The following is a 70,123-nucleotide window of genomic DNA, read 5'->3' as shown; positions in this document are numbered from 1 at the left end:
CTGCTGTTTTTGGCACAAAGACACAGAGTGTTCCACTCAGTAAACCTGAGTCATTTCTCCCGTGTTCTCTGGGTTCAGCCTACTGTCCCCTTTTAACACAAGTGCGCAACTGTGGCTTTCTCCTCATAGCAAGTTATGCCTACACAGAGGACATTTGGTGCACTGTTGATGGGCTCTGTCCTCTACTAAATCCCCTGTGTTTGTGGATTAGGGGAGGTAGGGAAGTGCTTGATACCCTGATTTGCTGTGGGAAATAGAGCTATTTTAGAAATATTTTCAGGTTGCCTGGGAAGCATAAGCAAACAGCACACCAATCAGGCCCCAGTGTAAGCACTGCATGAGTCTCTGTGGTGCAATCGGTTAGCGCGTTCGGCTGTTAACCGAAAGGTTGGTGGTTCAAGCCCACCCAGGGACGATGCATTTTGGCTCAAAAATTCAGCGTGACCAACTATGGACTTCTGTTTACCTCTCGCAGGTCTCGTCTGCTGACGTCCAAAAAATCCAATAAACTGTAAGCAATTCTTCTCGCTTGCTTTAGTTTTTCAAAACTTGCCATTCAATTCATAAACATCAAGACTTCATGGGAAGGGTTTGGCTGCAGCGTGTACTGATGCACAGAAGGAAGCTATCCTAGCCAGTCTACCTAAAGAAGCAATGAGGCTCTGCAGGTGCATGTACGTCTCCTACCTTTATTCTGTCATCAGACACACCAGGTGGATTGCCACAAGGACCTCGTGGCGCAATGGTAGCGCGTCTGACTCCAGATCAGAAGGTTGTGTGTTCAAATCACGTCGGGGTCATACTTCCTTTTCCCACTCTGAAATACAAAATTGCTCTTCAGTATCTCGTTATTTCAACCTGACTGCATCTTTGTGCTCTGGGCCTAGTTGTTCTGGCGTTTCGAATGTAAGCTTTGCAGCAGGGAAGTATCATATTGACAGACACCCATGAAGGACATGGTCAACCTTTAAAGCAGGCCAATCTCTATGTTTTACTGGATGCAGCAGAAGTATTTCCTCTTTACCATCTCTTCAAGTGGGCCTGACTGATGTGCTGTTTTGTGCACGCTACGTGGGCTTTGTAAAGCATACCTCTGCCATTTGCATGGCCTCCAAGCGCTGTCAATATTTTCGTGTAATCGCTGAATGCTGCACTGTCCTGGGAACTCTAAGTGTGACTAAAGGATATATGTTGGGGCCCCGAAAGGGGGTCGGCAGTCTAGTGGCAATGGGCATCACTTTGCAGTTTGGGTTTGTGAGTTCAGGTACCGGTCTGGTGTCGGAAACCTGTAAGCGCCCTCCCAATCAACTGTCGGTCCTGGATTGTGAGGATTTCCCCTTATACTGGTCTCAGTAGACACATTTCCATTTTACTTTTTCACTCTCGCATTGCCTATTTCTCTCTCTCTCATAGTTACATTATAGACAAGAGAGACATTGTCAGCGAGAGGGTTTCACAGCACCTTCCCCCATTTCCCTAAGTGCATTGCATGGGGCTCTGGGAGGCGTGCACATTTGTCTGAAACACAAAGATCCACTGGCAATAAAAAGCGTAGGTCCCTAGTTTGCATTTCTTAGAATTTGAGGTGACACTCAGAGTTGTCTCGGGCGTGACTGTACCTTTCGTAGGAGATGTGCTAATCCCCAAACCCTCTTCCTTTGTCCCAGTAATCTGTCTTAGTGCCTCTAGCAAGTTGTTTTCTGAAGCAAAGCTTACCTCAACATCCTGTAAAATTGGTAACTTTTCAGTAGCAGTACAGTGCAGTATATAGCATTCCTGTTGCGCACAGCATCTAGATCCAAAAATTGCTTACTCTACCCCAGAAATTAGAATTCACCCAGTCAAACAGAGGGATCTATAAAGAGCATGGCAAGTAGTTAACATAAACTACTTCCCCCAAGTTCTCTTGGTGCACTCTGCTGCCCTCTTTTAACAGAAGAATGCAACTGCAGGTCTTGCTTCTCAGCAAGGTACCTACATATAGAATCCTTGGTGCACTCTTGCTAAATCTGCTGGAATGTGTCTTCTATTGTGCCCAGGGTGGTTGTGTATTTGGGGACTCAGGGAAGCAAGGGAGCAGTCTAATGCACTGCAGTGCTAAGAGAGGCATGCCTTTTTCAGAAAAAAGTTCAGGTTTTCTGCCAATCAGAAAAAAATAGCAATGCAATCAGGCCAAAGGCAGAACACACATGCCAGTGAGTCTCTGTGGCGCAATTGGTTAGCGCGTTCGGCTGTTAACCGAAAAGATGCTGCTGTTTTTGGCACAAAGACACAGAGTGTTCCACTCAGTAAACCTGAGTCATTTCTCCCTTGTTCTCTGGGTTCAGCCTACTGTCCCCTTTTAACACAAGTGCGCAACTGTGGCTTTCTCCTCATAGCAAGTTATGCCTATACAGAGGACATTTGGTGCACTGTTGATGGGCTCTGTCCTCTACTAAATCCCCTGTGTTTGTGGATTAGGGGAGGTAGGGAAGTGCTTGATACCCTGATTTGCTGTGGGAAATAGAGCTATTTTAGAAATATTTTCAGGTTGCCTGGGAAGCATAAGCAAACAGCACACCAATCAGGCCCCTGTATAAGAACTGCATGAGTCTCTGTGGCGCAATCGGTTAGCGCGCGAAAGGTTGGTGGTTCAAGCCCACCCAGGGACGATGCATTTTGGCTCAAAAATTCAGCATGACCAACTATGAACTTCTGTTTACCTCTCGCAGGTCTCGTCTGCTGACGTCCAAAAAATCCAATAAACTGCAAGCAATTCTTCTCGCTTGCTTTAGTTTTTCAAAACTTGCCATTCAATTCATAAACATCAAGACTTCATGGGAAGGGTTTGGCTGCAGCGTGTACTGATGCACAGAAGGAAGCTATCCTAGCCAGTCTACTTAAAGAAGCAATGAGGCTCTGCAGGTCCATGTACGTCTCCTACCTTTATTCTGTCATCAGACACACCAGGTGGACTGCCACAAGGACCTCGTGGCGCAATGTTAGCGCGTCTGACTCCAGATAAGAAGGTTGTGTGTTCAAATCACGTCGGTGTCATACTTCCTTTTCCCACTCTGAAATACAAAATTGCTCTTCAGTATCTCGTTATTTCAACCTGACTGCATCTTTGTGCTCTGGGCCTAGTTGTTCTGGCGTTTCGAATGTAAGCTTTGCAGCAGGGAAGTATCATATTGACAGACACCCATGAAGGACATGGTCAACCTTTAAAGCAGGCCAATCTCTATGTTTTACTGGATGCAGCAGAAGTATTTCCTCTTTACCATCTCTTCAAGTGGGCCTGACTGATGTGCTGTTTTGTGCACGCTACGTGGGCTTTGTAAAGCATACCTCTGCCATTTGCATGGCCTCCTAGCGCTGTCAATATTTTCGTGTAATCGCTGAATGCTGCACTGTACTGGGAACTCTAGGTGTGACTAAAGGATATATGCTGCGGCCCCGAAAGGGGGTCGGCAGTCTAGTGGCAATGCCCATCACTTTGTAGTTTGGCGTTGCTAGTTCAGGTACCGGTCTGGTGTCAGAAAACTGTAAGCGCCCTCCCAATCAACTGTCGGTCCTGGATTGTGAGGATTTCCCCTTATACTGGTCTCAGTAGACACATTTCCATTTTACTTTTTCACTCTCGCATTGCCTTTTTCTCTCTCTCTCATAGATACATTATAGACAAGAGAGACATTGTCAGCGAGAGGGCTTCACAGCACCTTCCCCCCTTTCCCTAAGTGCATTGCATGGGGCTCTGGGAGGCGTGCACATTTGTCTGAAACACAAAGATCCACTGGCAATAAAAGGCGTAGGTCCCTAGTTTGCATTTCTTAGAATTTGAGGTGACACTCAGAGTTGTCTCGGGCGTGACTGTACCTTTCATAGGAGATGTGCTAATCCCCAAACACTCTTCCTTTGTCCCAGTAATCTGTCTTAGTGCCTCTAGCAAGTTGTTTTCTGAAACAAAGCTTACCTGAACATCCTGTAAAATTGGTAACTTTTCAGTAGCAGTAGAGTGCAGTATATAGCATTCCTGTTGCGCACAGCATCTAGATCCAAAAATTGCTTACTCTACCCCAGAAATTAGAATTCACCCAGTCAAACAGAGGGATCTATAAAGAGCATGGCAAGTAGTTAAAATAAGCTACTTCCCCCAATTTCTCTTGGTGCACTCTGCTGCCCTCTTTTAACAGAAGAATGCAACTGCAGGTCTTGCTTCTCAGCAAGGTACCTACATATAGAAACCTTGGTGCACTCTTGCTAAATCTGCTGGAATGTGTCTTCTATTGTGCCCAAGGTGGTTGTGTATTTGGGGACGCAGGGAAGCAAGGGAGCAGTCTAATGCATTGCAGTGCTAAGAGAGGCATGCCTTTTTCAGAAAAAAGTTCAGGTTTTCTGCCAATCAGAAAAAAATAGCAATGCAATCAGGCCAAAGGCAGAGCACACATGCCAGTGAGTCTCTGTGGAGCAATTGGTTAGCGCGTTCGGCTGTTAACCGAAAAGACGCTGCTGTTTTTGGCACAAAGACACAGAGTGTTCCACTCAGTAAACCTGAGTCATTTCTCCCGTGTTCTCTGGGTTCAGCCTACTGTCCCCTTTTAACACAAGTGTGCAACTGTGGCTTTCTCCTCATAGCAAGTTATGCCTACACAGAGGACATTTGGTGCACTGTTGATGGGCTCTGTCCTCTACTAAATCCCCTGTGTTAGTGGATTAGTGGAGGTAGGGAAGTGCTTGATACCCTGATTTGCTGTGGGAAATAGAGCTATTTTAGAAATATTTTCAGGTTGCCTGGGAAGCATAAGCAAACAGCACACCAATCAGGCCCCAGTGTAAGCAGTGCATGAGTCTCTGTGGCGCAATCGGTTAGCGCGTTCGGCTGTTAACCGAAAAGTTGGTGGTTCAAGCCCACCCAGGGACGATGCGTTTTGGCTCAAAAATTCAGCATGACCAACTATGAACTTCTGTTTACCTCTCGCAGGTCTCGTCTTCTGACGTACAAAATATCCAATAAACTGCAAGCAATTCTTCTCGCTTGCTTTAGTTTTTCAAAACTTGCCATTCAATTCATAAACATCAAGACTTCATGGGAAGGGTTTGGCTGCAGCGTGTACTGATGCACAGAAGGAAGCTATCCTAGCCAGTCTACTTAAAGAAGCAATGAGGCTCTGCAGGTGCATGTACGTCTCCTACCTTTATTCTGTCATCAGACACACCAGGTGGACTGCCACAAGGACCTCGTGGCGCAATGGTAGCGCGTCTGACTCCAGATCAGAAGGTTGTGTGTTCAAATCACATCGGGGTCATACTTGCTTTTCCCACTCTGAAATACAAAATTGCTCTTCAGTATCTCGTTATTTCAACCTGACTGCATCTTTGTGCTCTGGGCCTAGTTGTTCTGGCGTTTCGAATGTAAGCTTTGCAGCAGGGAAGTATCATATTGACAGACACCCATGAAGGACATGGTCAACCTTTAAAGCAGGCCAATCTCTATGTTTTACTGGATGCAGCAGAAGTATTTCCTCTTTACCATCTCTTCAAGTGGGCCTGACTGATGTGCTGTTTTGTGCACGCTACGTGGGCTTTGTAAAGCATACCTCTGCCATTTGCATGGCCTCCTAGCGCTGTCAATATTTTCGTGTAATCGCTGAATGCTGCACTGTCCTGGGAACTCTAGGTGTGACTAAAGGATATATGCTGGGGCCCCGAAAGGGGGTCGGCAGTCTAGTGGCAATGCCCATCACTTTGCAGTTTGGGTTTGTGAGTTCAGGTACCGGTCTGGTGTCGGAAACCTGTAAGCGCCCTCCCAATCAACTGTCGGTCCTGGATTGTGAGGATTTCCCCTTATACTGGTCTCAGTAGACACATTTCCATTTTACTTTTTCACTCTCGCATTGCCTATTTCTCTCTCTCTCATAGATACATCATAGACAAGAGAGACATTGTCAGCGAGAGGGCTTCACAGCACCTTCCCCCATTTCCCTAAGTGCATTGCAAGGGGCTCTGGGAGGCGTGCACATTTGTCTGAAACACAAAGATCCACTGGCAATAAAAAGCGTAGGTCCCTAGTTTGCATTTCTTAGAATTTCAGGTGACACTCAGAGATGTCTCGGGCGTGACTGTACCTTTCATAGGAGATGTTCTAATCCCCAAACCCTCTTCCTTTGTCCCAGTAATCTGTCTTAGTGCCTCTAGCAAGTTGTTTTCTGAAACAAAGCTTACCTGAACATCCTGTAAAATTGGTAACTTTTCAGTAGCAGTACAGTGCAGTATATAGCATTCCTGTTGCGCACAACATCTAGATCCAAAAATTGCTTACTCTACCCCAGAAATTAGAATTCACCCAGTCAAACAGAGGGATCTATAAAGAGCATGGCAAGTAGTTAACATAAGCTACTTCCCCCAAGTTCTCTTGGTGCACTCTGCTGCCCTCTTTTAACAGAAGAATGCAACTGCAGGTCTTGCTTCTCAGCAAGGTACCTACATATAGAATCCTTGGTGCACTCTTGCTAAATCTGCTGGAATGTGTCTTCTATTGTGACCAAGGTGGTTGTGTATTTGGGGACTCAGGGAAGCAAGGGATGTAAGAGGATTCAATTCAGCACTACAGCCAAGTCAACGCCTAGTCTAGAATACTGAATGAAAACCCTTATTGATATATCTTTATGTCCAGTTCATGCGTTCTGGATGACTACCCCTATATAACACCCCTCTGTTGGAATCCCCCTGACCCCACTGAGCCAAGAAGTAGTTCCGTTTTGCAAGTTAAAAGGTTTAATTGATACTTTAAACAATATAGATATATATATCACACTTTATAATAAATTAATAATTGAATATCACACTTAATCTGATATGATAAAGATTAACAACGGAGAATCTGGCACTAGCACACTTCTTTATAATCACTAAGGAGTTGACATGAAATGGATAAGGTAGCACACTGGTAAATAGGGACAGAAGAATAATGTGGTAGAGAATGCTTTATAGATTTCGGAGGGATGCAATGTTGAATGAAATGCAGTAAAGAAAATAACTTGATAGGATTTCAGCAAAAGACAATGTAATCACTTTCTTAGACAATTCACCCCCTCCTTTTATGCAATGCAAGGAAATGGAAGGAAGCACACAGTTCTCAGAAATGCAATTCAAACGTAATTCAGTTCACCCAGCAACTTAGACTACAGACGTTGAAAACACAGGCAAAATGCTTTTATATGTGCTGGCAATTAAGTGAAAAATATGCTAAATTTGCTTTTAATTCCCTCTAGAAGTTCAGGGTGAGTGGTATCTAGTTACTATTAGTCCAGGCTCACTTTAGCAAGGATCTAGGGTGTAACTAGCAGGTTAAACGAATGTTTAGCAACTGAAAGCAAGAAGCTTCTGTTTTCACACGTGGAGAAATTTGCAAATCGCGGCAAAATTCGCGAGTGCGTTTTTCACGATTACGGCGAAACTACGGCGAAGTTACTGCAAGTCTCTAGCACAAACGGTTGCGGAGATATGAGCGATTAAATAAAGGTCGTTTTTCAGATTTGAAATTTTAAAGTTCAAAAAGACAAGTGCAGCTTGCAACTAGAAAATGACAGGTGACAGTTAGGAGACAGTTCTACTTAGATTAAAATAGATTTGAATTATATTATTTTAACTAAGAGATTGGTTCTGCACAGTTTTCTAGGTACTCACACTATATTCTTGAGTGAAATGGGCCTCGCCATGGATCTGGTCAGGTTTTAGACGGGACTCTGGTCTCTGCACTTCACAGTGATCTGGGTCTGCTCTCTCTCTGGATTCTGAAGATTGAGGGATTTAAAGTCTGGATCTTTCTGCACAGCTTTCTCCGGAGATTGATGGAGGTAAAGTATGGATTTTCCCGGCAGAGCTTCCAGCTGCAAATGGATTGGAAAGTCTCTATCTGTCCTGTATGTCTGCTTTTATGTGTTTAGAATGTGGGTGTGTTCTAGCATCACTGACCCTACCTCTCTCTCAGCTTCTAATTGGTCAAACTTCCATTTCTCATTTGATTGGGGGAGCTAAGTTGTGTCAGAGTGATGTCATTTTACAGCCTGCAGAAAGTCCACTCCTCCTGTCAACTTACACACAAATCTAGATTTGAACCCAAATACATATTTGCAGAGGTACATGTTGTTTTAAAATCATCTTCACCCATCATGCATTACAGGAGGTATACCCTGTTCAAACTCTGCTCTTCCTGGGGGCTTGCATTCAGAAATGGCACATATTTCACTTTTTAACTGATTTTGCAATTCCGGACATTGACCCAAATTTACACACATGTGCGCAAGGAGTATGGACATTAGTTGATGAAGTGTCTGATTTTTCACATGCACACATTTTGAGTAATATCCTCTTTTCCGCTAAAACCCCCCTGAACATGCCACCGGTTCGAAAAACCTCTTAAAATGTGGGCAGAAAAATCACAAGAATTATGGTATCATTTAAATAATTTTCACAAGTCTGTACTATGAGTTATTCATCTTTTTCTAAAACCATATTCTGGCTATAGAGGTGTGTCTTTTCAGGTCACATGGTACAGAAACCAGTCTTTCCAGTTTCTGCCAAGCTCAGAGACCCTGCCCCTCCCAGCTTCTGCCAAGAGGAAGCTCCATTTACGACTCCCGCCAATAAAACATTTGCCTGAGTCAGGAGAGGGCTTTGTTCAATTTCCTGCAGAGCCCAGGTAATTCAATCAGGGAAGTGTCATATCCCTTTTGGTGTGAGCAGCAAAAGGGCAGCTAGGCCTGGGAACACAGCTGTGACTCAAGTTTCACTCCTGATGGGGGTAGTTGCCAGGCAGAATTCAGTTCCTTAAGCCAAGTTTCAGATAAAATGTCACTTTTTGTTCCCCAGTTCCTGCATTCAAATAAAACTAAACATTTTTACATATGCAGCTAGAATGCTGATTCTAAGTTTAAAACTATGACATTTAAACAATTGCAACCTATGTGACACTCAAAAGTAGGTCACTCAGTCAATTTAAACATTTAGATTTTTTTTAGTGTCTTTCAGTCCAAATTTACTTAAACTGCTGAAATCCACAGCGCAGCCAGTCTTGTTATAAACCTTCAAGTCACTTCAGAATATAACTTTAGATTGTATCCACCTCTCAGTAAGTCTTTCTTTGGCCTGTTTTGGGTTCATTTATTCAGTTTTGCAAAAAGTAAAATCTGGTGTTGTTTTAAAATGCCGGCTTTTGGATTGTGGTGAGTACTGGTACTGCACCCCTTTTTGGGATTTAAGAAAATGAATTCTCCACAGTTATGGGTTTGCTTTTGGCAATCAGCATTGCCATTCCCAATGGTTTCAGACTACTGTGTGGGTAGTCCAATGGTGGTTTTAGGCAGTGTCCTTCTGTGCCCATAACATCGGCAAAAATGGGTGGCAGCCTATTCTTCATGCACTTCCCTGTGCATTTTCTGGGAAGCTCTGGCCATCATGATGTTTTCCATGTCAGTACTGCACAGTTTTGAGGTAGGGCTCGAATGCATGGGTAAATACATCCCACAAGCCCCCCTCTTGCGATGGCCATTCTATTTCACGAATGGGACTCGCAAGACCTGGGATGTTTCCTCATCTTCTTCCAATAGATGGCACAGTTCAGCATCTTTTCCTCCATCCGGTACTGATCGATCGGTTCTCCTCGCCGGTCCTGATGGGAAGATTGGGCGGTACCCCGGGCCCGTTGCGTCTCTGCTCGCGGTCTCCGGATCGTCCTCCTTGGTCATTCTCCATGGTTTCATCTCTCCTAGGATGATAAGGCAAAAGCGGCAATACCTACTCATAGACGTTTTTCCACCACTGTTGAGATAGTGGGGCAGCATATGCATTTCATCATAACAAAACATTACATTCTTATTTTGAAAAAAAAAACAGTATAACTAAGAGACAGTTTCATGCAAATCACAATATTTTAGAGACTAGATGTGGTATGTATTATGGTTGGAACTGAATTAGTCTGAGACAGTGCCCGCTAGGATTCCAGAGGATTCCTCCAGTTGTTGCAGAGTGTGCCTGGGATGGCAACATTTCAACTGGTTTATGTGGACCCACTTGTCTTCCCCCGCTGCCAAAGGACCTTTGGGGATGTGGATTTTGTAGGCCACAGGAGAGATCTTGTCGATGATCTCAAAGGGTCCCTTCCATGTAGGCAAAAATTTGTGCTGCTTGGCCTGGTTCCTTTGGAAGTTGTATAGATAGACCCGGTCTCCCACCTGATATTCCTTCCTGGAAGTTTTCAGGTCATAGTGGGTCTTCATGCTATCAGCCGATCTTTCTAGATTCCGCTGAGCATAAGCAAAAGCATGTTGAAGGTTTTTCCTTAAATTCTCCACATACTCATGAGTTGTGGAGGCATTTATCAGTGTCTGCTCTTGGGTCCTATAGAGCAAATGCTGCGGAAGCACCATCTTGCGCCCAGTCATCAACTCAAATGGTGACATTTTGGTTGCAGATGAAGGGGTAGATCTGATGGCCATTAGGACCAGAGGTAATCGGATATCCCAATTTGGCCCAGAATCTGCCACAAACTTCTTTAATATGCTCACAATTGTCCGGTTATATCTCTCTACTGCCCCAGAAGAAGCTGGCCGGTAAGCAATGTGTAGCTTTCTCTTGACCCCCAGTATCTCCCACATCTTTGTCATTACTTCACTGGTGAAGTGGCTACCTCTGTCTGACTCAATCCTTTGAGGTAGACCAAAACGGGAAAAGATGTGGTTAATCATCAAGGCAGCTGCAGTTTCTGCCTTGCAATTTGGGGCTGGGAGACATTCCACCCACTTGGTAAACAAGCATGTCACAGTCAACATGTACTTATTCCCCCTAGCAGAGCGAATCACAGGGCCTACAAAGTCGATTTGTAAATCTGACCATGGCAGGGTCATCCCCCGCTTTTGGAGAGGCGCACGGTGCGTGAGGGATGATGGCTGAAATTGTGCACACACAAGACACCCCTTCAAATATTGGTCGAGGTCCTGCCCCATGTGTGGCCAGTATGCAACCTCTCTTAAGATTTCCAGTGTTGTGTGAAACCCCCTATGACCGGCGGTGGCCGCATCATGGGCGTGACTTAACATCAGGCTTCGGAATGAGGTAGGAACCACCCACTGATCGTGGCCAGCTTTGGATTTCCTTACCAACAAACCGTCTTGGATCCGGAACATTTTTGGACATTTCATCAACACTCTTAGGTCCTCTTTCCCAATGTAATCGGTATCCGTCAGGGGAAAGTTCTCAGGGTCCTCAAGGTGCTGGTAAAATTTACCAATAATTGGATCCCCCTTCTGAGCGGTAATCAAATCAGCATCAGGGGTCTCCTTACTCCATTGTACAATTGAAAGGTCGTTGTGAGCATTCGTCTGGGACCTAGTGATAGCAGGGACCTGGATTTCCCCCAACAGGGACTCAATCTCAATTAGATCCCCTTGGATGGCCCCGGTTTTGGCCAGCTGATCAGCTAAGTCATTTCCAGTTTTGTCTGGTCCCTCTACTTTGGAATGACCCTTGATCTTTTTCCAATAGATGGTCATCCCATTCGACGTGACCAGATCATCGATGTTTTGGATCAACTTCCCATGTTTCAAGGGTTTGTTGTTAGCACATAACATGCCTCTGGTTTTCCAATTAACCAGGTGCTCCACGAACCCGTTCCGTACATAATCCGAATCTGTGATTATGACCAGTTCGTGGAGTTGATGCTGGACAGCAGTGAGGATGGCCTGATGCACAGCCATCAATTCTGCCACCTGACTACTTCGGGGACCAATTTTGTATCCAGCGGAGGGTTCTGGGGACTCATTCACCCATGCATTCCCTACGCCAGCCACCAGTTCTTTCTCCCCGTCGTTGTCAACATGGTAAGAGCATCCATCCACATAGACAGTGGGCATTCCCTCACACTTGTCCTCTTCAAAGACTGTGTGGGGAATTAAGGTATGCCTCCGTGTTGTCCTTGATTTTTAGACTTTCGTCCTCGAGACAGTTTTCTCTGGCACAATCATGCAAGTCAGCCAGACCTTGCGCGAGGGGACTCTTCTTGTTTTGGCCATATCTGACCTCCACAGGAAAGCCTTGCATTGATAGAATCCAGGAAGTGATTCGGGAATTACTCACATTTCCGGCCCGGATTCTATCACTTTGGAGATATTGCAGAGGCTGGTGTGGAGTCTCCAGTATGATGTGTTCCCCCTGGATAAACGGGCGGTAATTCTTCAATGCCCACACCGTCGCCAGGAGTGCCTTCTCACAATCGTTGAATTTTTCCTCCACAGAGGATAAAGTTTTGCTCGCATAGGAGATTACTTTATTGACCTTGTCATGCTTTTGGTATAATACTGCCGTCAAGCACGTATTAGAGAACCCCGTCTCCAGGAAGAACTCCTTGTTTCTGACAGGGTAAGCTAGGCAAGGCGCTTGTGAGAGGCTTCTTTTGAGTTGTTTTACTGCCTCGGATTGTTCTGGACCCCATTCCCACTTGACCCCCCCCTTCAGGAGATGAATCAGGGGTCTGGTGATCTCTGCGTATCCCTCAATGAACTTTCTGCTGCAATTAGTCAGTCCAAGGAGGCTCCTTAGTTCTCGCAGAGTTGTGGGGTCTTTCAGTTTCTGAAGTGCTTCCACTTTCTTTTCCTGGGGACAGAGACCCTGAGGAGTAATCTCATGCCCCAAGAAATTAACACGGGTTCTACACCACTGTGCTTTCTGAAAGGAAAGTTTTGCTCCGGCGGCCCTCAACTGCGTCAGAACATAACGGATCTCCGCTATGTGTTCCTCCACAGATGAACTTTTGACGAGGACATCATCTACATAAGCCAGGTTACCCCTCGCACCCAGGTCGGGCATGGCCTTATGTAGGAAAATGTTGAACTCATTACCAGAGTTAAGGTATCCGAAGGGAGTCCGGGTCCATGTGTACTGCTGGCCCCCAAAGGTAAAAGCCAGTTTGTATTGGTCCTCCCTGCTGACAGGCACGGTCCAGTATCCATTGGTCAGGTCGATTGCGGTGAATACCTGTGACCCCTGGATCTGGGCCAGCCCTTGGTCAATGTAGGGAAGAGGCCATCGGGAAGTGTGGACCCGTTTGTTGAGCTCCCTGAGGTCGACGCAGAGTCTCCACTGGCCGTTTGGCTTCAATATTCCCAGCACCGGATTATTGAAGGTGCTGTGGACTGGACGGATGATTCCCCGGGACTCAAGGTTCTTAATTATTTCCGTAAGTCACTCCATTGATGCGAGAGGCAAGCGATATTGCTTCACAAACACAGGAGTCATGCCAGGGTCCGTGGGGATTGTTGTTGTGTGGATGTCAGTGCGACCACAGTCATATGAGTCTACCGCAAAGAGATCTTGGAAATCCAAGAAAACTTGTTTCAACTTTTGCTTTTGTTCCAGAGTCACACAGGCATCAGCTAGGTTGACTCTCTCTTCCACCATCTGCCTGAAGCCTGGAAAGACTTCTGGTTTGGCTATTTCAGCGGCCTCCTCCAGCTGGGTGGAGAAGTCCCTGGTTAGAGTGCTGATTTGGACCGGAGGCTTCAGGTGGGAAAGGCAGCCCTCATGGACCTGGAAAATCACCTCATCCCTCCTGAAGTCACAAGTCACATCTTCCTTACCATAGGGGCAGGAAGTGTACACCAGGAAGTTCCCCCCATGCCGGGAAAAAATCCTGTCTGGTGTTGTGTTGTCCTCACTGTCACTGTCAAAACAGTCCTTGGGGATTGGTCCTAACAGTTCATTACCTAAATCAATGGAAAAATGTCGGTCATCAACCGCCATTCCAATAATGGTGCCTGCGGCTAGAGTAATACTCTTTAACTCGCTGTTATCCACCTCTATTGGAATGGTCTCATGTTCTATGTTGACTAATGGAGTTGGGTTTACCCCCAACCCTTGCTGTTGGAGAGAAGCGTTTAGATGTATGTAAGCATCAGGGTTTTTCAACTCTTGTCCCCTTTTAACTTTCACTTCCAGGGAGAATTGTCGGGTCCTTTCTGGGATGGTGACTTCCTCTTTAATCTGAATTTCAACTGCATAAGGTAGCAATTGAGCTGACCTAAAGGCTTTTTCTGGATCATCAAAGCCCATGGGATTATCCGCTAATCGGGACCAAGCTTTGAAGTTTATTAGGTCCAAACTAATGGCAAAGCGATTGCGAATGTCACTGCCTAAGTAAAAGGCGGCAGGGACGTCTCGCACGACCCAACAATTGTGGACTATGCTCTTGTTGCCAATGGAGATTTTGAGCATACACCTGCTTGGCAGGAGATGTTTGGAATCAGATGCTTCCAGGTCCATTTCCCATTTGTCTATCAGTTTGAAGGTGGGACTGGCTGGATCTTTTGGGAGTTGGCGAAACATGGCTTCGCTGGTGAAGCTCTTACCGTTGTTCACACACACTCGAGCGAGAACAGAGTCCTTCCCATCATTTAACTGAACAGGGATGAACAACTGCTCTCCAATTTGCTGAATATCAGCCAGGCTCTGAGTGAATTTCACATCTTTCTGGACTGTAGGAGTGGTAGTTTCTGATTGTGGATTAGTATAGAATTTCAGGGTGTTTCCTTCCAGTGTGGAATACCACTTTAAACTAGAAGGAAGGTTGATTTTCAGAAATAGAGAGGACCCTCCATCACCAGTCTGTTGTCCTACTGCTATTACTGTCACGTCTGGAATTTGGCTATTCTGGAAGTGAAATTCTACTTGGTCAGATTTTTGTTCAACCATGTGGCAGGTGCCGTTTAAACTAACATGGTTGACACTCCGTTTTAATTTTATTGGTCGGCTAGTCTGGGTCCAGAGGACCTTGTTTACGCAATCTATTAGGGGTGACAACCTTCTCAGGAGGTCATTCCCTAGTAAACAAGGGGTGCCCTCTGGGGCCACAACTATGACCGGGTGTTTCAACTTGTGTCGCCCAATTTTAATGTCCAAATCTGCCGTCCCCTCGACGGGAATTTCCTTCCCGTCAAAGTTCTGGAGTTGCCCAGGAAGAGAGGTGAGAGGAATTTGGTAATTCTCTCCCCTTCCTGCATTCAGTTCGTCAAAGGCCCTTCTGGACAGAAGGGTAGCTTGAGATCCAGTGTCCACCAGTGCCAAAATTGTACCCTGCCCCTGTACTTGTACCGGGGCATAATATCTTCCCTCCTTCTCCTCAAGGGGGCACAGATAATGCACATTTTTGGACAACTGGTGGGCTAATTTTCTGGTTTTGGACATCGCTAGCGAAGAGATTTGGGCAGAATTCTGTGGAGAGCCTTGGGAATCTGAAAGAAAAATTTGGCAACTGGAGATCAGAGCCATTGTGGGTTCCCCTGGCTCCGGTTCTGGGCCGCCCCCCCCTTTTTGGAGGCAGTCACCAGGATGGGTTTGAACCAGGGGATTTTCTTGCGGTTGGTTCTGGGATGAGATGGTGGGCGGCGGTAGCTCAGTCTCCACATCTCCCCAATCTGGATTTGCATCCCTATGGACCCATTTTTCTTTGGGAGGAGTTCCCCCCTCTCTGAAGGAGAAGATCCTTTTCCCAGGATCCTCTGAGGATCCCTCTCCCTCAAATTGGAAGACCTGTACCTCCTCCTCAAACTGAGTCTGTTTGGGTCTTTTGTTTCTCCTACCCCCCCTCTGCTCCTTAGGAGGCAGACTTTCAGGGGCAAGAGATTTTGTTTCCGGTTCCTGGGTTTCCAGGGGCTGTTTACAAGTGAGGAAGGAAGCTTCCTCCAAGGCTTTACACCCCCCTTCCCCTTGTGCCTCCTCCCTGGGAACCGGTGAGTTATCGGGGTGCTGCCCCCGTCATTGTTCTGGAGCACCAGGTCCAGAGTTGGGTGCGTTCTGCGCCGGCATGCTGATCTGAGGGTTCTGCTGAGCCCTCAGTATGTGACCCAGATCCCGCGCCATGTTTTGAACCTGGCGCTCTAACTGGGAAACCCGCTCAGGCTGATACGGGGCCCTGTTTTCTCCCCTGGGCTGATCCCGGGAAGGGTAGCTATCCCTTCTTTGGTAGTACCCCTGGTTGGGAAGATTTGGGTACCCCTCCACCCTTGGCCTCCCCTCTCCCGGATTAGGTTGTCTGGGCTCAGGGAATTGGGGAAAGAAGGATGGATGATTTTGGGGTTGGAAATTGGGTGGATACCTGGGGAAAAAGTTCTGCCCAGGATTTGGAGAATTTCTGCCCTCCTGTGGGAAGTTGGGAGGGAAGTTCCCTGGGTTAGGTGCTTGGCTGGATCCCCCCCCTTGGGCTGGAGGAGTCCACACATAACCCAGGATGGGTCGATTTCCCTTGTAACGGGGACTTACATAATCAGGAGAGCGAGGGACCCCATTTGTGGGGCTGCCTCCTTGGCTCCCTGTCTGTGACTGACCCGAGGACCTCCTGGGCCTAGCATTATTAGGTGCAGGTAGGTTTTTAGGCCCCCCCATCTCCAAATCCAAAACGGGGGTGACCTTTACCTCTGCCACCTTGGCAGCAGCAGGGGTGCTGTTGGCTTTGGGGTTTTTCTGGGCATTACTTTTGCTATGTATCCGTTTCTGCACCTCATAGATCCGGGTAGCCTGTTCAATGACCCAGTCTAAAGATCTTTTCTCGTGAAAATCCCTCACGAGCTGGGTCATGATATATTTGGGCAAGGCGTGGAAAAACGTATTTATAAATTCTCTGCTATCCGTGCGCACCCTTCTTGTGGTCTGTGCAAAAGCACGCTTTAACTCCTGCACAAATTCTTGTGGGGCCTGATCCTCCCCACATTGCAAATTGTAGGCTGCCTTGCGAGCCTCTTGAGGATTTCTGTGAACAGAAAAATGTTTCAAGATGGCCGCCTTATAGGTGGACCATCTTAAATGATTTTGGTCCTCCAGCCCCGCAAAGAAACTGGAGTATTCCGGGGAGAAGGTCCACTTTACATATTGAATACAGCTTTGGCTGTCCTTCAAATGGAAAGTCTCCATCATTTGTTCAAACAACTCTAAGTGCTCCCAAACAGAATACTTAGCGTTCTTATGGTAAGGCGTGATGACGCTCCTGATCGCCTTAATCTGCTTTAAGGGGTCCTTAAGCAAGGCCCTTTTTGCCTTATTGGCCTTTTTGGTTCGGGTAACCCTTGTCCATTCGTCCTCGGACTCAGAGGCACTGCTCCCAGAGGTTCCCGTCTGTTCTTCCAGGTTTTCCCGGATTCTGCGAGCCTGGGAATGGCTGGCAGAATGTGGGGACCTGGTCTCCTGTGTCCTGCGCAGTTCAGAGGAGTCTTCAGATTCCTCATTGCTGCCAGGATTTGATGGGTACCCCCTCCACTGACCTAACTGGGCAGAGGTTTTCAGGATGCCCTTAATGGGCCTATTCTCCCGGGGTTCCCCACTGAATTGCACCATGCTTGGGTGCCCATGCCCAGATGCCCGCCCATCCATTCCTGAGTGGTACTGGCCTATGAGCCCCATACTTTTAGCTGGATAGTAATCTGCCATCCCTGTGGCCCTGTGCTCATGTGCGCCCGGGGACATGGGGGTGGTAGAGTCCAGGGACTGGGAGAGATGAAGGCCCCTGGTGTTAGGGCTCCTGAGGTTATGGTCAGGAGTCTCTCTTTCCCAGCGGACCTCATCTCTATCCGCCCCTGCTCCCTGTTGCAATGCAAGAGCCTGCATTTGTGCTTTCAGTTCCTCAGTCAAGGCCTTACTAGACTCTATCAGTCTCTCCTGCATCGCTACCTGTTGTTGGAGCCTATCATTGTGTTGACAGAGGGCCTCATTTTCCCTCTGTGCTTCCTGGTTGGTCCTGGAGAACTGGGCCGGTCTTTGCTGCAGGAGGTTTACCTCCTGAGTCCCATCCCTACCGGCCTGCTCCTTTATTGCCAGAGCATCTTCCACCCTTCTGGTGTGCTCTACCAAGTTCTGGTTTTCTTTTTGGAGGTCACCCAGCCCCTGGAGGGCCAGGTGATTTTCTTCCATTTTCCTTTTTAAATGGCAGACTTCCTGGCCTATGGTGTCTCTTTCCTGACTGAGAGCCTGCATCTGTGCTGCCAGGTCGTCCCTTTGCCTTTGGAAGGCACCAGCTTTCTGGCGCTCCTGATCAAACTCTGCCTGGGTATCCAGGTCTTTCAGAATTAGTTTGTTGCTCTCTGCCTTCACTCTATCTAGGTGGCCTTGCAGGGTGACTACCTGCTCAGCACATACCCTGTTGAAGTCCAGTTGTTGCTCCAGCTTTTTCTGGCTGTGCAGTAGGGAGTCCAAACCTTCTTGGTGTTCCTTCTGCAAGGCCAGAAATCTGGTATCCTGTTCTGACTTTTCCTTTTGCAGCACATCCATATCCTCCTTTATTTTAGTGATGTACTGCCTGGTCTCATTTTCTGACTCCTGGCTCCTGTGCAGCCTTTGCTCAGAAGAGTCCAGATCAGATTGGGCCTTCTCTAACGCCATCTGTTGCCTTTTTGCCAGATCAGGGCCTTCAGCACATTTATTCTGTATGGCTCCCATATATAAATATAAATATGCCGCTATCCTAACAATCTTATTGTGTTCATCTTTGGCCTTAGGAGCCATATATAGTTCACTCAGGGCCACATGTAATGGACCCTGATCTCTCCATGAGTCTGACCCCGTTTCAGTGACCTGTCGCGTGATGGCCTGCAACCAGGCATCCTGGCCCTGCTCAGCCCATTCACCTCTCACAAATAGTTTATGTAAGAAGTGCTCTCTGGCTATTTTCATATCTACCAAGGTCGTCATTCTAGAGATTGGTCTCTGTCCTCACTTACAGAAGTTTGTATTTTATTTTTGCAGAACAGAACTTTTCTTGGAGTGTCCCTTTTGAGGAATGCTTCACAGCGTAATGCAGCGTGGTGATCCGACTGGATATGTGTATCTGGTCAGCTGGCACGCTGTATTAAGCTGCACAAGTGGTATTCTAACCCAAACGTCCGGCCGGAGCCCCCAATTTTGTAAGAGGATTCAATTCAGCACTACAGCCAAGTCAACGCCTAGTCTAGAATACTGAATGAAAACCCTTATTGATATATCTTTATGTCCAGTTCATGCGTTCTGGATGACTACCCCTATATAAAACCCCTCTGTTGGAATCCCCCTGACCCCACTGAGCCAAGAAGTAGTTCTGTTTTGCAAGTTAAAAGGTTTAATTGATACTTTAAACAATATAGATATATATATCACACTTTATAATAAATTAATAATTGAATATCACACTTAATCTGATATGATAAAGATTAACAACGGAGAATCTGGCACTAGCACACTTCTTTATAATCACTAAGGAGTTGACATGAAATGGATAAGGTAGCACACTGGTAAATAGGGACAGAAGAATAATGTGGTAGAGAATGCTTTATAGATTTCGGAGGGATGCAATGTTGAATGAAATGCAGTAAAGAAAATAACTTGATAGGATTTCAGCAAAAGACAATGTAATCACTTTCTTAGACAATTCACCCCCCCCCCCTTTTATGCAATGCAAGGAAATGGAAGGAAGCACACAGTTCTCAGAAATGCAATTCAAACGTAATTCAGTTCACCCAGCAACTTAGACTACAGACGTTGAAAACACAGGCAAAATGCTTTTATATGTGCTGGCAATTAAGTGAAAAATATGCTAAATTTGCTTTTAATTCCCTCTAGAAGTTCAGGGTGAGTGGTATCTAGTTAATATTAGTCCAGGCTCACTTTAGCAAGGATCTAGGGTGTAACTAGCAGGTTAAACGAATTTTTAGCAACTGAAAGCAAGAAGCTTCTGTTTTCACACGTGGAGAAATTTGCAAATCGTGGCAAAATTCGCGAGTGCGTTTTTCACGATTACGGCAAAACTATAGGGGGTAGGAATGCGGTTCTAGGTTCGTATGAAAGCCACGATTCCCAGCTTTCAGGGGAAAGTTACTGCAAGTCTCTAGCACAAACGGTTGCGGAGATATGAGCGATTAAATAAAGGTCGTTTTTCAGATTTGAAATTTTAAAGTTCAAAAAGACAAGTGCAGCTTGCAACTAGAAAATGACAGGTGACAGTTAGGAGACAGTTCTACTTAGATTAAAATAGATTTGAATTATATTATTTTAACTAAGAGATTGGTTCTGCACAGTTTTCTAGGTACTCACACTATATTCTTGAGTGAAATGGGCCTCGCCATGGATCTGGTCAGGTTTTAGACGGGACTCTGGTCTCTGCACTTCACAGTGATCTGGGTCTGCTCTCTCTCTGGATTCTGAAGATTGAGGGATTTAAAGTCTGGATCTTTCTGCACAGCTTTCTCTGGAGATTGATGGAGGTAAAGTATGGATTTTCCCGGCAGAGCTTCCAGCTGCAAATGGATTGGAAAGTCTCTATCTGTCCTGTCTGTCTGCTTTTATGTGTTTAGAATGTGGGTGTGTTCTAGCATCACTGACCCTACCTCTCTCTCAGCTTCTAATTGGTCAAACTTCCATTTCTCATTTGATTGGGGGAGCTAAGTTGTGTCAGAGTGATGTCATTTTACAGCCTGCAGAAAGTCCACTCCTCCTGTCAACTTACACACAAATCTAGATTTGAACCCAAATACATATTTGCAGAGGTACATGTTGTTTTAAAATCATCTTCACCCATCATGCATTACAGGAGGTATACCCTGTTCAAACTCTGCTCTTCCTGGGGGCTTGCATTCAGAAATGGCACATATTTCACTTTTTAACTGATTTTGCAATTCAGGACATTGACCCAAATTTACACACATGTGCGCAAGGAGTATGGACATTAGTTGATGAAGTGTCTGATTTTTCACATGCACACATTTTGAGTAATATCCTCTTTTCCGCTAAAACCCCCCTGAACATGCCACCGGTTCGAAAAACCTCTTAAAATGTGGGCAGAAAAATCACAAGAATTATGGTATCATTTAAATAATTTTCACAAGTCCGTACTATGAGTTATTCATCTTTTTCTAAAACCATATTCTGGCTATAGAGGTGTGTCTTTTCAGGTCACATGGTACAGAAACCAGTCTTTCCAGTTTCTGCCAAGCTCAGAGACCCTGCCCCTCCCAGCTTCTGCCAAGAGGAAACTCCATTTACGACTCCCGCCAATAAAACATTTGCCTGAGTCAGGACAGGGCTTTGTTCAATTTCCTGCAGAGCCCAGGTAATTCAATCAGGGAAGTGTCATATCCCTTTTGGTGTGAGCAGCAAAAGGGCAGCTAGGCCTGGGAACACAGCTGTGACTCAAGTTTCACTCCTGATGGGGGTAGTTGCCAGGCAGAATTCAGTTCCTTAAGCCAAGTTTCAGATAAAATGTCACTTTTTGTTCCCCAGTTCCTGCATTCAAATAAAACTAAACATTTTTACATATGCAGCTAGAATGCTGATTCTAAGTTTAAAACTATGACATTTAAACAATTGCAACCTATGTGACACTCAAGAGTAGGTCACTCAGTCAATTTAAACATTTAGATTTTTTTTAGTGTCTTTCAGTCCAAATTTACTTAAACTGCGGAAATCCACAGCGCAGCCAGTCTTGTTATAAACCTTCAAGTCACTTCAGAATATAACTTTAGATTGTATCCACCTCTCAGTAAGTCTTTCTTTGGCCTGTTTTGGGTTCATTTATTCAGTTTTGCAAAAAGTAAAATCTGGTGTTGTTTTAAAATGCCGGCTTTTGGATAGTGGTGAGTACTGGTACTGCACCCCTTTTTGGGATTTAAGAAAATGAATTCTCCACAGTTATGGGTTTGCTTTTGGCAATCAGAATTGCCATTCCCAATGGTTTCAGACTACTGTGTGGGTAGTCCAATGGTGGTTTTAGGCAGTGTCCTTCTGTGCCCATAACATCGGCAAAAATGGGTGGCAGCCTATTCTTCATGCACTTCCCTGTGCATTTTCTGGGAAGCTCTGGCCATCATGATGTTTTCCATGTCAGTACTGCACAGTTTTGAGGTAGGGCTCGAATGCATGGGTAAATACATCCCACAGGGAGCAGTCTAATGCACTGCAGTGCTAAGAGAGGCATGCCTTTTTCAGAAAAAAGTTCAGGTTTTCTGCCAATCAGAAAAAAATAGCAATGCAATCAGGCCAAAGGCAGAACACACATGCCAGTGCGTCTCTGTGGCGCAATTGGTTAGCGCGTTCGGCTGTTAACCGAAAAGACGCTGCTGTTTTGGGCACAAAGACACAGAGTGTTCCACTCAGTAAACCTGAGTCATTTCTCCCGTGTTCTCTGGGTTCAGCCTACTGTCCCCTTTTAACACAAGTGCGCAACTGTGGCTTTCTCCTCATAGCAAGTTATGCCTACACAGAGGGCATTTGGTGCACTGTTGATGGGCTCTGTCCTCTACTAAATCCCCTGTGTTTGTGGATTACGGGAGGTAGGGAAGTGCTTCATACCCTGATTTGCTGTGGGAAATAGAGCTATTTTAGAAATATTTTCAGGTTGCCTGGGGAGCATAAGGAAACAGCACACCAATCAGGCCCCAGTGTAAGCACTGCATGAGTCTCTGTGGCGCAGTCGGTTAGCACGTTCGGCTGTTAACCGAAAGGTTGGTGGTTCAAGCCCACCCAGGGACGATGCATTTTGGCTCAAAAATTCAGCATGACCAACTATGAACTTCTGTTTACCTCTCGCAGGTCTCGTCTGCTGACGTCCAAAAAATCCAATAAACTGCAAGCAATTCTTCTCGCTTGCTTTAGTTTTTCAAAACTTGCCATTCAATTCATAAACATCAAGACTTCATGGGAAGGGTTTGGCTGCAGCGTGTACTGATGCACAGAAGGAAGCTATCCTAGCCAGTCTACTTAAAGAAGCAATGAGGCTCTGCAGGTGCATGTACGTCTCCTGCCTTTATTCTGTCATCAGACACACCAGGTGGACTGCCACAAGTACCTCGTGGCGCAATGGTAGCGCGTCTGACTCCAGATCAGAAGGTTGCGTGTTCTAATCACGTCAGGGTCAAATTTTCTTTTCCTACTCTGAAATACAAAATTGCTCTGCTCTTCAGTATCTCGTTATTTCAACCTGACTGCATCTTTGTGCTCTGGGCCTAGTTGTTCTGGCGTTTCGAATGTAAGCTTTGCAGCAGGGAAGTATCATATTGACAGACACCCATGAAGGAGATGGTCAACCTTTAAAGCAGGCCAATCTCTATGTTTTACTGGATGCAGCAGAAGTATTTCCTCTTTACCATCTCTTCAAGTGGGCCTGACTGATGTGCTGTTTTGTGCACGCTACGTGGGCTTTGTAAAGCATACCTCTGCCATTTGCATGGCCTCCTAGCGCTGTCAATATTTTCGTGTAATCGCTGAATGCTGCACTGTCCTGGGAACTCTAGGTGTGACTAAAGGATATATGCTGGGGCCCCGAAAGGGGGTCGGCAGTCTAGTGGCAATGCCCATCACTTTGTAGTTTGGGTTTGTGAGTTCATGTACCGCTCTGGTGTCAGAAAACTGTAAGCGCCCTCCCAATCAACTGTCGGTCCTGGATTGTGAGGATTTCCCCTTATACTGGTCTCAGTAGACACATTTCCATTTTACTTTTTCACTCTCGCATTGCCTATTTCTCTCTCTCTCATAGATACATTATAGACAAGAGAGACATTGTCAGCGAGAGGGTTGCACAGCACCTTCCCCCATTTCCCTAAGTGCATTGCATGGGGCTCTGGGAGGCGTGCACATTTGTCTGAAACACAAAGAACCACTGGCAATAAAAGGCGTAGGACCCCAGTTCGCATTTCTTAGAATTTGAGGAGGCACTCAGAGTTGTCTCGGGCGTGACTGTACCTTTCATAGGAGATGTGCTAATCCCCAAACCCTCTTCCTTTGTCCCAGTAATCTGTCCTAGGGCCTCTAGCAAGTTGTTTTCTGAAACAAAGCTTACCTGAACATCCTGTAAAATTGGTAACTTTTCAGTAGCAGTACAGTGCAGTATATAGCATTCCTGTTGCGCACAGCATCTAGATCCAAAAATTGCTTACTCTACCCCAGAAATTAGAATTCACCCAGTCAAACAGAGGGATCTATAAAGATCATGGCAAGTAGTTAACATAAGCTACTTCCCCCAAGTTCTATTGGTGCACTCTGCTGCCCTCTTTTAACAGAAGAATGCAACTGCAGGTCTTGCTTCTCAGCAAGGTACCTACATATAGAAACCTTGGTGCACTCTTGCTAAATCTGCTGGAATGTGTCTTCTATTGTGCCCAAGGTGGTTGTGTATTTGGGGACTCAGGGAAGCAAGGGAGCAGTCTAATGCACTGCAGTGCTAAGAGAGGCATGCCTTTTTCAGAAAAAAGTTCAGGTTTTCTGCCAATCAGAAAAAAATAGCAATGCAATCAGGCCAAAGGCAGAACACACATGCCAGTGAGTCTCTGTGGCACAATTGGTTAGCGCGTTCGGCTGTTAACCGAAAAGACGCTGCTGTTTTTGGCACAAAGACACAGAGTGTTCCACTCAGTAAACCTGAGTCATTTCACCTGTGTTCTCTGGGTTCAGCCTACTGTCCCCTTTTAACACAAGTGCGCAACTGTGGCTTTCTCCTCATAGCAAGTTATGCCTATACAGAGGACATTTGGTGCACTGTTGATGGGCTCTGTCCTCTACTAAATCCCCTGTGTTTGTGGATTAGGGGAGGTAGGGAAGTGCTTGATACCCTGATTTGCTGTGGGAAATAGAGCTATTTTAGAAATATTTTCAGGTTGCCTGGAAAGCATAAGCAAACAGCACACCAATCAGGCCCCAGTGTAAGCACTGCATGAGTCTCTGTGGCGCAATCGGTTAGCGCGTTCGGCTGTTAACCGAAAGGTTGGTGGTTCAAGCCCACCCAGGGACGATGCATTTTGGCTCAAAAATTCAGCATGACCAACTATGAATTTCTGTTTACCTCTCGCAGGTCTCGTCTGCTGACGTCCAAAAAATCCAATAAACTGTAAGCAATTCTTCTCGCTTGCTTTAGTTTTTCAAAACTTGCCATTCAATTCATAAACATCAAGACTTCATGGGAAGGGTTTGGCTGCAGCGTGTACTGATGCACAGAAGGAAGCTATCCTAGCCAGTCTACTTAAAGAAGCAATGAGGCTCTGCAGGTGCATGTACGCTCCTACCTTTATTCTGTCATCAGACACACCAGGTGGCTTGCCACAAGGACCTCGTGGCGCAATGGTAGCGCGTCTGACTCCAGATCAGAAGGTTGTGTGTTCAAATCACGTCGGGGTCATACTTCCTTTTCCCACTCTGAAATACAAAATTGCTCTTCAGTATCTCGTTATTTCAACCTGACTGCATCTTTGTGCTCTGGGCCTAGTTGTTCTGGCGTTTCGAATGTAAGCTTTGCAGCAGGGAAGTATCATATTGACAGACACCCATGAAGGACATGGTCAACCTTTAAAGCAGGCCAATCTCTATGTTTTACTGGATGCAGCAGAAGTATTTCCTCTTTACCATCTCTTCAAGTGGGCCTGACTGATGTGCTGTTTTGTGCACGCTACGTGGGCTTTGTAAAGCATACCTCTGCCATTTGCATGGCCTCCTAGCGCTGTCAATATTTTCGTGTAATCGCTGAATGCTGCACTGTCCTGGGAACTCTAGGTGTGACTAAAGGATATATGCTGGGGCCCCGAAAGGGGGTCGGCAGTCTAGTGGCAATGCCCATCACTTTGTAGTTTGGGTTTGTGAGTTCAGGTACCGCTCTGGTGTCAGAAAACTGTAAGCGCCCTCCCAATCAACTGTCGGTCCTGGATTGTGAGGATTTCCCCTTATACTGGTCTCAGTAGACACATTTCCATTTTACTTTTTCACTCTCGCATTGCCTATTTCTCTCTCTCTCATAGATACATTATAGACAAGAGAGACATTGTCAGCGAGAGGGTTGCACAGCACCTTCCCCCATTTCCCTAAGTGCATTGCATGGGGCTCTGGGAGGCGTGCACATTTGTCTGAAACACAAAGAACCACTGGCAATAAAAGGCGTAGGACCCCAGTTCGCATTTCTTAGAATTTGAGGAGGCACTCAGAGTTGTCTCGGGCATGACTGTACCTTTCATAGGAGATGTGCTAATCCCCAAACCCTCTTCCTTTGTCCCAGTAATCTGTCCTAGGGCCTCTAGCAAGTTGTTTTCTGAAACAAAGCTTACCTGAACATCCTGTAAAATTGGTAACTTTTCAGTAGCAGTACAGTGCAGTATATAGTATTCCTGTTGCGCACAGCATCTAGATCCAAAAATTGCTTACTCTACCCCAGAAATTAGAATTCACCCAGTCAAACAGAGGGATCTATAAAGATCATGGCAAGTAGTTAACATAAGCTACTTCCCCCAAGTTCTCTTGGTGCACTCTGCTGCCCTCTTTTAACAGAAGAATGCAACTGCACGTCTTGCTTCTCAGCAAGGTACCTACATATAGAAACCTTGGTGCACTCTTACTAAATCTGCTGGAATGTGTCTTCTATTGCGCCCAAGGTGGTTGTATATTTGGGGACTCAGGGAAGCAAGGGAGCAGTCTAATGCACTGCAGTGCTAAGAGAGGCATGCCTTTTTCAGAAAAAAGTTCAGGTTTTCTGCCAATCAGAAAAAAATAGCAATGCAATCAGGCCAAAGGCAGAACACACATGCCAGTGAGTCTCTGTGGCGCAATTGGTTAGCGCGTTCGGCTGTTAACCGAAAAGACGCTGCTGTTTTTGGCACAAAGACACAGAGTGTTCCACTCAGTAAACCTGAGTCATTTCACCTGTGTTCTCTGGGTTCAGCCTACTGTCCCCTTTTAACACAAGTGCGCAACTGTGGCTTTCTCCTCATAGCAAGTTATGCCTATACAGAGGACATTTGGTGCACTGTTGATGGGCTCTGTCCTCTACTAAATCCCCTGTGTTTGTGGATTAGGGGAGGTAGGGAAGTGCTTGATACCCTGATTTGCTGTGGGAAATAGAGATATTTTAGAAATATTTTCAGGTTGCCTGGGAAGCATAAGCAAACAGCACACCAATCAGGCCCCTGTGTAAAAACTGCATGAGTCTCTGTGGCGCAATCGGTTAGCGCGTTCGGCTGTTAACCGAAAGGTTGGTGGTTCAAGCCCACCCAGGGACGATGCATTTTGGCTCAAAAATTCAGCATGACCAACTATGAACTTCTGTTTACCTCTCGCAGGTCTCGTCTGCTGACGTCCAAAAAATCCAATAAACTGCAAGCAATTCTTCTCGCTTGCTTTAGTTTTTCAAAACTTGCCATTCAATTCATAAACATCAAGACTTCATGGGAAGGGTTTGGCTGCAGCGTGTACTGATGCACAGAAGGAAGATATCCTAGCCAGTCTACTTAAAGAAGCAATGAGGCTCTGCAGGTGCATGTACGTCTTCTACCTTTATTCTGTCATCAGACACACCAGGTGGACTGCCACAAGGACCTCGTGGCGCAATGGTAGCGCGTCTGACTCCAGATCAGAAGGTTGCGTGTTCAAATCACGTCGGGGTCATATTTGCTTTTCCCACTCTGAAATACAAAATTGCTCTTCAGTATCTCGTTATTTCAACCTGACTGCATCTTTGTGCTCTGGGCCTAGTTGTTCTGGCGTTTCGAATGTAAGCTTTGCAGCAGGGAAGTATCATATTGACAGACACCCATGAAGGACATGGTCAACCTTTAAAGCAGGCCAATCTCTATGTTTTACTGGATGCAGCAGAAGTATTTCCTCTTTACCATCTCTTCAAGTGGGCCTGACTGATGTGCTGTTTTGTGCACGCTACGTGGGCTTTGTAAAGCATACCTCTGCCATTTGCATGGCCTCCTAGCGCTGTCAATATTTTCGTGTAATCGCTGAATGCTGCACTGTCCTGGGAACTCTAGGTGTGACTAAAGGATATATGCTGGGGCCCCGAAAGGGGGTCGGCAGTCTAGTGTCAATGCCCATCACTTTGCAGTTTGGGTTTGTGAGTTCAGGTACCGGTCTGGTGTCGGAAACCTGTAAGCGCCCTCCCAATCAACTGTCGGTCCTGGATTGTGAGGATTTCCCCTTATACTGGTCTCAGTAGACACATTTCCATTTTACTTTTTCACTCTCGCATTGCCTATTTCTCTCTCTCTCATAGATACATTATAGACAAGGGAGACATTGTCAGCGAGAGGGCTTCACAGCACCTTCCCCCATTTCCCTAAGTGCATTGCAAGGGGCTCTGGGAGGCGTGCACATTTGTCTGAAACACAAAGATCCACTGGCAATAAAAAGCGTAGGTCCCTAGTTTGCATTTCTTAGAATTTGAGGTGACACTCAGAGTTGTCTCGGGCGTGACTGTACCTTTCATAGGAGATGTGCTAATCCCCAAACCCTCTTCCTTTGTCCCAGTAATCTGTCTTAGTGCCTCTAGCAAGTTGTTTTCTGAAACAAAGCTTACCTGAACATCCTGTAAAATTGGTAACTTTTCAGTAGCAGTACAGTGCAGTATATAGCATTCCTGTTGCGCACAGCATCTAGATCCAAAAATTGCTTACTCTACCCCAGAAATTAGAATTCACCCAGTCAAACAGAGGGATCTATAAAGAGCATGGCAAGTAGTTAACATAATCTACTTCCCCCAAGTTCTCTTGGTGCACTTTGCTGCCCTCTTTTAACAGAAGAATGCAACTGCAGGTCTTGCTTCTCAGCAAGGTACCTACATATAGAATCCTTGGTGCACTCTTGCTAAATCTGCTGGAATGTGTCTTCTATTGTGCCCAAGGTGGTTGTGTATTTGGGGACTCAGGGAAGCAAGGGAGCAGTCTAATGCACTGCAGTGCTAAGAGAGGCATGCCTTTTTCAGAAAAAAGTTCAGGTTTTCTGCCAATCAGAAAAAAATAGCAATGCAATCAGGCCAAAGGCAGAACACACATGCCAGTGAGTCTCTGTGGCGCAATTGGTTAGCGCGTTCGGCTGTTAACCGAAAAGACGCTGCTGTTTTTGGCACAAAGACACAGAGTGTTCCACTCAGTAAACCTGAGTCATTTCTCCCGTGTTCTCTGGGTTCAGCCTACTGTCCCCTTTTAACACAAGTGCGCAACTGTGGCTTTCTCCTCATAGCAAGTTATGCCTATACAGAGGACATTTGGTGCACTGTTGATGGGCTCTGTCCTCTACTAAATCCCCTGTGTTTGTGGATTAGGGGAGGTAGGGAAGTGCTTGATACCCTGATTTGCTGTGGGAAAAAGAGCTATTTTAGAAATATTTTCAGGTTGCCTAGGAAGCATAAGCAAACAGCACACCAATCAGGCCCCTGTGTAAGAACTGCATGAGTCTCTGTGGAGCAATCGGTTGGCGCGTTTGGCTGTTAACCGAAAGGTTGGTGGTTCAAGCCCACCCAGGGACGGTGCATTTTGGCTCAAAAATTCAGCGTGACCAACTATGAACTTCTGTTTACCTCTCGCAGGTCTCGTCTGCTGACGTCCAAAAAATCCAATAAACTGCAAGCAATTCTTCTCGCTTGCTTTAGTTTTTCAAAACTTGCCATTCAATTCATAAACATCAAGACTTCATGGGAAGGGTTTGGCTGCAGCGTGTACTGATGCACAGAAGGAAGCTATCCTAGCCAGTCTACTTAAAGAAGCAATGAGGCTCTGCAGGTCCATGTACGTCTCCTACCTTTATTCTGTCATCAGACACACCAGGTGGATTGCCGCAAGGACCTCGTGGCGCAATGGTAGCGCGTATGACTCCAGATCAGAAGGTTGTGTGTTCAAATCACGTCGGGGTCATACTTCCTTTTCCCACTCTGAAATACAAAATTGCTCTTCAGTATCTCGTTATTTCAACCTGACTGCATCTTTGTGCTCTGGGCCTAGTTGTTCTGGCGTTTCGAATGTAAGCTTTGCAGCAGGGAAGTATCATATTGACAGACACCCATGAAGGACATGGTCAACCTTTAAAGCAGGCCAATCTCTATGTTTTACTGGATGCAGCAGAAGTATTTCCTCTTTACCATCTCTTCAAGTGGGCCTGACTGATGTGCTGTTTTGTGCACGCTACGTGGGCTTTGTAAAGCATACCTCTGCCATTTGCATGGCCTCCTAGCGCTGTCAATATTTTCGTGTAATCGCTGAATGCTGCACTGTCCTGGGAACTCTAGGTGTGACTAAAGGATATATGCTGGGGCCCCGAAAGGGGGTCGGCAGTCTAGTGGCAATGCCCATCACTTTGCAGTTTGGGTTTGTGAGTTCAGGTACCGGTCTGGTGTCGGAAACCTGTAAGCGCCCTCCCAATCAACTGTCGGTCCTGGATTGTGAGGATTTCCCCTTATACTGGTCTCAGTAGACACATTTCCATTTTACTTTTTCACTCTCGCATTGCCTATTTCTCTCTCTCTCATAGATACATTATAGACAAGAGAGACATTGTCAGCGAGAGGGTTGCACAGCACCTTCCCCCATTTCCCTAAGTGCATTGCAAGGGGCTCTGGGAGGCGTGCACATTTGTCTGAAACACAAAGATCCACTGGCAATAAAAAGCGTAGGTCCCTAGTTTGCATTTCTTAGAATTTGAGGTGACACTCAGAGTTGTCTCGGGCGTGACTGTACCTTTCATAGGAGATGTGCTAATCCCCAAACCCTCTTCCTTTGTCCCAGTAATCTGTCTTAGTGCCTCTAGCAAGTTGTTTTCTGAAACAAAGCTTACCTGAACATCCTGTAAAATTGGTAACTTTTCAGTAGCAGTACAGTGCAGTATATAGCATTCCTGTTGCGCACAGCATCTAGATCCAAAAATTGCTTACTCTACCCCAGAAATTAGAATTCACCCAGTCAAACAGAGGGATCTATAAAGAGCATGGCAAGTAGTTAACATAAGCTACTTCCCCCAAGTTCTCTTGGTGCACTCTGCTGCCCTCTTTTAACAGAAGAATGCAACTGCAGGTCTTGCTTCTCAGCAAGGTACCTACATATAGAAACCTTGGTGCACTCTTGCTAAATCTGCTGGAATGTGTCTTCTATTGTGCCCAGGGTGGTTGTGTATTTGGGGATTCAGGGAAGCAAGGGAGCAGTCTAATGCACTGCAGTGCTAAGAGAGGCATGCCTTTTTCAGAAAAAAGTTCAGGTTTTCTGCCAATCAGAAAAAAATAGCAATGCAATCAGGCCAAAGGCAGAACACACATGCCAGTGAGTCTCTGTGGTGCAATTGGTTAGCGCGTTCGGCTGTTAACCGAAAAGACGCTGCTGTTTTTGGCACAAAGACACAGAGTGTTCCACTCAGTAAACCTGAGTCATTTCTCCCGTGTTCTCTGGGTTCAGCCTACTGTCCCCTTTTAACACAAGTGCGCAACTGTGGCTTTCTCCTCATAGCAAGTTATGCCTATACAGAGGACATTTGGTGCACTGTTGATGGGCTCTGTCCTCTACTAAATCCCCTGTGTTTGTGGATTAGGGGAGGTAGGGAAGTGCTTGATACCCTGATTTGCTGTGGGAAAAAGAGCTATTTTAGAAATATTTTCAGATTGCCTGGGAAGCATAAGCAAACAGCACACCAATCAGGCCCCTGTGTAAGGACTGCATGAGTCTCTGTGGTGCAATCAGTTAGCGCGTTCGGCTGTTAACCGAAAGGTTGGTGGTTCAAGCCCACCCAGGGACGATGCATTTCGGCTCAAAAATTCAGCATGACCAACTATGAACTTCTGTTTACCTCTCGCAGGTCTCGTCTGCTGACGTCCAAAAAATCCAATAAACTGTAAGCAATTCTTCTCGCTTGCTTTAGTTTTTCAAAACTTGCCATTCAATTCATAAACATCAAGACTTCATGGGAAGGGTTTGGCTGCAGCGTGTACTGATGCACAGAAGGAAGCTATCCTAGCCAGTCTACTTAAAGAAGCAATCAGGCTCTGCAGGTGCATGTACGTCTCCTACCTTTATTCTGTCATCAGACACACCAGGTGGATTGCCACAAGGACCTCGTGGCGCAATGGTAGCGCGTCTGACTCCAGATCAGAAGGTTGTGTGTTCAAATCACAACGGGGTCATACTTGCTTTTCCCACGCTGAAATACAAAATTGCTCTTCAGTATCTCGTTATTTCAACCTGACTGCATCTTTGTGCTCTGGGCCTAGTTGTTCTGGCGTTTCGAATGTAAGCTTTGCAGCAGGGAAGTATCATATTGACAGACACCCATGAAGGACATGGTCAACCTTTAAAGCAGGCCAATCTCTATGTTTTACTGGATGCAGCAGAAGTATTTCCTCTTTACCATCTCTTCAAGTGGGCCTGACTGATGTGCTGTTTTGTGCACGCTACGTGGGCTTTGTAAAGCATACCTCTGCCATTTGCATGGCCTCCTAGCGCTGTCAATATTTTCGTGTAATCGCTGAATGCTGCACTGTCCTGGGAACTCTAGGTGTGACTAAAGGATATATGCTGGGGCCCCGAAAGGGGGTCGGCAGTCTAGTGGCAATGCCCATCACTTTGCAGTTTGGGTTTGTGAGTTCAGGTACCGGTCTGGTGTCGGAAACCTGTAAGCGCCCTCCCAATCAACTGTCAGTCCTGGATTGTGAGGATTTCCCCTTATACTGGTCTCAGTAGACACATTTCCATTTTACTTTTTCACTCTCGCATTGCCTATTTCTCTCTCTCTCATAGTTACATTATAGACAAGAGAGACATTGTCAGCGAGAGGGCTTCACAGCACCTTCCCCCCTTTCCCTAAGTGCATTGCAAGGGGCTCTGGGAGGCGTGCACATTTGTCTGAAACACAAAGATCCACTGGCAATAAAAGGCGTAGGTCCCTAGTTTGCATTTCTTAGAATTTGAGGTGACACTCAGAGTTGTCTCGGGCGTGACTGTACCTTTCATAGGAGATGTGCTAATCCCCAAACCCTCTTCCTTTGTCCCAGTAATCTGTCCTAGGGCCTCTAGCAAGTTGTTTTCTGAAACAAAGCTTACCTGAACATCCTGTAAAATTGGTAACTTTTCAGTAGCAGTACAGTGCAGTATATAGCATTCCTGTTGCGCACAGCATCTAGATCCAAAAATTGCTTACTCTACCCCAGAAATTAGAATTCACCCAGTCAAACAGAGGGATCTATAAAGATCATGGCAAGTAGTTAACATAAGCTACTTCCCCCAAGTTCTCTTGGTGCACTCTGCTGCCCTCTTTTAACAGAAGAATGCAACTGCAGGTCTTGCTTCTCAGCAAGGTACCTACATATAGAAGCCTTGGTGCACTCTTGCTAAATCTGCTGGAATGTGTCTTCTATTGTGCACAAGGTGGTTGTGTATTTGGGGACTCAGGGAAGCAAGGGAGCAGTCTAATGCACTGCAGTGCTAAGAGAGGCATGCCTTTTTCAGAAAAAAGTTCAGGTTTTCTGCCAATCAGAAAAAAATAGCAATGCAATCAGGCCAAAGGCAGAACACACATGCCAGTGAGTCTCTGTGGCACAATTGGTTAGCGCGTTCGGCTGTTAACCGAAAAGACGCTGCTGTTTTTGGCACAAAGACACAGAGTGTTCCACTCAGTAAACCTGAGTCATTTCTCCCGTGTTCTCTGGGTTCAGCCTACTGTCCCCTTTTAACACAAGTGCGCAACTGTGGCTTTCTCCTCATAGCAAGTTATGCCTACACAGAGGACATTTGGTGCACTGTTGATGGGCTCTGTCCTCTACTAAATCCCCTGTGTTTGTGGATTAGGGGAGGTAGGGAAGTGCTTGATACCCTGATTTGCTGTGGGAAATAGAGCTATTTTAGAAATATTTTCAGGGTGCCTGGGAAGCATAAGCAAACAGCACACCAATCAGGCCCCAGTGTAAGCACTGCATGAGTCTCTGTGGCGCAATCGGTTAGCGCGTTCGGCTGTTAACTGAAAGGTTGGTGGTTCAAGCCCACCCAGGGACGATGCATTTTGGCTCAAAAATTCAGCATGACCAACTATGAACTTCTGTTTACCTCTCGCAGGTCTCGTCTGCTGACGTCCAAAAAATCCAATAAACTGCAAGCAATTCTTCTCGCTTGCTTTAGTTTTTCAAAACTTGCCATTCAATTCATAAACATCAAGACTTCATGGGAAGGGTTTGGCTGCAGCGTGTACTGATGCACAGAAGGAAGCTATCCTAGCCAGTCTACTTAAAGAAGCAATGAGGCTCTGCAGGTGCATGTAGGTCTCCTACCTTTATTCTGTCATCAGACACACCAGGTGGATTGCCACAAGGACCTCGTGGCGCAATGGTAGCGCGTCTGACTCCAGATCAGAAGGTTGCGTGTTCAAATCACGTCGGGGTCATATTTGCTTTTCCCACTCTGAAATACAAAATTGCTCTTCAGTATCTCGTTATTTCAACCTGACTGCATCTTTGTGCTCTGGGCCTAGTTGTTCTGGCGTTTCGAATGTAAGCTTTGCAGCAGGGAAGTATCATATTGACAGACACCCATGAAGGACATGGTCAACCTTTAAAGCAGGCCAATCTCTATGTTTTACTGGATGCAGCAGAAGTATTTCCTCTTTACCATCTCTTCAAGTGGGCCTGACTGATGTGCTGTTTTGTGCACGCTACGTGGGCTTTGTAAAGCATACCTCTGCCATTTGCATGGCCTCCTAGCGCTGTCAATATTTTCGTGTAATCGCTGAATGCTGCACTGTCCTGGGAACTCTAGGTGTGACTAAAGGATATATGTTGGGGCCCCGAAAGGGGGTCGGCAGTCTAGTGGCAATGGGCATCAATTTGCAGTTTGGGTTTGTGAGTTCAGGTACCGGACTGGTGTCAGAAACCTGTAAGCGCCCTCCCAATCAACTGTCGGTCCTGGATTGTGAGGATTTCCCCTTATACTGGTCTCAGTAGACACATTTCCATTTTACTTTTTCACTCTCGCATTGCCTATTTCTCTCTCTCTCATAGATACATTATAGACAAGAGAGACATTGTCAGCGAGAGGGTTGCACATCACCTTCCCCCATTTCCCTAAGTGCATTGCATGGGGCTCTGGGAGGCGTGCACATTTGTCTGAAACACAAAGATCCACTGGCAATAAAAAGCGTAGGACCCCAGTTCGCATTTCTTAGAATTTGAGGAGGCACTCAGAGTTGTCTCGGGCGTGACTGTACCTTTCATAGGAGATGTGCTAATCCCCAAACCCTCTTCCTTTGTCCCAGTAATCTGTCCTAGGGCCTCTAGCAAGTTGTTTTCTGAAACAAAGCTTACCTGAACATCCTGTAAAATTGGTAACTTTTCAGTAGCAGTACAGTGCAGTATATAGCATTCCTGTTGCGCACAGCATCTAGATCCAAAAATTGCTTACTCTACCCCAGAAATTAGAATTCACCCAGTCAAACAGAGGGATCTATAAAGAGCATGGCAAGTAGTTAACATAAGCTACTTCCCCCAAGTTCTCTTGGTGCACTCTGCTGCCCTCTTTTAACAGAAGAATGCAACTGCAGGTCTTGCTTCTCAGCAAGGTACCTACATATAGAAACCTTGGTGCACTCTTGCTAAATCTGCTGGAATGTGTCTTCTATTGTGCCCAAGGTGGTTGTGTATTTGGGGACTCAGGGAAGCAAGGGAGCTGTGTAATGCACTGCAGTGCTAAGAGAGGCATGCCTTTTTCAGAAAAAAGTTCAGGTTTTCTGCCAATCAGAAAAAAATAGCAATGCAATCAGGCCAAAGGCAGAACACACATGCCAGTGAGTCTCTGTGGCGCAATTGGTTAGCGCGTTCGACTGTTAACCGAAAAGACGCTGCTATTTTTGGCACAAAGACACAGAGTGTTCCACTCAGTAAACCTGAGTCATTTCTCCCGTGTTCTCTGGGTTCAGCCTACTGTCCCCTTCTAACACAAGTGCGCAACTGTGGCTTTCTCCTCATAGCAAGTTATGCCTACACAGAGGACATTTGGTGCACTGTTGATGGGCTCTGTCCTCTACTAAATCCCCTGTGTTTGTGGACTAGGGGAGGTAGGGAAGTGCTTGATACCCTGATTTGCTGTGGGAAATAGAGCTATTTTAGAAATATTTTCAGGTTGCCTGGGAAGCATAAGCAAACAGCACACCAATCAGGCCCCAGTGTAAGCACTGCATGAGTCTCTGTGGCGCAATCGGTTAGCGCGTTCGGCTGTTAACTGAAAGGTTGGTGGTTCAAGCCCACCCAGGGACGATGCATTTTGGCTCAAAAATTCAGCGTGAACTATGAACTTCTGTTTACCTCTCGCAGGTCTCGTCTGCTGACGTCCAAAAATCCAATAAACTGCAAGCAATTCTTCTCGCTTGCTTTAGTTTTTCAAAACTTGCCATTCAATTCATAAACATCAAGACTTCATGGGAAGGGTTTGGCTGCAGCGTGTACTGATGCACAGAAGGAAGCTATCCTAGCCAGTCTACCTAAAGAAGCAATGAGGCTCTGCAGGTGCATGTACGTCTCCTACCTTTATTCTGTCATCAGACAAACCAGGTGGATTGCCACAAGGACCTCGTGGCGCAATGGTAGTGCGTCTGACTCCAGATCAGAAGGTTGCGTGTTCAAATCACGTGGGGGTCATATTTGCTTTTCCCACTCTGAAATACAAAATTGATCTTCAGTATCTCGTTATTTCAACCTGACTGCATCTTTGTGCTCTGGGCCTAGTTGTTCTGGCGTTTCGAATGTAAGCTTTGCAGCAGGGAAGTATCATATTGACAGACACCCATGAAGGACATGGTCAACCTTTAAAGCAGGCCAATCTCTATGTTTTACTGGATGCAGCAGAAGTATTTACTCTTTACCATCTCTTCAAGTGGGCCTGACTGATGTGCTGTTTTGTGCACGCTACGTGGGCTTTGTAAAGCATACCTCTGCCATTTGCATGGCCTCCTAGCGCTGTCAATATTTCCGTGTAATCGCTGAATGCTGCACTGTCCTGGGAACTCTAGGTGTGACTAAAGGATATATGCTGGGGCCCGAAAGGGGGTCGGCAGTCTAGTGGCAATGCCCATCACTTTGCAGTTTGGGTTTGTGAGTTCAGGTACCGGTCTGGTGTCGGAAACCTGTAAGCGCCCTCCCAATCAACTGTCGGTCCTGGATTGTGAGGATTTCCCCTTATACTGGTCTCAGTAGACACATTTCCATTTTACTTTTTCACTCTCGCATTGCCTATTTCTCTCTCTCTCATAGATACATTATAGACAAGAGAGACATTGTCAGCGAGAGGGCTTCACAGCACCTTCCCCCCTTTCCCTAAGTGCATTGCAAGGGGCTCTGGGAGGCGTGCACATTTGTCTGAAACACAAAGATCCGCTGGCAATAAAAAGCATAGGACCCTAGTTCGCATTTCTTAGTGTTAGGCAGAAACCTGTGCAGGTCCCTTAAGGACCACTGCAAAAGGCTTAGGACTACAGGTGTTGGCAGTAAACCCAATTTGTAGCAGTCTGTACCACCCTGATTTACCTGGTAGCTGTGGCTGAGCAGACAGGCTTCTCTCAAGAAGAGTTAGACAGTATATAGAGTATACAAGATAGGTACTAAAATACAGTAGCACAAGCAATGACCAGAGCTTGGGTATAAACGTATATAATTATGTATTTAAAAACACACGTTGTAATATACGCCAACACTAATATGGCAAGCAAGTTCAAACACAGTCACTATTAATATATATACATCCCTGATTACTTATTGAACAAGTCTTAGTTAAAACACCACTTATTTAGAGACACAGGTGAGCGCTTAACCTAAGATGGCACTCCAATAAGTTAGTTAAAAAGGGAGAGAAAAAATCAGAATTAGGAAGATACACAATACCAACACTTTAAGAGAACCAGAGCATGTCAGAAAAGGCAGAGTCTACTGAGGAGCAAGAAAGTCATAGGCCAGGCCCACTCTTGGAGAGAGCAAGGCGGAATGTGTCCAAGATCACACAGTTGAATAGTACTTTAAAGAGTCTTTGCAGATAGTTCAAAACGGGTTGGATCAAGTCAGGAAAAGTTAGTTAGCAGGTCCCAAGTCACCCCAGGATAGAAAGTCAAGGATTTACGGGACACCTTTAACAGTCTGTTGCAAGGGAGACCAGGCGGGACACAGTACCTGAAATGGTGAGAAAGCTCCAGCGGGGCAGTTGTTCCTGGCAGCGGGTGCAAGTCAGTGCTTCGTCCAGGGGAAGAGGAAATCTCGACAAAGAGGAAAGTTGGAGGTCGTTGCACTGCCAGGGAAGAAACCAGCCGCGAAGTTTCCAGGTTAAAAGGTACTACCCTTTTATTCGCGGTAGTGGTGAGGCGTGGCTATCTGGCCGCCGGGGTTCTTGGCACAGGCGATTCGACCACGAGACGATCCAGGAAGGCGAAAAAGAGGGTGAACTGGTTATCCCCACCAGTTCAGAGGAAGAAGACTCTCTGGGATGAAGATCTTCTCTGTCGTTGGGAAGTGGTGAGACGGTCCAGCAGGGCTCCACCGGTGGTGTCGTCATTGCAGGTCGGCTCAGCTTCTCCCTCTTCGGATTCTTTGGTCTTGTGGCGACTTCTCAATTCTAGTCCCCAAAGCCCTGCTTTTATGCAGAAAACCCCCATTCATCAGTCCTAGCTGTCACTCAAACATGCTAAGTGGTGAGCCGGGCGGCTCACCACTGGGCCAATCACACAAGAGTGCGACTTGAGTTGCTGAGGCAACTCAGTCCAGGGTGCCTAAACCCCCCTCCCACACATCCTGTAGACCCAGACAGAGTGGCACCGCTTTTGGAGGCTTCTGTGTAGAAGCCCGCCAAAAAGTGGAACAAAGGGCTCTACTTGGGTTGGAGTTACAGAGGCGAACACAAACGCCATTTTAAAACCGAGTCCTGGCAAAAAGACCCAACTGGGGAATAAATATTAAATAAATAACCCAGCAGTATCTTTAACATTGCACCAAAAAAGTGCTGCGTTTAAAATGAATGGAAAATCCCATGGTAACCACTGCCACCAGGCAGAAACTCCACAAGGGGGGACTGCACAGTGCCCCCTCGAAAAACAGACCCACGGGCAATCTAATTCCCCCTACCAGTACTTCCACAATATGATGGTTTGTACTGGTTCTGTTCACAATTTAAGACTAGTAAAGTCAATGGTGACTTTACATGCCCTGGGAGACAGTAGTCAGTCCCAGGGTATGGAGTCTATGTTTGGGGGCCACTATGACACCCCTGTGTTACTGCACTGAGGGTGCTGTGTAACACACTTACCAAAACCACATGAAACCCTATGGAGTAAAAGACCCCATAGCCCATAAAACACATTACAAAGTCAAAGGATATCTCAAATCATGTCTAAGAGTGGGAGAAAAAGAGTCTCACTCTTAGCAGGAGAAAAAAATTAAACCCCAAAAATCCAGCAAAGCTGCTGGGGGGACTCACTAGGTTTGGGAAATTAGCCTTAACAGAGAATTCTCCCTAACACCGCCCCCTCCCCCGCCCAGACTATGGGACAGGAGGATTTAATCCACTCCTGGATGAATCTCATACCTCTAGTCAATAACATACATCACAGAGAGACCATCAGCATTTTGGTGGTGACACCCTGACCTGTGCTCAATGGTGAAATCAAACCCTTGAAGGCAGATTGACCATCTCAATAGTTTTGGATTTTCCCCCTTCATTTGCATTAACCATCTCAAGGGTTGGTGGTCAGTCTGAATGACAAAAGTAGAACCATACAAGTATGGCCTAAACTTCTTCAGTGCCCACACAATAGCAAAACATTCTCTTTCAATTGTTGCCCACCTTGTCTCAGGATCCTTCAGCTTTCTGCTGATGAAGCAAATGGGGTGCTCCCTACCTTTCTCATCCAGTTGGCTAAGGACTGCACCTATACATACATTAGAAGCATCTGTCTGGACAATGAAAGTTTGGTGATAGTCAGGAGCTCTCAATACTGGTGCTTGGCAAAGAGCTTTCTTCAGGTTTTCAAAGGCCTGATTGCACTCCTAATTCCATTTGACCTTCTTAGGGAATGTTGGAGAGGAGATTACATTCAGTGGAGAAGCTATGGCCCCATAGTTCTCTATGAAATTCCTGTAATGCCCAGTGAGGCCTAGGAAGGCTCTCATCTGGGTTTGAGTAGTAGGTGTTGTCCAATTTTGCACAGCTTCAATCTTACTGAGCAAAGGCCTTATTTCTCCACCTCCTACATCATGCCCAAGGTAGACCACCTTACTCGGACCATTCTGGCATTTACTTGCCTTTATGGTCAGATTGGCCTGTCCAAGAGCCTGCAAAACATGTCCTAGGTGGTTAACATGCTCCTCCCAGGATTGGCTGAATACTGCAATGTCATCCAAGTATGCCACGCAGAAGTCCTCCATCCCAGCCAGAACCTGATTTACCATCCTTTGGAATGTTGCAGGTGCATTTTTCAGTCCAAAAGGCATAACCTTACATTGGTGTAAACCAACTGGGGTAGAAAATGCAGGTTTCTCCTTGGCATGGTCTGTCAGGGCTATTTGCCAATAGCCTGACGTAAGGTCAAATGTGCTGAGGAACTTGGCTGAACCAAGTCTATCCACCAACTCATCTGTCCTTGGCAAAGGGGGGGCATCAGTCTTGGTGACTGCATTAAAAGCTCTATAATCCACACAGAATCTCAATTCATTGGATCCTGCCTTTGGTACTAACACCACTGGGCTAGACCATGGACTAGTAGAGGGCTCTATTACCCCGAGATCAAGCATCTTCTTGACCTCCCCTTTGATGTGGGTCCTTACATTTTCTGACATTCTATATCCTCTGCTTTTGACTGGCAGACAGTCACCAGTGAGTATATCATGCTGGCCCCAAGGGTTCAAGCCTGGTGAAAGTGAGAACAGGGAGGAAACTGATTTAACATAGATTTGCACTCCTCTTGTTGCTCAGTTGTCAGATTTGAAGAGAGATTTACTCCTTCACTCTTTTCATCCAAGGGTAAGCCTCTGAGGAGATAAGGGAGAGCTTCACTCTCTTCTTCCTCTTCTGTTGAAGCTAGAAGCAAGGCTCCTACTTCAGGCCTGGAGACATACGCCTTTAGTTGGTTAGTGTGGAAGACTCTGGGAGCCTCCTTGGGATTGCCCAAGTCCACCAGATAGTTCACCTCTCCAAGTTGTTAGAACTGATATAATATTGTTTCGTCCTCGTTGTTTATGTTGGCATATGCCCAGTCGCTTTGCGAGGAAATCCGTATTACAAGGTCGTGACCTTAAGTGAATGAAGCCTCCATTTTAGGTTAGAGCCGCCATTTTAGTTTTTTGTACAAAGTCACCCTGTGGCCTAAAATGGCCGTCTTGTGTTCTCTTGTTCTTGCTTAAACCTCTTCAACCTCTGTAGTAGAGTTAATGTCCAACCTGCCTTCAAGCTACAAGTTAGGGTCATGTAGACCTTGTCCTTTGTTGACCTCAGGATCAGGGGATTACTTGAATTGGCGATGTTAACCTACAAGTATACAAGAACAATAACGCTATCTAAACACGACGTGCAAAACATCTGTATGATCTGTGTTAAAGCAATGTGTAAAGAGTGTAAAGTTAAACTTAGAGAATAATAGTGTTTGTTAGTAAATGTATTAAAAAGTAAACCGCATGCACGAGATATGTAAATTAGGAACGAACCTGGCCTGACCCTAGCTCAGTACATGATTAACTTGTAGGAGGCTGGACATCGTTATAAGGAAACTGTATAAATATGCTGATGTCCAGCTAGCAAATCCTGTTCACTGCTCACATTGAACCCTGCTGGTGGTCTCTGTGATGTACTGACGGCCAAATGGCTATTTGTGTACTTTGTTTGTAAACTGTACAGAATTGCAATAAAGATTCTGGGAATCTTTACAAGCCCGTGTCGGTGTATTTCTCTTTGCATGGTGTAAAAGCCTTAATATTGTATTTTATGATTCCACAGATGGTGCTCGAATAGGGACCCTCAAGATCGACTTTGTCTCTGTTACGCTCACCTGGTTCTCACGGGGACGTCGATCTGGACCGGCCTGGTGCCACGTAGAGCCGAGATGACTGACTGGACACCCCCACTTACTTCGTTTGTCGGCTCGTATGAATATCTTTTTGCAAAAGAGAAAGGGAATTAACCTCCCGTAATTCGAGTGTTAAGCCACCTTCCACTCCCGTTGTCTGCCCACTGACCACTCCCGATGTTCCCTCTTGTTCTCACCTAATGGTTTAGAAAGGTGGGCTCTCCATCCTGCATCGAGCGCAGGGGCGCGTAGATGACCAGTTACTTTACTGGCGTGGAGGAATTGGTGAGTTCCAGTATTGACTCTAGGATCCAATAGTTTGTAAGAATTCAAATGTCTGATCTTCACTCTTTCCGATTCCTTATAGGTTGCCAACTTAACCACCACGAAGAGTCCAAAGGACAGTTGGTGAGAGTCAGGTAAGTCTATAGTGGTTTTCCCCTTAGGGGCTGGGGTACGGCGATGATGCTGAGTTAACAGCGCCGACCCGAGATGAGGTGAGTAACCCCCGTGGTATTCCGGTAAGTCTTTGGGGGTAGCTTGTATTGCCCTTTTGCATTCCCGTGCTCACCTGGTTTTTCTTGTCCCCTTAGATATCGGAGAGCGGTTTGGAAATGCAGAGTCTGCAATGGAGTGAGGAAAAGCTGCACTGGATGGTGAGTACAGCGCGGCACTGCGAGGTGCGTGACGATGCGTGTGCGATGACTCCTTCTTCAAGATCGACGGCGCGATGGATCAAGAATTCAGGTAAGGTTTCAAGTTTGAACCTCTTCTCCTTCTTTCTTTTCGTTTCCAGGTGTCCAGGACTGAAGCGGGCGTGGCTGAAGACTGGAAGATGCTGGAGGCACGGTGAGCGTTACGCTGCTGAATGCAGAATAACATGAAGCACGTGTGGCTGTCCGGGCGTGCTTTCAATAGCTTAGGAAGAAGTCCCAAGTAAGTATTCTTCCACAGCCCCCACCCGAGAAAAAAGTAGTCCCTTAGGTAAATAGTCCCTCCTAAGCCCCATTTGGCTTGTGGCTTCGTGCAGCATGGTCTGCACCTGGTGAGTATGCAGCATGGTCTGCATTAGGTAAGTTTTCTGAAATGAGCCTGGCGCCCATGGCGCCAGGACTGACTTTATCCTTATGAGGCTGGCGCCATACGCACCAGGACTGCACCCAAACAGCCCCTAACTGGGGTTTTTGGGCATGCTCCAAATGGCATGATGCCTGCTTCCGGGGTTGCTGGGCCTGGTCTGGCTTCCCGGGGGCAGGCATCATGACAGCACTCCCCCTCAAGGCCCCTCCTAAAGTCGTTCTTCCCCCTGGCCTTGGTTTGTTAGGAAATTCTCGGTGGAACCTCTTCACTAATTGAGGTGCATGCATGTGGTCACTAGGTTCCCAAGACCTTTCCTGAGGACCATCGCCTTTCCAGTCGATTAGATAAAAGATTTTTGATCTCACTTTTTTTGAGTCCAAGATGCTCTTAACCTCAAATTCTGGCTCTCCGTCTATGAGGATGGGGTCCGGAGGTTTGGTTAGTCTTGTTCCTGGTTGTACTGGCTTCAAAAGGGATACGTGAAAAACTGGATGAATCCGCACATGAGCAGGTAGGTCCAACTTGACAGCCACCGGGTTAATGATGGCCTTGATGGAGTAAGGTCCTAAATACCTAGGGTTAAAGGTCCGTGTTCCCTTGAGTGGGATGTGCTTAGTGGCCAACCATACTTGGTCCCCTATCTGGTATTGCGGTGCTTCACTCCTGTGCAGATCCGCATCTTTCTTGTATTTTTCCTTAGCCTTTCGCAAATGTGCAGTTGCTTCCTTAAAGGCTTGTGTAATAACAGTGTGGAGATGGTCCACCGCAGGCATCTCCAAGTGTTGGGGCGAATCACGGTCCGAGGTTCGAGGATGGTGTCCATAGATGGTAAAAAAAGGTCTTTGTCCGGTTTCCGAGTGTACAGAATTATTGTACGCATACTCGGCAATCCAAAGAATGTCTTTCCAAGTACCCTCAGACTGATGTAGCATACAACGCAAGTACTGCTCAAGAGTCTGGTTGGTCCTCTCTGTTTGACCGTCGGTCTGAGGGTGGTGACTGGTGGAAAGCCTAACATCTATCTGCGCCAATTGGCAACATTTTTTCCAAAAATGCAAAATGAATTGACTGCCCCGGTCCGAAATCAACACGGATGGAAAGCCCTGTAGGCGAACAATGTTTTCAAGGAACTCTTTGGCCAGGACTAAAGCTGAAGGTATCCCTTTTAAAGGAATAAAGTGAGCCATTTTGGAAAAAAAGTCTACAATAACTAAAATGGTGTTAAAGCCATTGCACGGGGGTAGATCTGTTATAAAGTCTAATGACAAGGTATGCCAAGGAGTGGGTGGGATAGCCAAAGGTTGTAATAGTCCAGCGGGTCTTTTCTTTTGACTTGTATTTTGGGCGCAAATGCCACAAGACATAACAAACAATTTAATGTCTTTGTGCCAGGTGGGCCACCAGAATTTTTTCTTAATTTTGGCTTCAGTTTTTGCAATACCAGGATGTCCTCCCAGTAAGGTATCATGGTACAGGGAAATGACAAGTTCTTGTAGTTCCTTTTGTGGCAGAAATAGCCGGCCTTGGTAATAAGGTAAATCATCGGTGGCAGAATACTCTGGACCTTTCTTGGCCCAGTCCTGTAAGGCAACTGAATCAAAGAACTGGTGGATCTTTTCTTGAATGTCCTCCAGTGAATGTATGGACGTCAGGCCAAGGATCCTTTGTTCGGGAATTATGGGTACTGGTTCTAAGGCTATTTCTGTTTCTCCCATTCCAATTTGGGACAAGGCGTCTGCTTTACCATTTTTACAACCTGGTCGATAGGTTATTACAAAATCAAACTCGGCGAAGAATAATGCCCAACGGAGTTGGCGTGAAGATTGGGCCTTAGCTGTCTTTAGGTATTGCAAGTTTCGGTGATCGGTGACGACCGTGATGGTATGTCTGGCACCCAGCAGATAGTGCCGCCAAGCCTTGAAGGCGGACTTGATGGCTAATAGCTCCTTGTCGGTAATGGCATAGTTTAATTCGGGAGCCGAAAACTTCCTTGACCAGAATGCCACTGGATGAAGCTGGTTAGTTTCGGGATCCCTTTGGGAGAGCACTGCTCCCATGGCTGAACTGGATGCATCCGTTTCCACTATGTATGGAAGCTCAGGGCGCGGGTGTCTTAATACAGGGGCAGATGTGAATTTTGCTTTTAACTCTTGGAAGGCGTTTTCGGCTTCCTCTGTCCACACAAAGCGTTTATTCTTTCGCAATAGCGTTGTGATGGGATGCACAATGTGTGAGAAGTCCAGGATAAACCTGCGGTAGAAATTGGCAAAGCCAAGCATGCTTTGGACGCCTTTGACTGAAGTTGGCGAAGGCCAATTAAGAATTGCGTCCACCTTACGTGTATCCATCCTGATTCCTCTCGGGGTCAGAATAAATCCAAGGAATTCCACTTCCGTAGTGTGAAAGATGCACTTTTCCAGTTTAGCATATAGTTTATGCCGGCGTAACTTCTCTAGGACTGCTCGGACGTGTTTTACATGATCAGATTCTGATAAGGAGTATACTAAGATATCATCGATGTAAACGACCACACAAACATCGATGAGCTCTCGGAGGACATCATTCATGAAGAATTGGAAGGCTGCTGGTGCATTGCATAATCCGAAAGGCATCACCTGGTACTCAAATAATCCGTACTTGGTGCGAAAAGCAGTCTTCCATTCATCGCCCTCTTTGACACGTACCAGATGATATGCCCCCGAATGTCTAGTTTAGTGTATATACAAGCGTCCTTCACCTGGTCTAGCAGTTCAGGTATCAAAGGCAATGGGTATCGATTCTTGATGGTTATTTGATTCGGAGCGCGGTAGTCTATGCATGTTCTAAGGTCGCCTTCCTTTTTTGGTACGAAGAACAAAGCTGAAGATGCAGGGGACTTGGACGGACGAATGAAACCATTAGCAAGGTACTGGTCAAGGTACTGACGCAAGTGGAGGTTTTCGGGTTCTGTAAGGGCATAGATTCTGCTGCAAGGTGGTTGTGCTCCCGGTACAAGATCTATTTGACAATCATACGATCTGTGAGGTGGTAAAGTGTTTGCCTGTTCCTTTTGGAAGACATCCTGAATGTCTTGGTATTCAGCAGGTAATTGCGTGGCAGCTGGGATTACTGGGCCAGGACTGAGTTTTGAGTTTTCTTAGGGTAGCAGGTGTGAGCACATTCTGGGAAGGTTAGTCTCTTCTCTCGCCAATCAATGCAGGGATTATGTTTTTCTAACCAAGGTATTCCCAGTATTAGTTGGAACTGTGGGGCCTTGATCAAATCAAACACAATTACCTCTCGGTGCCCATCTTGACCCAACAATGTCATTTCTGCAGTGGAATGAGTTACGGACCCAGAGACAATTTCCGTTCCATCCACTGTGGTGACGACATCGGCAGTGGTCTTTCGGGTGAGAGATAGATTCATCCTGGAAGCCAATTCACAGTCCAAATAGTTACCTATGGCTCCACTATCAACATATGCTTTTACCGCGTGCATGCGTGATGGTTGCTCTGGATCTACAAGGACCATGGGTACGGTGAAATGCGAGGTCAGAGTGTCCTTCTTTAGGCTCGGCAAGCGGACCTCTACACTTGCCGGGCTTGATCGTTTCCCGAGTCAGGTTCTAAATGGCTTTCGTCTGCTGCTCCTATAGTTTTCTTGGGTGGTTTTACTGGGCAGTTCCAAAGGAAATGACCGGTAGCTCCGCAATAGAGACATAATTGCAGTTGTCATCTTCTTTCTCTTTCCTTCTGCGTTAGGGGTCCTCTAACCCCCCCAAGTTGCATAGGTTCTGGGGCATCTACTCCCTTGGAGCTTACGTGGGTTTTAATCAACACCCTATTCTCAAACTTGGTTCGGTCAGCCTTTCTGGTTTGAAGTCTGTGATCCAACTGGACCACTAAATCTATATATTCAGCACAGTCCCGAGGCGGGCTCACTATTTGGGCTAAAACATCTTTGAGTTCTCCTCAAAGCCCTCGATGGAATAATGGGATTCGCTTGGCTTCAGGCCATTCGGTTTCCACTACTAATCTGTTAAAGGTTGCAATGTAAGATAAAAGATCTTGATTGCCTTGCCGTAAGGATAAAAGTTTGTTATCCAAAGCCTGTCCTTGGGAGTGTCGGGCGAATAGTCTTTCCATGCTTGTTCGAAAACCCTGGAAATCTCGAAGAATCGGGTCATTCTGATTGACTAGTGGAATGGACCAATCGCCGCACTGCCGCTGAGATATGACAGCACAAAGGCCACCTTGGCCTGATCGTTCGGGAAGGCTCCAGGTCTACATAAAAAGTGTAAGCGGCATTGATTCATGGACCAATCCGCCGCACTGCCGCTGAGATATGACAGCACAAAGGCCACCTTGGCCTGATCGTTCGGGAAGGCTCCAGGTCTACATAAAAAGTGTAAGCGGCATTGATTCATGAATATAGCAAACCTTTTTGGGTCTCCGGCAAAGCGTTCAGGCGGAGCCAAGGAAATGGCTCCAGGTAGATTTATCTGCACTGGGTTACTCAGTGGTACAGGAGCTGGACTTGCCCCAAGTCCTGGTAGAGGTGTTTGTCCAGCCTGGCTTTGCAATAGTTGTCTGGCCAAATCATCGGTTCGTTCTTTTGATACTATCAGTTCTCTCCTGAGGGCATTAGTTTCTTGACGGGCGGAATGCACTTCGGCCCTTAATTCCCCTTATCATTGGGCCAACTGATCCGTTTCCGAGGTCTCCATGACGCCCAGGTGGGTATTTGTGGGTAGGCTTTGCATTCTGTTACGCTCACCTGGTTCCCACAGGGATGTTGATCTGGACCGGCCTGGTGCCACGTAGAGATGAGATGACTGACTGGACACCCCCACTTACTTCGTTTGTCGGCTCGTATGAATATCTTTCGGCAAAGGAGAAAGGGAATTAACCTCCCGTAATTCTAGCGTTAACCCACCTTCCACTCCCGTTGTCTGCCCACTAACCACTCCCGATGTTCCCTCTTGTTCTCACCTGATGGTTTAGAAAGGTGGGCTCTCCATCCTGCATCGAGCGCAGGGGCACGTAGATGACCAGTTACTTCACTGGCGTGGAGGAATTGGTGAGTTCCAGTATTGACTCTAGGATCCAATAGTTTGTAACAGTTCAAATGTCTGATCTTCACTCTTTCCGATTCCTTGTAGGTTGCCAACTTAACCACCACGAAGAGTCCAAAGGGCAGTTGGTGAGAGTCAGGTAAGTCTATAGTGGTTTTCCCCTTAGGGGCCGGGGTACGGCGATGATGCAGAGTTAACTGCGCCGACCCGATATGAGGTGAGTTCCCCCTGCGGTAAATCAGGTAAGTCTTTGGGGGGTAGCTTGTAATGTCCAGTGGTTTCCCCTTAGGGGCCGGGGTGCGGCGGTGATGCAGAGTTAACTGCGCCAACCCGAGATGAGGTGAGTACCCCCCGTGGTAATGCGGTAAGTCTTTGGGGTAGCTTGTATTGCCCTTTTGCATTCCCGTGCTCACCTGGTTTTCTTGTCCCCTTAGATATCGGAGAGCGGTTTGGAAATGCAGAGTCTGCGATGGAGTGAGGAAAAGCTGCACTGGATGGTGAGTACAGCGCGACACTGCGAGGTGCGTGACGATGCGCGTGCGATGACTCCTTCTTCAAGATCGACGGCGCGATGGATCAAGAATTCAGGTAAGGTTTCAAGTTTGAACCTCTTCTCCTTCTTTCTTTTCGTTTCCAGGTGGTCCAGGACTGAAGCGGGCGTGGCTGAAGACTGGAAGATGCTGGAAGCACGGTGAGCGTTACGCTGCTGAATGCAGAATAACGCGAAGCACGTGTGGCTGTCCGGCATGGTTTAAATAGCCTAGGAAGAAGTCCCAGGTAAGTATTCTTCCACAGCCCCCACCCGAGAAAAAAGTAGTCCCTTAGGTAAATAGTCCCTCCTAAGCCCCATTTGGCTTGTGGCTTCGTGCAGCATGGTCTGCACCTGGTGAGTATGTAGCATGGTCTGCATTAGGTAAGTTTTCTGAAATGAGCCTGGCGCCCATGGCGCCAGGACTGACTTTATCCTTATGAGCCTGGCGCCATAGGTGCCAGGAATACACCCAAACAGCCCCTAACTGGGGTTTTTGGGCATGCTCCAAATGGCATGATGCCTGCTTCTGGGGTTGCTGGGCCTGATCTGGCTTCCCGGGGGCAGGCATCATGACAGTCTCGTTGAAGGTTGGCTCGGCTATCGGACCGGGATCGGACGGTGCCAACAGAAACGGCCCCTCTGGACGAGAAGTGAATTCCTCGACAGTACTGCACGATCCGATCCCTGAAGGGTGAGCTGTAGCCCGAGATGACGTCTTGACGAGGGTCCATATATCGAGGTGGGTAAATTTGCTGAAATCACCAGACACATGGGTCCTTAGCATTGTCCTTAGTAACCCGATCGGGCCTCCCAGTCCTTTGGTCAGGTGAATCGTGACCCGATTCTTAATTTAACCCTGACAATTTGAATTTGGCGCATTGTACTCGCGAGCACAATTATTTGACCAGGTAACACCAGAACTTTGATATGCCTGGGAAATTGTCTGCCTGCTTTAGGGCATTATTCCGCAGCGACAGACAATCTTTGGAAGATAGCCATCCCGCACCACAGGAGTGGTTGCCGGCATGTACTATGTACTGTAAGAAAGGCTTTGGTAGTATAGCATTTAATGACATTTGGCACAGACAGACCAGACATAACTCTAATCTTCGGTGGCCAACCAATGGTAGCTTTGAAATCCCTCGTATAGAATATCTGGAGTCTGTATTAGTAAAGAAAAAGGCCAGACCTGCAGCATTTGACGCATTGCATAGTTGGAAAACAGAAGCTTTGCAGCAACAAAAGAGTAGAGAGAAACATATGCGTCGACATATGACAAGTGTCGAAAAGGCACGGTTATATGATCAAAATAAACAATTGGAGTCAGTTAGGAACACGGACAGGGCGTTTCAATTAGGCATTCAGAAAATGTACCCTTCAAAAGATTTTCATACGTCAGATGAATTGATTAATAAACTTTTGCATGAATGAAGGCCTGGTGCCTCCGCGCCACCTCTGTGCGTCCCTCCTCCTGGCGCTTTGCCCCTTCCCGTTGTTATTCCTCCTCCTATAGTTCCTCCGGTCCTCCCTGTTGTTCTTCCTGTTGTTCTTACAGCAGTCGCTCCTTTGCCTGCCCCCTTGCCTCTACCTGTTGATATTCAGAATGTGCCTACTCTTCCTCTTCCAAGTGATTCCGCATCGCTTGTAGTAGACCAGGGAGCGGGATCAAGGGTTGTGACTCGTAATACTGTGTCCCCAGAAAAAAAGAATGAATTGATTGCTTGGGCTAAACATTGTATGGAGAAGGGTGAACAAGCTGATGTTTTTTCCACACTCGAAAATTTAAAAGGTATTCCTGAGAAAAATGTTTTTATTGAAGGTTTAGGGATTCATTTGAGTATAATGTGGAATAGATTAAACGATGTAGATTTCCCACAAGGGTTACGGGATTTGAACGCCTTAGCGTTGACCAGAGATACTGCGGAGAAGGTATGTGAGCATGTTGAGAGGATTTTTGTGTATAGGAAGGAGTTGGAAGAGTTACAGAATGAGGAAACAGAAGGTGATAGTTTAGGTATTATGTTCTTACAGAAACGGTTTTCTCCTCGCCATGAATTAAAAGGTGAGGAAGCACGAATTTGTACAAAGGATGCGATAAGATGGATTTCGGATATGTTGATAACTCCAGATGAAGTATATGACACATATAGTCAGTATACGTTAGAAATGCAAAAGAAAGTGATACAGGTTATGGTAGAATACCTGCAGAATGAGTATGTAAAAAGAAAGATTTGTTGTCCCACAGAATTGTTGAGTGTTTATAAGAGAGCCTTTTCGATTGATACTTCTTCGACTGCCTTAGCACTTGATTTGGCTCTGTTGCTTAGTAAGCGTTCGGAGCTACCTACCTCTCAGTTGCCTATGAGAGAGGTCCCTCCAACATTTGTCCCAAAAGTTGAGATTGCGGCCGATGCTGCACGAGGAATACTCGCGGGGGAAATTCCTGCACATTACGTATCGCTGTTTGTTCACGTCCCGTTTTCAAGACAGGAAGTCAACACCATAAAGCAATCTATTCCCGATGTAAGAAAGAATCCGACCGGGTTCTATAAAGAAATAGAGTCGGTTTTACAGTCATCGGTATTCACCTTAAGTGATATTGATTTATTATTTCCTGTACTCCTGCCAGTTGATTTGTGGAAACAGATTAGGACTATAGATGATGTACCTGGGTTAGGAGATACATGGGATAACATGGTTAGGCTCGATAGAGAAAGACCAGCTGGCGAGCGACCGCCTCAAGTGATATTAACTTTGCCTGATAGGATTATTGTAAAATTGAAAACTATAGTTCCTTGAAAAAAGAATCATTTGGGACAAGCTTACGGCCTGTGTCCAAGGAAAGTATGAGGGTGCTACCGATTTCTTCAATCGGTTTGAACAGGTATTTTCAGATTTCAGTGGACAAGACTTAGGCATAGAGTCAGGGAAAAGGCTGTTTATGTCCTCCGAAAGCGCTTGGCAGGCGAAGTCTCAATCAGAAGTATTGCACATGGCTCAGTACTATGAAAATCGTGTGAATAATGAAAAGGAAAAACTTGAGAAAAAAAGGGTGACCTGAAATCAAAAGTCCTATTACAACAGATTGTTAGAAACCCTAGAGGGGGTAATCAATTGAGAGGTCAGTACATTCCACAGGGAAGTACGCCCCTGGCTCCGGTAACCATTAACCAGTGTGCCTATTGTCGACAGGAAGGCCACTGGCGCGCACAATGTCCGACCTTGCAGCAAAGGTCATTTGGGAACATGGGTAGATGATCCAGAGGTCGCCTAGGTGCAGGGGGCCCTGGCAGAGGTCAGTTTGCACCAGAATCACAGCAACCTCCTTCACAGGATAAGCAAGTTTCGAATGTGGATAATAGAAACATTTTTTTTTTTTTAACTTTGGTTTATTGGCAGAAAGTGAAGACAGGTACAGTACAACATACACAGAGAGGAACAGAAATCGCATAGTCACGCTCGGGCAGTACATCATGCACATATCTCACAACAGTTCGAAACATGGGGGGGGGCTTAACAGTCCAGAGGGGCTAGGTGCCCAGGACATCTGGTGTCGGGTGGGCCGGCTCCAACAGTGGAGTGGGGCTTCCGTCCACTTCGTCCTTGTTGTTCAAATAGCTGCAAAACTCTGTCCACACATTTTTTGGGCGAGATGATGCAGGCAAGAGTAGAATATAATCCTCCTCGCACATTTGTACCCAAGTAAGGGCTTTCAGCCACATCTCGAAGGTAGGGGGAGAGCGGCGCTTCCAATTCTGCAATATACATCTTTTGGCAATGATTGCACTTATATTAAAAATGTCGACATTTTTTTTGCATTTTCCCCGGACCATATTCCAAACAGCAAAGCCAGCGGGTCCGGGTCTACTGGAGACCCAATTATCTCCGAGAGAGCCCCTGTCACCTTCAGCCAGAACGTACCCAGTGTAGTACAGGACCAGAACATATGCACGTGATCTGCCTCGCCAAAGTTACATCTCGGGCAGGTGTGGGAAGGGTCGCGTGTGAACTTCGCCACTCTATGTGGTGTGTAGTAAAGCCTGTTAAGAAATTTATATTGTATGCACCGGAATCTAGCGTTAAGGGAGACTTTTCGCGTGTATGCACACATTTTGTCCCACATTTCTTCAGTAATTTCTATTTCTAGTTCCCTGGCCCAAGCTTCACGTGGTTTGAGGGATGTATTCCCTCGTTTTTTCAGTTGCATTTTGTACAAGGAGGATATTATGCCCCTGCCACCTGTAGAGTTTGCTATATATTGGAGTTTGGGTGCGTCTAGGGGCTCATCTGGGTAGGAGGGCCACATTGCACGGACCACTGCTCTCAGCCTGAAGTATTGCAGTAGCTCAAGGGCTGAGTTGGAGTGTTCGGGCCACCATGTTTGGGGAGTGATAAATGTACTATTTGGGAACAGGTCAGTTAGCGCTCAATATCCCAGAGCCTCCCAGTGTCGCACAAAGTGCTCTTTGTGCGTGGGGGAGAGTCCGGGGAACTGCCATATGGGAAGCCATTTATAATATGGATGATGGTCCTGTGTGGTGTTCAAGATCTTGTTCCATGCCATGATTGTGGTGGCCACAGGGTCTGCCGGGGCATCTGTCTGATATGTATGATGTAGCACCAGGGTCATGATATTGGTCCCATCCCCTGCCATTTTCTCCAGTTTGACATGTGGAGGTGGGTTCGTATGTGCGTACCAGTGCGTAGCATGTTGGGCCTGCGCCGCTATCCAGTAGAGGGTCAAATTAGGGGCCGCGAAGCCTCCTTTTTCGTAGAGAGGGGTCATATGTTGCCACTTCTTGCGAACGGCACCGGCGTGCAAGAGGAACTGAGCACACGCTAGGTGGAGCTTTTTGAAATATTGCTTCCCCGGCCACACCGGCACGTTGGCAAAGATGAAGAGAAGCTTGGGGACCGCAATCATCTTAACTAGGGACAGTCTGCCCGCCAGGGACAGTGGGAGGTTGCACCAATTAAGCATCTTGGCTTCAATGAGCCGCGCTGTCGATTCGTAGTTCTCGGCCAGTAGAGAGGCTCTTGAAAGCGATACCTGCACCCCCAAGTATTTGATGCCCCCTGGGGACCAATGTAGGGGGTATTCGCATGATGGTTGTTGAGTAGCCGCGGTCAGGAGGAATATTTCAGATTTAGAGTAGTTGATCGTAAAGCCGGAGTATGTGCCTATTTTAGTTATGGCTCGGATGACCGGGTCCAGGTGCGTGGACGGGTTTCTTACATAAAGGAGTACATTATCGGCGTATAGTGAGATGATTTCCGGTGTGTCTTGTAAGCAGATACCCTTGTGAGTGTGACGATCCCTGACGTGGTCAGCCAGGGGTTCAATGGCGAGCGCAAAAAGAATGGGGGAAAACGGACATCCCTGGCGGGTACCCCTGTGCAACTGAAAGGGAGAGGAGACAATAGAGTTGGCGAGTACTCTGGCCAATGGGCCCGTGTACAGCAGTTTTATATAGGAGATCATGTTTGGTCCCACTCCCATTTTCCCCAACACAGCCCATAGATACTGCCACAAGACCATATCAAATGCCTTTTGGGCATCCAGCGTGACCGCTACTGCATCCGCCTTAGGGTCGATTCTGGACATTACATTGAACAATCGGCGAATATTAAGTACTGTAGAACGGCCAGGAACAAAGCCACTCTGGTCCTCGTGGACCAGGTGGGGCATAAGTGGAAAGAACCTGTTTGCAATTATTTTAGCAAATATTTTTGTGTCAGTGTTGATGAGAGACAGGGGCGGATAGGAGCCACATTCGTCTAAAGGTTTCCCGGGTTTGGGAAGGACGGTGATTAGGGCTACCCACAGGGAGGTGGGGAGGGTGGCTAGCCTGAGCGATTCGGTCCAGACCCCGTGCAGTATGGGAGCAAGGATAGCAACATGTTCCCTATAGAACTCGGACGTGAAGCCATCGGGCCCGGGGCTTTATTCTTCGGGAGGTCCGAAATTACCTGGACCATCTCCTCGATGGTGAACGGGGTATCCAATTGCTCCATAGTGCTTTGGGAGATAAGAGTCATAGGGATGCGTTCTAACAAGTCATCCAGGTCATGGGCGTTGTGTTCCAGCTGGGGGCCGTATAGGCTGGCATAAAAACTAGCAAAGGTGTCAGTAATGGCTTGGTCTGACCAGTGTCGCTGGCCCTGCTCATCCAGAATGCTGTCTATCCGGGATCTACCCCCTTCCGCGCGCACTATTTTGACCAGGGTTCTACCGGGTCTGTCCCCCTCCCCATACCTTCGGGCAGCCACGGGGCGGGCAAAGTACCGTACCTCGCTCAGGGCATGGGATTCGAAGATTTCCAGTTCTGTCCTAATTTTCGCTAGGGTTGCCGGAGCAGGCGCTGCGGCGTGTTCTTGTTCTAGGGTTTTAAGTTTTGCCAGTATACAAGAAAGGTGATAATGCGATTCCCTTTCGGTTTATAATTGATTTACGTGCTATTAACAAAATTGTGGCTCCTCAATTTCCTATTGTACCTGATGTTACAACGATACTAACGATGATTCCGGCTTCTGCTACTCACTTTAGCGTTGTTGACCTCAAAAACGCATTTTTCAGTATTCCCATGCACAAGGATAGTAGGTATTTGTTCGCGTTTACCCTAGGTGGACGCTCGTTCACATTCACTCGTGCACCACAAGGGTACACTGAGAGTCCAAGTATTTATAGTAGGGCATTAAAAGAGCAGCTCGATACTCTCGAGTTGCCTACTACTTGCACGTTACTACAGTATGTAGATGATCTCCCCTTGGCTGCTGATTCTGAGAGTGCCTTTAAAGAAGGCACCGTGTTGTTGCTTTGTCATCTAGCGAAACATGGCCACAAAGCTTCACTCAAAAAATATATTATTGTTGTCAGGAGGTCGCCTTTTAGGCTATCTCCTGTCAAAGGAGGGAAGATGGTTGACACCTGAACGAATAAAGACTATTTCTGGCATGTCTGTCCCAAATACGCAGAAGGAAGTTAGAGCCCTGATAGGTATGGCTTCTTACTGTAGTGTAGATTGTGGATCCCTAACTTTTCGTTAACGATTAAACCAATGCTGGCTTTGACAAAGAAGGGCATTTCTTTGCCATTGCCATGGATTTTGGAACACCAGACAGCATTTGACTTGCTCAAAACCGCGCTGTGTTCAGCACCGGTTTTAGGAAATCCAAATTATGAAAAGGCCTTTGTGTTGTATGTGCATGAACGTGATGGATGTGCTTTGGCTGTGTTAACGCAGGAAAATGGAGGGAAGAATAGGCCGTGCGGCTATTTCTCATCCGCCCTTGATCCTGTTGCATGCACTTTGCCGAGATGTTTGAGAGCTGTTGCTGCTGCTGGTGCGTCTGTAAAACAGAGTGAGGGAATGGTCCTGGGTCATGCGTTAACCCTAATGGTACCTCACTCTGTAGATATTTTATTGAATAGGACTCAAACGCAACACCTCACTTCTGCACGATTGACAAGATACAAACTGATCTTGTTTGCTCCCCACATTCAAATTCAGAGGTGTTGTGTATTAAATCCGGCTGAACTTTTACCTGTCCCGCAAGATACTGTTAATGGTGACGAAACGTCACACAATTGCCTTTATGCGACAGAACAAGAGACTAAAGGTAGAATCGATCTGAAAGACACGCCTTTGAATAGCTCACAAGGAGAGCTATTTTGTGATGGCTCTTGTTTCAAACTGCCGAATGGTACATCCACGGCTGCTTATGCCGTCATTACCTTAAACACGATTGTGGAAACCAAAAGAATTATGCATAATTCCGCACAGGCCGGAGAAATTATAGCGTTAACTCGAGCTTGTGAACTTTCTGAAGCGCTTACAGTAAATATATATAACAATAGTCAGTATGCTTTTCGGGTGGTTCACAACTTCGGTAGACTTTGGAAAGAACGAGGTTTCTAGACCTCACATGGCACGAAAATTCAGCATGGCACTTTAATAGTGCGATTACTTTCAGCGCTCGCACTCCCAGTTCAGTTAGCTATTATAAAATGTGCAGCACATCAAAAAGTTACAGATGATATAGGAAAAGGGAATGCTTTCGCTGATCAGATAGATAAGCAAACTGCCACTGATTTTAGTCCAGAAATGTATGCTGTAAGAGAAACTGTAAATATTTGCACTTTTGGTGAAAGTATCGATTCTGTAAAATAAATTCAAGCAGATGCTACCATAGAGGAAACCAAGAAATGGGTTGAGGGTGCAGGAAGGTTGGATGATGATGGGTGTTGAGTGGACAATGTTGAAGGAAAATGGTTACTCCCTGACACCTACATTACAATGATGGTTATTATGGCTCATGGTCCGACACATGTCTGCGCGCGTAAATTGACTAAAATGCTACACAGTGTATAGGCCAATGATAAGATTTTCAAAACTGCGGAGCGCTTTGTCCAAGGGTGCATGGTCTGCTTGCAGCATAATGTAGGAAAAGGTACCTCGACTCCTAGAGGAAGTTTCGCTCCACCTTCTGTTCCAATTGAGGTTATTCGCTTTGATTTTATTGAAACAGAACGTTGCAATAATCTTAAATATGTGTTGGTTGTCATTTGTGCTTTTAGTAAGTGGGTTGAGGCCTTCCCTGTTAGAGATGCAATGGCCATAACCACGGCAAAAACTCTGTTGAAAGAGTTTTTTCCTAGGTTCGGGATGCCGAGAGTCATCTGGTCGGATAATGGGCCCCACTTTATCGCTGCTGTAATCCTACAAATATGCAAAGGATTACAGATTGATAAACGGTTCCATTCGGCCAGACATGCCCTAAGTGCCGGATTAGTGGAAAGGCATAACGGCATTATAAAGAATAAGCTCGCTAAGACGTGTGCTGGCACCAAGTTAAAATCCACAAACTGGTCCAGAGGTTAGAGTTTTCCTGCGTTTTTAGAGTATTATTATACCAGTAGATCAGAAAAATTGTCCAGAGAAATTTATTAACAAAATTATATCAAAATTTATTTCAAATGATACAAAATTTGTTTTGAAAAAGTGAGTGAATCACAAATTATTAAGCACTACATAATTTTTAGAAAACACAGCAGCGTAGCAACATTGTTTTGCCTAGAAAAGGCTAGTAAAAATCACACACACTTTCCATTCATAGTGCAGCATTCAAACGCACCTCAGCAATCGGTGACATTCATACAAATTGTTAAAAACCAGACAAATAGAATTATAAACATAGGAGGAGCGCAGTTCATGATTTCTCCCCAAGAAAACATTAATAGTTTGTACAGAAAACAATAGAAATTATTAAACAAATCTATTGGAAAGGTGGATCACAGCTACAGTTCAGATCCCATCCCTTTAAGTTTTTCTCAACCGGTTTCCACGTGGAATGTTAATTTATACAACGTCTTCATCAGGAGGATGATGTACACATACTAGAAAAAACAAAAACATAGCTATATAATATTACATTTAAAATCCTATTTAACAATAAGCTGCATGTACACCGCAATTAATTAAACTAAAAAATAAACAACAGTGATTAAAAGAATGTCAGATATACCAAAATCGAATAAATATAGTGACATCAGACCAAACCGGAGTTGAAACCCAGAGCTTAGGGCGAGTGAAACCCAATGTGAACCCATGCTGAGTGCTGGCGGCAAGGTCCGCCAATAGCCAGTCCAAACAAAACGCCCAAAGAGGAAACTTTAAAAAGCTGAGGACCATGCTGGAATAACTGACCTGGAATACAGCAGCTGCTGTTTTAGACAAATAAGCGTGGAAGGATGTCCCATGGTCCTTTACCATGTGGCCTGATTTTGTCCCAAGATCTATATGAACCGAAAGGTAAAGTTAGTAAACAAGGTCCTAGTCCACTATAAGAAGAGAGAAAATGAAGCTCCAGCAAAGGCTCACCTTCAAGAATCCCGGCTTATTATAGCGAAGACAAGGGGTGGCTACTGCTTCATGGAAGCTGGATAGGCGTTGCCTGCTAGGATGGTCAGGTAGACAAGCTGAAAATATAACATACGTCCAGGGATGTCAATTGGTCAAAAACGGACAATTATAAGGCTATCACAGGCAGAAATGAAAAAATGAATGTAGTGTGAAGTTTAAAATTCAAATTAAACCAAGTGCCTAAGAAAAACCACCCAACAGCAGTATTGCTGCTGAAAATCTTGGCAGTATTGCAATCAATAATGTTAGGGCCCCGTCCATTAGTCACATAAGTTGCCTTAGTTTTTTTTTGCAACCAAGAGCTGTGCAACTTCAAATGCCACTCGAACGAAGTGCCTGAACTAAGTCATTACAGAAAAGGAACCACGATGATAACAATATAGTAACAGACTCAGCCTGAAGCACAAAGTCTCTAAATATTCGAATGCTTACCTCTTGCACGGCGAAACTTCAGCTGAAAGGCAGAAAGTGATTAATCTTTCACCCCACGGCAGCTAAGACTCCCATAAAAATGCCACGCATGCGCATAATGGCCTCAACCTACAGCTGGAGCTCCGGCTTTATCAATAGCCCTGGAAGCCCATGGTCGTCACTACGCAATGTGTGGCTGCTCTGCACGTGACTGCAGGGCTGGAGAAAAATGCAAAGAGACAAATTGAATGTACCCATGACCGCCAAGCATTTAGAAGAAAAGGGAGGAAGGGGGAAGGAAACTGCAAATGGCCAGACGCCTTACCGATCGTGTTCCTGTCGATGAGAACAACCCCTCAAACTAAGACTGGGCTCTCTCCCTTTGAGGTGGTAATGGGGAGACCTGCTAATATTTGGGGTATGCCGTAAAATCGCTCGTTGCGGGATATAGAGAATGTGCTTCTTTCAGATTACTGTAACCAGTTGACTAAAAATTTGTTTTCAATTCATCACCAGGTGCAAGAGGCATTACCTGTACGTTACGAGGGTCCTGGTCACAGTCTACGACCGGGGGACTGAATCCTCACGAAAGTTTTCGAGAGGTCGTCTTGCCTTGCACCTCAGTGGAGGGGTCCCTACCAGGTCCTGCTAGTCACCCAGACTGCTGTGCGGGTAGCGGGTGGTAAGAACTGGATCCACACGACGCACACCAAACGGATCCCGCAGCCCGTGCCATACGATACAGAAGACACAGAATCCCTTTCCACTGCTGTAACCAACGTGCCCAAAACAGCAACAACCGACACGAGAATATCGGAGACTGTTACGGAGTTCGCAAGGCCAGACAAAACGGCCATCTTGTCTCTGCACTCTCCAACAGTGGTACTTCCGGATCAATCATTTTCTGATCCCTTTTCCGTTCACTCGCCACCTCCAGTGGGAAGTGACAACATTTTGCTTTCTGATCCTTCGGCACCAGAAATTGTGAAATATAATTTACGTCCAAGGAAATAGACGTACAGCACGGTTTGACTGTGTGATTGAGGAAATCATTTGAGGGCTTGGCTTTTGGCCCGACTGTACGAAAGGATTCTGTTGGCTAAGGGTTGTGGGAAAGACATTAAGAAGACGCGCGACTGGAGTCACCAGCAAACGAACAATTGGTGTTTTTTTCGATTGAAGACTACGATGCCTGCACCCGCTACCGCTCGTACCGAACTTTTAGATAAATATGTGACTAGCAGAGACAATGATCAAGCACATAATGGGACCCCGAAAGTGTATTGTTGCCTTTTTGTAATAATAACTGGGTTTTTAGTAACTATTGGTTTTGGGTTATGGTATCTGGAGGAAGCATATCCGCTAGAGGACTTTTTACCTGTTGAAAATGTATCTGTTTTCCCCACTCCTTCCGTGCAATTGCATACCTTATCGCCTAGAGATTCTTTGCATAGACGGAACTATCAGAATAATACCCTTTTGTTAATAATGAATGCCACTCATGCAATTTTAAATAGGACAAATTGCTGGATCTGTTCACATCTACCACAACATGGGGATAAGGGGCTAGGTTGGTATATTCATCCTTTACCTTTGACAACTGCTTGTTATGCTTCTCTTAGAGCACTATTCTTTGGCCGTTGGAATTACAGCATCTCAGGGAACTTTGATGGTACAAATTTGAATAGTTTTGAAAAACGTGTTTTGATGCCCCTGGGATGCTCACTTTTTGCAAATAGGAGTAAACCAAACGTTGCTTCTGTTAGGCCCTCTGATAGATTGTCTCATCCTTTTCAGTCTTTGATCTCTTTAAAAATGTCTCCTATAGGCAATAAGGATGCCACGCCTCCATCTTATTCTGTTAATCATACCCCCGATTCAGTATCCTTCTGCATACAGAGGAATGGAACACGGTCAGTGGGTAATTTTAGAAAATGCGCCAACGTTGCGTATTTGACTAGTGAGAACAGACCTCTGTACGTAGGCAAACCTGTCTATTTTGTTTGCGGTAATGTGGCATTTCCATGGTTGCCCAGGGATTGGCAAGGAACCTGCTATTTAAGGATTCTGTTAACTGGGGTATTTATTGCCAGTACTGCAGAAATTTCGAAGACTCGTCCACGACGAGGTGTGAAAGGGATACTCCAGCGCAAACTCTAGGGGACATGATGAAATCCTTTGTGCCATTTTTTGGGCAAATTATGAATTCAGATGTTATGAGGGGACTAGCGAGAGTATTGGAGAGAACCATCAACCGGACCACTGACATACTCTATAATATGACGTTAGAACCGAAAGCGATAAGATTAGTAGCTCTTCAGAACCGGATGGCATTAGATGTCATTCTGGCAGAGCGTGGAGGAGTATGTAAATTAGTGGGGTCAGCTTGCTGCGTTTACGTACCAGACTCCTCTCCAACGATCTTTAGGGCTATCCAAAATCTGCATGTTCTTAGTTCAGAAGTGCATGTTCCTGAGGGAAACTGGGAACTTAGTGCATGGTTTTGGGACCTCCTACGGTCGTGGAGATGGAAGTTGTTTTCGGCCCTGCTGATTATCTTGGGAAGTTTTCTGTTCCTTTGTTGTTGTATACAGTGTCTCCCTGGTATATGTTCAGTATTAGGGGGGTGTTGCGCTCAAGCAACAAGTGTATTAAGGCATAAAATATACGCCCCAGATACGATTTCCAAGGAGTATGTGTTGAAAGAAACTCTAGTGTCTGATTTAATGGCAATAGATATGTCTGACAATGATTCGGGGTGTATAGACGTTGAAATGTGGAGTTAGTCGCAAAGTGATTGAAGGTAGTTTAGCGCTTGACATAGGCAAAAAGGAGGGTTGTTAGAACTGATATAACATTGTTTCGTCCTCATTGTATATGTTGGCCTATGCCCAGTCGCTTTGCGAGGAAATCCGTATTACAAGGTCGTGACCTTAAGTGAATCAAGCCTCCATTTTAGGTTAGAGCCGCCATTTTAGTTTATTGTACAAAGTCACCCTGTGGCCTAAAATGGCAGTCTTGTGTTCTCTTGTTCTTGCTTTAACCTCTTGAACCTCTGTAGGAGAGTTAATGTCCAACCTGCCTTCATCCTACATGTTAGGGTCATGTAGACCTTGTCCTTTGTTGACCTCGGGATCAGGGGATTACTTGAATTGGCGATGTTAACCTACAAGTATACAAGAACAATAATGCTATCTAAACACGACGTGCGCAACATCTGTATGATCTGTATTAAAGCAATGTGTAAAGAGTGTAAAGTTAAACTTAGAGAATAATAGTGTTTGTTAGTAAATGTATTAAAAAGTAAACCACATGCACGAGATATGTAAATTAGGAACAAACCTGGCGTGACCCTAGCCCAGTACATGATTAACTTGTAAGAGGATGGACATCGTTATAACGAAACTGTATAAATATTCTGATGTCCAGCTAGCAAATCCTGTTCACTGCTCACATTGAACCCTGCTGGTGGTCTCTGTGATGTACTGACGGCCAAATAGCTATTTGTGTACTTTGTTTGTAAACTGTACAGAATTACAATAAAGATTCTGGGAATCTTTACAAGCCCGTGTCGGTGTATTTCTCTTTGCATGGTGTAAAAGCCTTAATATTGTATTTTATGATTCCACAAGTTTACCCACAACCTTGAAGGGTCCCATCCATTTATCTTGCAAGGCCCTCTGCCTTGTTGGGATCATAACTAGAACTAGCTGGTCTTGAGTGAACTCAACCATGTCAGCCTTTTGATCATGCCAATGCTTGACCAAAGCTTGCCCAGCTTTCAGGTTATCACTAGCTTCTGCCATCATGTGTGACATTCTCCTCCGGAGACCTATCACATAGTCAGTCACTCTGACTGGCTTGGGGGAAGGAGCACTCTCCAACCCCTCCTTAATCAGGGCCAATGGACCTCTGACTGGATGGCCATAAAGAAGTTCAAAGGAAGAATAACCTACTCCCTCCTGAGGGACTTCTCTATAAGCAAAGAGAAGGCATGGCAGTAGAAGGTCCCACTTTCTTTTAAGGGGATCTTCTAAAGCACCTATCATGCTCTTCATGGTTCTGTTGAACCTTTCTACCAACCCGTTTGTCTGAGGGTGGTAGGCTGTAGAGAACTTGTAAGTAACTCCACAGGTTTTCCACATGGCTTTCACATGTAGTGTAAATTTGACCCCCTGTCAGAGATTACTTCCTTAGGAAACCCAACCCTGGTAAAAATACCAAGGAGGGCATTAGCCACAGCCTGAGCTGTAACAGTCCTCATAGGAATTGCCTCAGGGTATCTAGTAGCATGGTCTACTACAACAAGGATAAACCTGTTGCCTGAGGAGGTTGGAGGATCAAGGGGACCAACAATGTCAATCACTACCCTCTCAAATGGGACTCCCACAACTGGGAGAGACACTAAAGGTGCCACATTCTTGGAACCAACCTTACCAGAAGTTTGGCAGGTGTGCAGCTCTTGCAAAACCTATCTACCTCAGCCCCCATCTTTGGCCAATAAAAGTAGAGTGAGAGCCTTTCCTTGGTCTTCTTGAAACTCAAGTGACTAGCCAGAGGAATCTCATGGGCCAGTGTCAAGCTGATTGGCCCGAGAGGACCGCGTACCTGTAGTCTTGGTGGTTGGTCTCGCAGAGGTCGCCAGTCTGGAGTCCGGGAACTGATGAAATAGCGGCACGAGGAATCAGCCTCTCCACCACCCAAAAGAGAAACTGGGTGAAGGATGGACCAACTCCCAATGTCACGAAAGGCACTCTCCAGATATGCGTGACAAGAGGATTGTAGGCTCAGATGGATGGAACCATAGTCCAGGTGGAGCTAGTAGTCAAGACCATGAATCTTCCAAGAACCTCAGTGCAGCGACAGTTGGTAGATAGACCAGTGTAACAGAAAAGGTATTCGCAGTAGGCAAAAGGAGCTTGGCTGGTGCTGATGGTTCCAATGGTACACAGGATAAAGTTCGGAGTCAGGCAAGACAGGAAAGAGTGAGGTCAGTTGGAGCTTGCTGTCTGGCCAAATAAAGAACTGTATAAACGTGCCCAGGATGGAACAGGAGAATGCAGGCTAGCATAGGGTATGACCCATATACACAATAGATGGTAGATGACTCAGGACAGGACTCAGGAAAGGGCTGAGGGAAGGCTGACCCAGGACAGGACCCAGGTAGTAGCTGGAGGCTGGCTGGCCCAGAACAGGACCCAGGTAAGGACTGGAGGCAGGCAGGCCCAGGACAGGACCCAGGTAAGAGCTGGAGGCAGGCTGGCCCAAGGCAGGACCCAGGTAAGGACTGGAGGCAGGCAGGCCCAGGACAGGACCCAGGTAAGGACTGGAGGCAGGCAGGCCCAGGACAGGCCACAGGTAAGGACTGGAGGCAGGCTGGCCCAGGGCAGGCCACAGGTAAGGACTGGAGGCAGGCTGGCCCAGGACAGGCCACAGGTAAGTAGAGAGGCAGGAACAACGAGGCGAGCGAAGTGAACCGCGTTGAGACGCGACCCGCTTTGACTCGCGGCCCCTTTTATGGGCCGCCGGCGCCCAAGAGGCCTGGAACGCAAGCCGTTCCGTTTCCAGGCGCCGGCGAACCCACAACGAGGCTTGGAAGGCAAGCCCCTCCAAGGAGGCGAGCCCAGTCCACGGCGCATGCGCGGAACCGAGAGAGAGGTCCTCCGCGCATGCGCCGAAGGCCGCCGGCCCCGTAACCCGTCGCTCCCCTCCCGGCGAGTCCCCAGACGCGAACGCGCGGGTAGACTCGCCAGGAGGAAATGGGAGCGGCAGACCCCAGTCTCCCGCGTGACATGACACTATGCCCCCTCCCAGGAAGACCCGGGGCCCCAGGTTTCCAGGGGAATCATACGTAGAACTCACGTATCAGCCGGGGAGCATGCACGTGCTGGCGCGGTTCCCATGTACGATCACAGGCTGGGTACCCCTTCCAGTCAACCAAATAGTGGAGACCCCTCTACGGTAACGGGCATCACAGATCTCGTGTACCTCAAACTCAGGGACGCCCTGCACCAGAACAGAGGCCGGACGAGGAGAGGTGCGGCCGTAATCATCGACCACATAGGGCTTCAACAGGGACACGTGAAAAACGGGATGTACACGCCAAGAAGAGGGTAGGCGAAGACGGAAGGCTACAGAGGACAACCGTCTGGTGATAATAAAGGGTCCCAAATATCGAGGGGCCAGTTTGACGGGCAGGTTGCGGAGGGGCAAGTTCTTTGAGGACAACCACACCTTGTCACCCTCCTGGAAATTAGGTTCTGCACTCCTCTTCCTGTCTGCCTGTCTCTTCATCCGATCCTTGGCTTCACTCAAGATCTTGCGTGCCAGTTCTTGTTGTTCCCGGATGTGTAAGACCAGGCCATCAGCAGAAGGAACAGTACTAGATGGAACTGGTTGAAAAGGCATCAACCGAGGATGTAGACCAGTGGAACAGAAGAATGGGCTGACTCCAATGGAAGCATGAACGGTGTTGTTGTAGGATACTTCGGCCAGATCTAACCCATCTTTCCAATTAGACTGTGTGGCATTGGCAAAACAGCGGAGGTACCCCTCCAAAGTCTCATTGGTCCTTTCGGTTAGCCCATTGGTCTGTGGGTGGTAGCCTGAGCTTAGTGCTCTATGTATTCCCAGATGACCACACACCTGTCTCCAAAATGATGAAAGGAACTGGGTTCCTCTATCCGATATGATATTCTCCGGTAGGCCGTGCAACCGGTAGATGTCGTGCAGAAATGCTGAAGCCATTTGAGTAGCTGTAGGGATTTTCTGGAATGGGATGAAATGGGCCAGTTTGGTGAAGCTGTCCACAACCACCATTATACAGGTGTACCCTTCTGATGGAGTCAAATCCACAATGAAATCGGTAGCGATTGTATGCCACGGATAGGGAGCTATTTCAGTGGGCATTAACAAACCCAATGGTCGTCTTCTGGGAAGCTTGCACTGGGCACAAATTGGACAGCTGTCGATGTACCTCTGGACCTCGGTCGCCCAACCAGGCCACCAGAACTGTCGGGATATCAACTCTCGAGTGGCTCTGACCCCGCGATGTCCTCCTATGGGTGAATCATGGAATCCATGTAGAATGCCCCTTCTAACGGCTCCTCTAGGTATGTAGAGTCTTTTCTGAAAAAACAACAGTCCATCTCGTTCTGAAACCAATTGCCGACTAAGAAGGGTCGTTCTTTCTGGATCCGACCGAGTGGCTTCCGCGATGGACTTAAGGTGAGAGGACAAGGCCAGCAAAAAATGGCGAGGAGAAATCAGTGGCAGATCTGGACAAGGCGTCCCATCTACGTTTTCCAGGGACCTGGAAAGAGCATCCGCCTTTATATTGGAGGTTCCCGGGATATAAGTAACATGGAACTCAAACGGAGAGAAGAAGAAGGCCCACCGGGCTTGACGAGGAGTCCGACATTGCAGAGAGCGAAGATATTGCAGATTGCGATGGTCTGTCCGCACCTCCACAGAAAAGCGAGCTCCGAGGAGAAAATGTCTCCACTCCTCGAATGCGGTCTTGATGGCCAACAGTTCCTTTTCAATCACCGCGTAGTTTTGTTCGCTGGGACTCAACTTGCGAGAATAATAGGCCACTGGATGTTCCACTAACGTGGTTGGATCTTTCTGAAGAAGGACTGCTCCTACCGCGAAGCTGGAAGCATCGGCCTCCACTATGTAGGGCAACTCTTCCTGGGGATGGCGCAGGATCGGGGCAGCCATAAAGGCCGACTTCAATACGTCGAAAGCCTGAGAAGCCACGGCATCCCATTCGAAAGCGATCTTGCTGCTGGTTAGCCTGGTGAGGGGCGCCGAGATCTGCGAGAACTGTGGAATAAAGCGCCTGTAAAAGTTTGCGAATCCCAAAAAGCGTTGGAGAGCCTTGATATCGTGTGGATGTTTCCATTCTTGTATGGCTCGCACCTTCTTGGGATCCATCCCAATACCTTCTTGATTGATAACAAATCCCAAGAACTCAATGCTGGGTTGGTGAAAGCTACATTTCTCTGCTTTGGCGAACAGGTTATTGATGGACAGCCGATGAAGGACCTCACGAACGTGTTCCACATGCTCGTCTAAGGATTTAGAAAATATCAATATGTCGTCCAGATAAACCCAGACGGATAATCCTAGCAGATCACCAAAGATGTAGTCCATGAATCGTTGAAAAACAGCGGGGGCATTACATAGGCCGAAAGGCATAACCCTGTATTCAAAATGCCCAAAAGATGTCTTGAAAGCTGTCTTCCACTCGTCCCCACTCCTGATGCGCACCAAATGATAAGCTCCGCGGAGGTCCAATTTGGAGAAGATTCGCGCAGTATGCAGGGTTTCAAGGATACTGCGAATTAATGGTAAAGGATACCGGTCCTTGGCTGTTATGTCATTCAACTGCCGGTAGTCGACACAGGGTCTCAATGTACCTTCTTTTTTCTTTACAAAAAACAGGGGAAATCCTGCAGGTGATTTTGACGGCACAATGTACCCCTTTTCTAGACTCTCTGACAAATACTCCTGAAGAACTTGCTTCTCATCACGTGTTAAAGCATATAATTTCCCATGGGGAATAACGTGGTTCGGCAGCAGGTCGATGGAGCAATCAAAGGAACGGTGTGGAGGAAGGGGTATGTTGCCGGGTTCAGAAAAAACCTGTTTGAATTCGGAATATTCCTGTGGGACCAGAGACGTGGAACATAGATGGACCCCATTGCTGTCTGTTTCTAGAGAAGTCGAAACGGCCATGGTGGGAACCGGTAGCTTGCATTCTTGAGCACACCTTTCGGATGAAAAGGTCAAGGTGTGGGTTCTCCAGTCTATCAAAGGATTGTGGTGTTGCAACCAAGGTAATCCCAAGACCACCTTATAGTTCAGTGACTTAATAACATCAAAGGCAAGTTCCTCGTAATGATCAGCAATCAGAAGAGCCAGTCCAACTGTGAACTGACTAACGGGTCCAGAAGACAAGGGAGTACCATCAATAAGCTCCACCGACAGAGGTGTGTGTCTGGAAATGAGTGGTATCTTATGTCTGGAGACGAACGTTTCGTCAATGTAATTGCCGGAAGCCCCACAGTCCAGTAGACCGGATACTTCCAGGTTCTTGTCTGGTAATTTAATTCGGACCTTCAGGGTCTGTAGCACCGCTGGTTGCATGGGCAGACGAATTGAACAAATAACAGAAGGGTCTGAGGAAGGGATAGGACCTGTCGTTGCCCTTCCCGTATACGACAGGTCTCCTAGTTTCCCGACTTCTTCTTCTGCGGACGCAAAGGACACATACCCAAATAATGCCCAGCTGCTCCACAGTAAAGACACAAACGCAAAGACCTCCTTCGTTTCTTCTCTTCTTCCGTCAAAGGTCCTCTCATGGCTCCTACTTGCATGGGCTCAGGTCCGGACTCGGTCGACCCGAATGAACCAGCGGGTGAGTTGGTCGTCCGGGGACCGCTTCTGTCAAGCCGACGTCTCTCAGCCTTTCGTTCGGCTAACCTTTGGTCAATACGGAGTACTTGATCAATCAAGAGTTGAAGGCTCTCTGGTTCAGGGATGTGGAGTAACTCATCCTTGTACTCCTCTCTCAGGCCTCGACGAAACAGTGTCTTCTGTGTAATTTCGGGCCACTGGGAGTCGGTAGCCAAAAGTCGAAAGCGGCTGATGTAGGTGATGATGTCAGTGCTTCCCTGCTTGTAGTCCATCAATTGATTCTGTGCAACGGAGGCCAGGTTCGGCGTCTGGAACACCTCAAGGAAGGCCTTTTCAAAGGCAGCAAAGTCATTCAAAATAGGACTGTTCGTAACCACAAACAGAGTTGCCCAAGCTAATGCGTTCTCAGTTAGGTTCCCCAAGATGTAACCAATCTTGGCCCTATCGTTGTTGAAGTAGGTAGACCTGAAGAGGAAATGTATCCTGCATTGGTTACAAAACTCTGCCACCCGTCTAGGGTCTACGTCGAATTTGATGGGTGTTGTATGAGCCAATGATCCCTCTACTTGAGAGGTACTGGGTGCTCCTTGCGTTATCATTTGACGTAATGTTTGATTCTCCTGACGCAGGGCGGTCATCTCGGCCCTGAGCGCTAGCAACTCGTTCCTCATGTCTTGCAATTCATCCATCTCTGAATCATAGGCAGGCGTCTCAAGCTGTCAAGCTGATTGGCCCGAGAGGACCGCGTACCTGTAGTCTTGGTGGTTGGTCTCGCAGAGGTCGCCAGTCTGGAGTCCGGGAACTGATGAAATAGCGGCATGAGGAATCAGCCTCTCCACCACCCAAAAGAGAAACTGGGTGAAGGATGGACCAACTCCCAATGTCACGAAAGGCACTCTCCAGATATGCGTGACAAGAGGATTGTAGGCTCAGATGGATGGAACCATAGTCCAGGTGGAGCTAGTAGTCAAGACCATGAATCTTCCAAGAACCTCAGTGCAGCGACAGTTGGTAGATAGACCAGTGTAGCAGAAAAGGTATTCGCAGTAGGCAAAAGGAGCTTGGCTGGTGCTGATGGTTCCAATGGTACACAGGATAAAGTTCGGAGTCAGGCAAGACAGGAAAGAGTGAGGTCAGTTGGAGCTTGCTGTCTAGCCAAATAAAGAACTGTATAAACGTGCCCAGGATGGAACAGGAGAATGCAGGCTAGCATAGGGTATGACCCATATACACAATAGATGGTAGATGACTCAGGACAGGACTCAGGAAAGGGCTGAGGGAAGGCTGACCCAGGACAGGACCCAGGTAGTAGCTGGAGGCTGGCTGGCCCAGAACAGGACCCAGGTAAGGACTGGAGGCAGGCAGGCCCAGGACAGGACCCAGGTAAGAGCTGGAGGCAGGCAGGCCCAGGACAGGCCACAGGTAAGGACTGGAGGCAGGCTGGCCCAGGGCAGGCCACAGGTAAGGACTGGAGGCAGGCTGGCCCAGGACAGGCCACAGGTAAGTAGAGAGGCAGGAACAATGAGGCGAGCGAAGCGAACCGCGTTGAGACGCGACCCACTTTGACTCGCGGCCCCTTTTATGGGCCGCCGGCGCCCGAGAGGCCTGGAACGCAAGCCGTTCCATTTCCGGGCGCCGGCGAACCCACAACGAGGTTTGGAAGGCAAGCCCCTCCAAGGAGGCGAGCCCAGTCCACGGCGCATGCGCGGAACCGAGAGAGAGGTCCTCCGCGCATGCGCCGAAGGCCGCCGGCCCCGTAACCCGTCGCTCCCCTCCCGGCGAGTCCCCAGACGCGAACGCGCGGGTAGACTCGCCAGGAGGAAATGGGAGCGGCAGACCCCAGTCTCCCGCGTGACATGACAGCCAGTTGCAAGAACTGTTGTCTGTTTTCTTGAGCTACTACAAGCC

General features: G+C 46.7%; 15 non-coding genes across 15 annotated transcripts; all 15 read left to right on the top strand.

Annotated features, from left to right (window-relative positions):
• Positions 1-341: 341 nt before the first annotated feature.
• Positions 342-415, top strand: TRNAN-GUU (transfer RNA asparagine (anticodon GUU)). The gene has a single exon. It is a non-coding gene; the product is annotated as a tRNA-Asn (tRNA).
• A 313-nt stretch (positions 416-728) lies between these two features.
• Positions 729-800, top strand: TRNAW-CCA (transfer RNA tryptophan (anticodon CCA)). Its single transcript has one exon. It is a non-coding gene; the product is annotated as a tRNA-Trp (tRNA).
• A 4,026-nt stretch (positions 801-4,826) lies between these two features.
• TRNAN-GUU (transfer RNA asparagine (anticodon GUU)) lies at positions 4,827-4,900 on the top strand. Its single transcript has one exon. It is a non-coding gene; the product is annotated as a tRNA-Asn (tRNA).
• Positions 4,901-5,213: 313 nt separating this feature from the next.
• On the top strand, positions 5,214-5,285 carry TRNAW-CCA (transfer RNA tryptophan (anticodon CCA)). The gene has a single exon. It is a non-coding gene; the product is annotated as a tRNA-Trp (tRNA).
• A 17,153-nt stretch (positions 5,286-22,438) lies between these two features.
• TRNAN-GUU (transfer RNA asparagine (anticodon GUU)) lies at positions 22,439-22,512 on the top strand. The gene has a single exon. It is a non-coding gene; the product is annotated as a tRNA-Asn (tRNA).
• Positions 22,513-24,692: 2,180 nt separating this feature from the next.
• Positions 24,693-24,766, top strand: TRNAN-GUU (transfer RNA asparagine (anticodon GUU)). The gene has a single exon. It is a non-coding gene; the product is annotated as a tRNA-Asn (tRNA).
• Positions 24,767-25,078: 312 nt separating this feature from the next.
• On the top strand, positions 25,079-25,150 carry TRNAW-CCA (transfer RNA tryptophan (anticodon CCA)). The gene has a single exon. It is a non-coding gene; the product is annotated as a tRNA-Trp (tRNA).
• Positions 25,151-26,940: 1,790 nt separating this feature from the next.
• TRNAN-GUU (transfer RNA asparagine (anticodon GUU)) lies at positions 26,941-27,014 on the top strand. Its single transcript has one exon. It is a non-coding gene; the product is annotated as a tRNA-Asn (tRNA).
• A 313-nt stretch (positions 27,015-27,327) lies between these two features.
• Positions 27,328-27,399, top strand: TRNAW-CCA (transfer RNA tryptophan (anticodon CCA)). Its single transcript has one exon. It is a non-coding gene; the product is annotated as a tRNA-Trp (tRNA).
• A 2,177-nt stretch (positions 27,400-29,576) lies between these two features.
• TRNAW-CCA (transfer RNA tryptophan (anticodon CCA)) lies at positions 29,577-29,648 on the top strand. The gene has a single exon. It is a non-coding gene; the product is annotated as a tRNA-Trp (tRNA).
• Positions 29,649-31,825: 2,177 nt separating this feature from the next.
• TRNAW-CCA (transfer RNA tryptophan (anticodon CCA)) lies at positions 31,826-31,897 on the top strand. The gene has a single exon. It is a non-coding gene; the product is annotated as a tRNA-Trp (tRNA).
• A 1,790-nt stretch (positions 31,898-33,687) lies between these two features.
• Positions 33,688-33,761, top strand: TRNAN-GUU (transfer RNA asparagine (anticodon GUU)). Its single transcript has one exon. It is a non-coding gene; the product is annotated as a tRNA-Asn (tRNA).
• A 313-nt stretch (positions 33,762-34,074) lies between these two features.
• On the top strand, positions 34,075-34,146 carry TRNAW-CCA (transfer RNA tryptophan (anticodon CCA)). Its single transcript has one exon. It is a non-coding gene; the product is annotated as a tRNA-Trp (tRNA).
• A 1,790-nt stretch (positions 34,147-35,936) lies between these two features.
• Positions 35,937-36,010, top strand: TRNAN-GUU (transfer RNA asparagine (anticodon GUU)). The gene has a single exon. It is a non-coding gene; the product is annotated as a tRNA-Asn (tRNA).
• Positions 36,011-36,319: 309 nt separating this feature from the next.
• On the top strand, positions 36,320-36,391 carry TRNAW-CCA (transfer RNA tryptophan (anticodon CCA)). Its single transcript has one exon. It is a non-coding gene; the product is annotated as a tRNA-Trp (tRNA).
• Positions 36,392-70,123: the final 33,732 nt, after the last annotated feature.

Source organism: Ambystoma mexicanum, chromosome 11, assembly GCF_040938575.1.
Source record: "Ambystoma mexicanum isolate Mex_15411 chromosome 11, UKY_AmexF1_1, whole genome shotgun sequence".
Classification (NCBI taxonomy): domain Eukaryota; kingdom Metazoa; phylum Chordata; class Amphibia; order Caudata; family Ambystomatidae; genus Ambystoma; species Ambystoma mexicanum.
Note: the sequence above shows the minus strand (reverse complement) of the source record. Positions and strands in the feature narration are given on the sequence as shown.